The sequence below is a fragment of the Phyllobates terribilis genome, unplaced genomic scaffold, assembly GCF_046119375.1.
Source record: "Phyllobates terribilis strain yellow unplaced genomic scaffold, ASM4611937v1 Scaffold_4__5_contigs__length_816908805, whole genome shotgun sequence".
Lineage (NCBI taxonomy): Eukaryota > Metazoa > Chordata > Amphibia > Anura > Dendrobatidae > Phyllobates > Phyllobates terribilis.
The window spans coordinates 668,271,733-668,343,821 of NW_027362764.1; positions in this window are offsets into that span (position 1 = coordinate 668,271,733).

Genomic DNA, 72,089 nt, shown 5'->3' on the forward strand with positions numbered 1-72,089 from the left:
TTTTCTGCATCTAGCTCTGAAAAAATATTTGGGCTTCTAGCGGTGTGTGGGACTTGGTCTGTTAGTCCATCTATACTGACCTCCATCAGGTTGCAAATTAAAAATAATTTTTTTCTGCATCTAGCTCTGAAAAAATATTTGGGCTTCTAGCGGTGTGTGGGACTTGTTCTATTAGTCCATCTATACTGACCTCCATCAGGTTGCAAATTAAAAATAATTTTTTTCTGCATCTAACCCAGCCAATAGTTTTGGCCTAATACCACAGTTTGGCCACTCAGCTCTGCTCGGTTACCATCCATTGTTTTTTTGTGCAAACAACTCCAGAGTTGTGAATTAGTTAACCACCAAAATGAGTGGAAAAAGGCCTGCTGCTGGTGGAAAGGGGAATAGGCGTGTTGGGAAGGGGAAAAAAGTTTGTGTCCGTGGGGTAGGTGCAGAAGAAAGACCATCTTCCAGCCAAACTAAAATGTCTACTTCTTTTAGCGGACAATGTGATAAGATCCCTTTCTTACGGCCACGCCAATCGCTACAAATTCCAGATGAGGCACAAAAACAGCAGGTGCTTCAACGGATATCAAGTGCTCCTTTAAGTGGGCTCTCCTCCACATCAACTTCAACATCACAAATACTCCAGTCCTCAAAGGTGTCACCCAAATCGCACTTGCTTCCTCACAGCTCCCAAATCTCCAGCTGCCCGTCTGAGTATGAGGTCGAACAGATGGTTGAATCTGCAGAGCTGTTTACTCATACTATAGCCTGGGAATCAGAGGTCGACTCCAGCGCTTCTGTGAATCCAGACGAGGAAATAATCTGCACTGATGCCTAGAATCTTTATGAGTCGGATCCAGGACCAGACGCAGAAGGTTCTGACCATAATGTAGACCCTCATTCCCAAACTGTAACTCCTGTTGGTGGAGAGAATGAGGAAGACGATGATAAGACTCAAATACCTGATTGGAGCGACAACTTTAGTTTTTTGTCAGGGCAGGAACAGGTTGGCTCTGAGGACGACGGGTGTGATAACGCACAGGGTGATGATGATGAGGTCGGAGATCCCACTTACTGTCAACCCACAGTCTGCCAAGAGATGAGGTCAGCAGAGGAGGTGGAGGAAGATGCTAGTGACGACGAGGTCAGGTTGCGCCTTCCTGGACAGAGACGTAGTACTGGAAGCACGTCAACAACTGCATCCTCAAACACAACTCTGCCTCTCACCACAAGTCGTGGTGGCTCTTCAGGTCGCATGGGTGCTAAGCCTTGCATAGCCTGGGCATTTTTTCAGATCGATAAAGATGACCCAACTCGTGTTATCTGTAACATTTGTCAGCAAAAGCTAAGTAGAGGCCAAAAAATACATAGTTTGAGTACTTCATGCATGAACCGGCACATGGACATGAAGCATAAGTTGCAGTGGGAAGCTCAGTGTGCTACAATGCGGTCTAGCCGGCCGGGCCAACCACCGTCTGCCATATCTTGTGCATCCGCGGCCTCTTCATCCTCTGTGACTGGGGGGACAGCAGTCACACCTGTTTTGGGGCGCAGACCTGCCACCTCTTTACCCGCAACAGCCAGCGTGATTGGCAGGTCATCATTTTCTTTGGAGGTGGTAACACCAGCTGGTGTTGAGCGCTGTCCGACATCGATAGCACCACCTTTGGATCAAGGCAACCTAACATGTCCGCCTGCATCTTCCTCACAGACCGGCAGTTTGCCGGGGACACCCTTATCAACCCCGTCTAAGCACAATAGCCAGCCCTCGGTCCCTCAGATGTGGACAAGTTAAAGACCATTTCCTCCTAGCCATGAGAAAGCTAAGAGGTTGAATTTCACCATCTGCAAGCTCTTGGCTACAGAAATGCTGCCTTTCCGCCTGGTGGACACAGAGGATTTTCGAGACCTTATGTCCGTCGCAGTGCCCCAGTACCAGATGCCCAGTCGGCACTACTTCTCAAAGAAAGGTGTGCCTGCGCTCCACCAGCATGTCGCACACAACATCACCGCTTCTTTGAGAAACTCTGTGTGTGACAGGGTGCATTTCACCACAGACACTTGGACGAGTAGGCATGGACAGGGGCGTTACATGTCGCTGACTGGGCACTGGGTAACTATGGTGACAGCAGGACAAGGGGCTGCTGTCCAAGTCTTGCCGTCCCCACGAGTTGTGCGTCAATCCTCTTTATGTCATTTTTCCTCCACTGCTTCTGCCTCCTCAACCTCCTCTCGGTCTTCCACCTGCACCCAAAGCCTGTCTGGTCATGCCACAAGCTTTCTAACTGCGCAGAAGGGATCCTGCACACCTCCTTACTATGCTGGCAGTAGGGCTCAACGTCATCAGGCGGTTTTTACATTGAAATGTCTGGGAAATGTGAGTCACACAGCTGAGGAGTTGTGGTCAGCTCTGGAGAACCAATTTCATGAATGGTTGTCTCCACTGGACCTGAAACCAGGGAAGGCCGTGTGCGACAATGCTGCAAACCTGGGTGCGGCCCTTCGCCGGGGCAATGTCACACACGTGCCTTGTATGGCTCACGTGTTGAACCTGGTTGTCCAGCAATTTTTAGCCCACTATCCCAGACTAGATGGCCTTCTGCAGAGGGCACGGTCGCTGTGTGCTCACTTCCGCCGTTCGCATCCCGCAGCTCAGCGACTTACATCTCTACAGAAGTCGTTGGGCCTGCCACTTCACCGGCTAAAATGCGATGTGCCTACCCGGGGGAATTCACATGTTGCAGCGACTGTGGCAGCACCGACAAGCCCTGGTGCAATACGTTCTGACGTATAGCCTGGGCCAACGAGATTGAGGTGGGGCAAATCACGCTGGAGGAGTGGTCTCAGATCAGGGACCTATGCACCCTTCTGCACAGTTTTGAAATGGCGACGAAGATGTTTAGTGCTGACGATGCCATTATCAGCATGACTATTCCGGTGATTTACATGCTGGAGCACATGTTAAACAGAATTCGGAGTCAGGTGGTGGCACAAGAGGAGGTAGAGGAAGTAGAGGAGGAGGAGTTGTATGCGGAAGGGCTAACATCTGCAAGGTCCAGACGGTCGGCAGCACCAGGGCGGCAGGCATGTGAGGGTGGGGGAGATGATTTTACCAGGGCGCATGGTAGCAGCCAAACTAGTGAGGAAGGTGCAGGAGCCCAGGAAGAAGTGGAGGACGAACTGATGGAAGACTCATCAGATGAGGGAGACCTTGATCACATTTCTGTTGTGCGAGGTTGGGGGGAGAGGACAGAGGAAGGAAGCATGATTGTTACCTCGCCACCAACACAACAGGGACTTGGTGCTCCTGGATGCGCAACACACATGAGTGTCTTCTTGCTGCACTACCTGCAACATGACCCTCGAATTGTGAGAATTAGAAATAATCCTGACTACTGGGTTGCCACACTGTTAGATCCCCGGTACAAAAGTAAATTTGCAGAAATTATTCCTGCCATAGAAAGGGATGCACGCATGCAAGAGTATCAGCAGAGACTGTTGCAGAATCTTACATGTGCTTTTCCACAAAATACCAGTGGTGCACGTAGTGAATCTCACAGTTCCAACTTGCCAACCGTGGGACCGTCAAGTTTTCAGCACTCAAACCGTAACAGAACCACAGTATCTGCTGGTAACATCAATTTTGCGGAATCATTTCACCACTTTTTTAGCCCATCCTTTGCAAGGCCACAGGAGACAAGAAGTCTGACACATAGTCAACGCCTAGAGACGATGGTACAGGAGTATCTCCAAGTAAACATTGAAGCCACGACTGTGTCACTGGACCCTTGCTCTTTTTGGGCTTCCAATCTGGATAAATGGCCGGAGCTAGCCACTTACGCCTTGGAGATCTTGTCATGCCCCGCAGCCAGCGTTCTGTCTGAACGTGTGTTCAGCGCTGCTGGTGGTGTGCTGACAGATAAGCGCACGCGGCTCTCCACTGATAATGTAGACAGACTCACGTTCATAAAGATGAACAAATCATGGATCCGAAACGACTTTTCTACCCCTGTGTCATCCTGGGGAGAGTAAAAGCTTGATGATTGGTTAAAATCACCCTACCAACCGTTTTAAGCTTTCAAATTACTAATCATGTTTATCTGTATCTTGACTGGAAAATAATTTGGGCTTTGTAGCAGTGTGCAGCACTGATCCTATTAGGCCATCTATAATAAGCTTCACCAGATTTAAAATTAAAAATAATTTTTAGCTGCATCTAGCCGGAAAATAATTTTGGGGCTCCGAGATGCGCAAGACACATAAGTGCCTTCTTACTGCACTACCTGCAGCATGACCCTCATATTGTCAGAATTCGAAGTAATCATGACTACTGGGTTGCCACACTCTTAGATCCCCCAAACTTTTCGATCAACCTTTTCATTTTAATAAAGACCAAAAAAATGGTCATTTTTGAAATTATAAGCATTAGCAGGTTGTTAGAAACTGAAATCAAACAGTTTTCAACTCAAAACTTTATTCTAGGTGATGTTACATTTTCACATAGGACCCCTTGTTCGAAAGGAGCTTCTGAACTCTCTCGTCCATTGAATTTGTCAGGTTTTGGATGGTTTCTGCTTCAATTGTTTTGCATGAGGACAGAATACCCTCCCAGAGCTGTTGCTTAGATGTGAACTGCCTCCCGCCATCATAGACACTCCTTTTAATGATGCTCCAAAGGTTCTGAATGGGGTAGAGGTCAGGGGAGCATGGGGGTCACACCATAAGTTTGTCCCCTTTTATGCCCATATCAGCCAGAGATGCAGATGTTTTATGTGCAGCATGAGATGGTGCATTATCATGCAGAAAAATGATCTTGCTGTGAAATACACGGTTCTTCTTCTTGAACCATGGCAGGAAGTGCTGTTTGAGAAAATCCACATACATTATTGAGTTCATCTTTAGCGCCTTCAGGGATCCTAAAGGGGCCGACAATCTCTCTCCCCATGATTCCAGCCCAAAACATTACTCCACCTCCTCCTTGTTGGCGCTGTAGCCGTGTTTGCGTGGGGTGTCCATCAACCAGCCATCCTCCACTCCATTCATCTGGACCATCGAGCGCTGCACGGCACTCATCCGTGAACAAAACAGTTTTGAAATCAGTCTTCATGTAATGTTTGGCCCACTGGAGCCGTTTCTGCTTGTGTGAAGTGGATAGAGGAGGTCGACAGGATGGCGTATGCACAGCTGCAAACCTCTGAAGGACCCTGCATCTTGTTGTTCGGGGGACGTTGGATGCACAAGCAGCTTCAAAAACTTGTCTGCTGCTATGACAAGGCTTTTTTGCCGCTGCTCTTTCAACCTGACGTAATTGCCTGTAGGAAAGAGTCCTCAATTTGCCCTTATCAGCACGCACACGTGTGTACTGTGAATCAGCTACATACTTCTTGATTGCCAAGACACTTCATCCTGATCATCGCACAATGTTGATTGTAGTCATGCCTTGACCTAAACACTCCACAATTTGTTGCTTCTCAGCAGCCGACACATCCTTTTTCTTTCCCATTTTGGCAGAAAATGTAGGCTGCTTAATAATGTGAGAGAGCCTTCTTAAGTAGTCTTGCCTTTCATTGGACACACCTGCCAAACTAATTAGCACAGGTGTCTGCAATTGCTTACAGTGATATAAAGAGCCCTGACACACATCACCATCAATGAGTTTAACTGACAAACAAACAAATTCTTCCCTTATCACTCCTAAACACTTTTTGCATAATAATTTGGAACGCGGTGTACATGTGCTTTTCCACAAAACACCAGTGGTTCACGTAGTGAATCTTACAGTTCTAACTTGCCAACCGTGGTCTGTATGGAATTGTTCAATAAAGGGCCCAAAATTAAGATAACATAGATGGGAGAGGTCTCTATGAATAGGAATTCCTAAGTATTTGATACCCTGTGAGGGCCAGGCAAAGGGAAAGTTGGACTGGATGGAATCCTATATGGATTTAGGGAGGAAGACATCGAGGGCCTCAGACTTCGCTGCATTGATTTTAAAATTTTACCATGTAACAAAGTGATCTATTTCAGCCATAACAGCAGGGATGGATATATGTGATTGAGTGATATATACTAGGACATCATCAGCAAATAGAGAGCACTTGTACTCGGTGCCTCCCACCTCAATCCACCTAATATTGGGGTTATGGCGAATTGATGAGAGCAGGTGCTCCGTCACTAGGATGTATAAGAGAGGGGACAGAGGACATCCCTGCCTTGTCCCATTGGTGATTGTGAAAGGTGATGAAAATGTTCTGACGCACCCCCTGGGCCTTGGGACACCCGGAGCCGGACCCTTTTTGGTGGATGCTGGTGGTTGTAGTCTTCGTGGCGGCGATCCGGTTCCGTGGCTCAGGGCGGTCAAACCAGTGGCGGAACTATTTATGTGGTTTTGATGTTTAAATGTCCGACTACGCCACCCGTGGATTGCGGTCAGAGTGAACCGCCGCTACAGGGCAGACCGCTAAGGCTGGTGTTGTGGGTGCAGCAGAGCGTAGCATAACTCCCCACGGGAGGAGTATAGCCTCAGGGCAGTGTATGCGGAGGATGGGGGTGATGGTGCAGGGCAGCAGCAGTAACGACACGGAGTCAGTGATGCAGTTCAGGGCCTTTACTCACAGTTCTTATTATCCAGACCACGTCTGCAGGTAACGGCTGCCCACGTCGTACTGTGCTCACCAGGTGAGGGGCTCAGACAACTCCCAGATAACTTTGGAGCGCTTCACAGGACCCCCTTTATGTGTCCTTTGTCTGGCCTTTCTTACCAACACTTCTGTCCGGCTGCCTCGGGCCTCCTCTTGGTAAACTTGGCGCCAGTTTCCCTGACCCTATGTGGTGCCTTCCTAGCGGCTGGAGCAAGGGGCTGCGCCACATAAAATGTCAGAGCCTCCGGTTTCTAGCTGAGGGTCGTTTCCTGCCTCCACTAGTTCGGGGACCGGTCTCCCCCTTTGGCCTGACCCCTCCACGCAGGTGGATTCGGGCGTGCGGTGGCGACTCGCCCGTCCGCACCCCTGGGATCCCTTCATTCCTCGTTCCTGGAGCCTTCTCCGCTCCTCTTCCTTCCTTCTCCCTCTTGCAGCCTCTGTTACTAGGCCCGCCTCCGGAGCAGAGCTCATGCAGAGCCCCTGCTCCCTGCCACTTCTGCTCAGACTTCTCTACACTGAACTAAGATGGTGCCCACCTTTTATACTCCCTTCTCAATGCACCCAGGAACTGCTTCCTCCCTGCTCCTGCACTGCAGGGTTCCCCTTCCTCAGTGTTCCCTCCCCCCACTCCAGCCAGGGACAGGGACTGTCGTGCCCATCTCAGGGGCATATTGGTCGCCCTGCCCCACGGCAATGTGGTGTAATGCATGCAGGTGTCGGGTCCTGATCCACACTCCATCCTTATCTGAGAGTGAGATATCACACCTCTGGGTGAGGTGCAATACGTCTGTAGCAACCGAGCCCTCGGTGCTACAGTTCCATTTATCTTCAGCCTAGGTGACGTATTGTGATACAGGGCCGTGATTTTGGCTATAAAAGGGTCCCCTAGACCCCTACCCCAAGCTTTTTAAGAGAATCATATATGGCGTGCCAGGAGACTCTATGGAATGCTTTCTCAGCATCCAACGAGAGTATCTACTTACAAATTTTTAACTGCATCTAGCCCAGGAAATACTTTGTGCCTAGTAGCAGTGTCTGCTAGTCAGTGGATTATCCCGGCTGTTAAGCAAGCTACACCACCTGTAGTTTGGACACTTAATTTTTTCAAAGGAAATGCTTCGGGACCACGGGATACTTAGTGAAGAGCATCAGGAGGCACCCCAAGGCATAGGGGCTGGGACTGGCACTAGGATGCCTTGCGGTGGACAGCCGAGCTCGATCCTTATAAAAGCTTTTTAACTGCAGCAGCTTTAGTGGACGCTACTGGAGCTGGAATTACGCGGCTGCTGGCATGAGACTTGCCCTCCAATAGATCCTTGTAAATGGATTTAAAGTGTATTCATTCAAATTAGAGGGACAATTTAAATTAAAAAGCTTAGAGCTGCCTCCACCACAGGGGGGCTCTCTCGACCCACCAGCGGACAGGCACCAGTATTGGGAGAGGGGGGCTGGCCATCAGGGTTCACCGCGGCTCTGGCACAAACCCGGCGACACGGAGGTGGCACGGGCAGGAGCGGACTGGCCGTCTCGGCTTCTCACTTTTTGGATTTTAGAAGGGCATGACATGCCTATATCTGTGTCTCCCCCTCCTTTTACTCCTCCACCTCTTTTCTTTTCGCATGACTATATGTACTTGTCACTTTTCCATGTGTTAGTTGTGTCTTCTGAGCAGTTTGTCAGCTTTTGGACACCTTTGAAGGTGTTTTCTATGTGTTTCTATGTGTTTTTGTTTGCCTGCCATTGGTTTTAACGGTGTTCGAAGGTGTTCGACGAACAGTTCGACGAACAGTTCGGCGAACACACGGGTGTTCGACGAACCGAACCGAACTCGAACACTACGGGGGTGGCTCATCACTACTCTGGACCTCAGACTTGGCCGAAGGTTGACCTTCCAACAAGACAATGACCCTAAGCACATAGCTAAAATAGCAAAGGAGTGGTTTCAGAACAACTCTGTGACCATTCTTGACTGGCCCAGCCAGAGCCCTGACCTAAACCCAATTGAGCATCTCTGGAGAGATCTTAAAATGGCTGTCCACCAACGTTCACCATCCAACCTGACGGAACTGGAGAGGATCTGCAAGGAAGAATGGCAGAGGATCCCCAAATCCAGGTGTGAAAAACTTGTTGCATCATTCCCAAGAAGATCCATGGCTGTACAAGCTCAAAAGGGTGCTTCTACTCAATACTGTGCAAAGGGTCTGAATACTCATGACAATGTTATATTTTAGTTTTCCTTTTTTAAAAATTTTTTAAAAATTTCTACATTTCTATTTTTTTCAGTCAAGATGGGGTGCAGAGTGTACATTAATGAGAAAAAAAATTAACTTTTTATAATTTACCAAATGGCTGCAATGAAACAAAGAGTGAAAAATTTAAAGGGGTCTGAATACTTTCCGTACCCACTGTATGTATATATATATGTATATATATATTTCATGCAAACAGTACATATAAAGTGAAATAGAGGTACACAAGTAAACAAGGTGAATACCATCGTAAACCTGAAATTATACGGTTGGTGATATGATTCATAGCTTTCGATATGTAAGCTATATCTTATAGGTGCATTTTATAGATGAGTAACTTGGTTGATTCGTTCATAACATAAGTTGCCAAGGTATTCAAAGATAACAATTTATATATTTGGAACTACACAGAAATGTTTCAGGGAAACAAGGGGGAAGGGAAAATCGGATGGTGATATTAAGACCCGATATGCCCGCTATGACTATCCTGTAAGTTAGATACAATTAGATGAATGAGGATGATGAGTCGAGTTAGATTGAGAAGACTAATATAGTCTTAAACAACGCTGAGGTCTCTACGGTGAATGTTTTGGAATAAAAATAGAGTTCCAATCCTCCCATTTTCTGAAGTATTTTTTTAAAAGATTGTTTCTAAGGGCGTATGCATATTCATACGTGTTGTGGCATGCTAAATTTTCTATCGTTTTTTCCACAGTTGGGGGAAGAGGGTTTTTCCAAAGGGCGGCAATATTGCTTTTTGCTGTAAGGAGTATATGAGTGATGATAGGTCTGTATCTGCATGGGAGGGTTTCAAGGCCCAAAAGGAGGAGCACCAGTTCTGGTGAAAGATGTATGTTTAAACTGTGCTGTTGTTAATTAAGGATTCAATTCCAGACCAGTATGATTTGAGAGCTTTACAGCTCCAAAAGATGTGAGTCAGACTTCCAGTAGCATTAGAATTCCTCCAGCAAAGGGGGGAGTTAGTGTTCTGAATTTTATGAAGTTTAAGTGGAGTAAAATACCAGCGTGTGTAGATCTTGTAGTGGGTTTCTACAAGGGATGAGCAGGGAATGTCAGTATAGATAGATTTGAAGACTGTATAATTTCTATACTTAATTCTTTTTTCCATGCTTCCATATTTGTTGTATGTGGAAAGTGAGTGTTTGGTTGAAGTTCTGATATATGTGACCAGTTTTCCAGAAAAGGGGAGTTTGTGGGTATTTGAACATCTGAGCTAGACTTTGAGGGAGAAAAAAGTTTAGGTTGTGAGAGTTGAGGATGTTTTGAATCTTCTTCCATGTCTTTTCTTCTGGAATGTTGAGTTTGAATTTATCTCTAAGAGATTGAAAAGGTATGAGTTGTTTCTTGTCATCCATTACATCTGAGATAAATTTAATGCCTGACTTCTTCCATGAATCTAGTTTGATTCTTGAGGATAATAGTTCAAGAATATCTACAACTATCCAGGTTGGAGAAACCGTGGGGTAGCTTTTGTGAGATAGTTTTAGTAGTAATCTCCAAGAGAGAATTGCATATTTAACTGTGATTTCTTCTGGAAGTCTCTTAGTTTTGTCGCATAAGTAGGAGAGGGTGATTAGGCTAAGTCTGTCACTGGGTTTCAAAGGCTCTTCTAGGGCTATCCAGGTCGGCTTTTCTTTTTCTGCCCACCAATTCTGGCTAAGTTTGACTAAGGTGGCGTGGTAGTAGGCAGTTAAGTTGGGCAAGGCAAGTCCACCTCTTTTTTTGTTCTTTTCTAGGACAGACCTAGCTACCCTAGGTTTCTTTTCAGCCCAGGTAAAGGTGACCAGCTGTGTATGAAATTTTTGTAACCACTTCTTCGGGATTAATAAAGGGATAGATCTAAAGATGTATAGGAGTTTTGGTAAAAGGCTCATTTTGTAGGCATTAATTTTGCCAAGCCAGGAGACTTCTAGTTTAGCTATATGCATAATGTCGATCTGTATGGTTTTGTAAATATTATTTAAATTTGTGTCGCTGATTGATGTTAATGGTTTGGTGAGTTTTATTCCAAGATAGCTGATATTATTATTTTCCCAGGACAGTTCAAACTCCATTTTAAGAGTTTCCAAGATTTGTGGATCAAGGCTTAGGTGGAGGACTTGCGTTTTAGTCAAATTTATTTTGTAATATGAAATTTTGGAGAAGTGTTTAATTGTGTCCAGCAGATTTCAAATTGAGTTAAGTGGTTTTGAAAGAGTTATAAGAATATCATCTGCGAACAATGAAATTTTGTATTGTCTCTGATGTATCTGGATACCACTTATTAGGGGATTTGCTCGAATTTTCTCAGCCAGAGGTTCTATATAGAGATCGAAAAGGGTGGGAGAAAGGGGACAACCTTGCCTCGTGCCATTGGTAAGTGCAATTCCATCTGACAGAACATTGTTGGTCAGAATTTTTGCTGAGTGGCAAGAATAGAGAGATGTGATAGCATTTAAGATGTTTCCCTCAAATCAAAATTTTTTTAGAGTTTGAAAGAGGAAGCCCCAGTGGACTCTGTCAAATGCTTTTTCTGTGTCAACAGCGACCACCAGGGCGGGAGTTTTATTTTTTTCAATATAGGATAGCAGATTAATGGCACGTCTAGTAGCATCAGACGTTCCCCTTCCAGGGATAAATCCCACTTGATCTTTTTGAAGAAGCCTAGGGGAGAATTTTTGAAGTCTTGAGGTAATAGTTTTGGCGATGATTTTTAGTTCTGTATTTAGAAGTGAGATAGGGCGGTAGTTGCTGACATTCTCGGTGTCACCCTTGTTTTTGGATATCACCGTGATTATTGCCTCCTGCATTTCTGCTGGGAAGGCATCTTGGCATGTACTGGAGGAGTTGATAAGTTTAGTAAGGAAGGGAGCAAGAGAGTTTTTAAAGTTTAGGTAATATTCGTTCTGTAGGCCGACTGGCCCATAGATTTGCATTTTGCTAATGAATTGATTGTCGCCAAAATTTCTGTTTCAGTAAAGGGGAATTCAGAAAGTTCAAATCTTCGTTTGAAAGAGAGGGGAGTTGGATAGAGTCTAGGAATTTGTCTATGTCAGACTTTGAGGGAGAGATTTCTGTTAGGTCTTCTTTCAGATTATAGAGCTTTCTATAGAAACTGGCAAAAACATTTGAGATGTCTTTCAGGTTTTTGTGTATTGTGTTTTGCTTATCTTTGATTTTGAGGATTCTAGTTTTGTGTCTATGAATCTTAATTTTGTTGGCAAAGAGTTTATATGGTTTGTCCATGCAGTTGTGGAAATTGCTTTTGATAGTACGGATGTATTTGTCAAATTCAGATGTTAGCAGATTCTTTAGCTGAACTCGCAGTTGAAGGATTTCCTTGTGAGTTTTATCATTAGGGGACATTTCTAGTTGGATCTCTAAGTTTTTGATTTTTTTAATAATGTTTTCAGAATTTTTAATTTTGTCGCATTTTAGTCTAGAGTTGAGTTGAATTAGGTGGCCTCTTATTACCGCTTTGTGAGAGGCCCAGAGGGTTGAAATTGCAATGTTTTCTAAATCGTTCTCCTGAAAATAAAGATTTATAGAATTTTGTATTGCTTCTCTATATTGTGGGTGGTGGAATAGGTAAGAGTTTGCTCACCAGAGCTTTTTTACAGAGTGGGTGGGGCCATGGGTGACTTCGAAAATGATCGGCGAGTGGATCAGACCACAACCTGGAAAGGATATTAACAGATTTAATGTTTTGAAGTGTACGGATATCAGTTAAGAGTAGGTCAATTCAGGCAAACGATTTATGGGTATCAGAGTAGTGGGTGTACTCAATTGAGGAAGAATTAATGCAGCGAATAGCGTCAAAAAGTTCCTCTCTATTTAACCAGGGATCGAGTGAAGTGTTTAAATTCCTAGATTTGTTGTAAGAATCCAAGGAAGGGTTAGGTACTGCATTAAAGTCTCTGAATATGAGTAACTGTCCTTTTTGTGATTCATGTATAATTTTTTAGGAAAGTAATTTGTCCCTTGTTAGGGGCATACACGTTGACTAGGGTGCAGCATGTATCATTTATTTTGCAGATGAGAATTAGAAAGCGGCCATCTTCATTTTTAATTAAGTTGATTTTTTCAAATCTAACAGTGTCTTTGACAATGATAGCTACCCCTGCCCTTTTCTTTTTATTAGAAGATAAAAAAATATTTAGGTAGTTTTTGTTCGTGAATTTAGGTGGATTATCAATTGAAAACTTAGTTTCCTGTATGCCTGCAATGTCAATATTTAGTTTTGTAAGTTCTTTCCATATTAGGAATCGTTTCTGGGGTGAATTTAGACCTTTAACATTGTAGGATAAGAATTTGTTAGCCATAGTCTGAGTCAGGTGCTTGGGTAGCAATGTGGAATTTTTAGATAGTTATTCTGTGACTTCCATTTTCAAGAGGGGTTAACTGTAAATGAACGGTGAATGAACAACCGGGTTTACAGGCACCCGTAAATTTTAAGGGACTCGTAGGTCACTAAAGAGCTGGTAGAGCGGAAGGGTCAAAGCAAATGTAAAACTTCAGAGGAGACTAAAGTTTTAGCCTTTGTGCCTAGGCTGGACCTTAGTTAGAGAGAAATGGGTTAAGTGCTTGGGTGTGATATGAAGCTTAATGTATTGGATATATGGAGATCCTTAAGAGTTTTTAATCTCGCTGCTGTCTCGTCAATTGTAATCATCTTTTATTTAAAGGAGAGGATGTCATTAGTGGTTGGTCGTTCCCATCTGTACAGAATTTTTTTCTCTTGGAGGATATCAGTGATCGGTTTCAGTGCCTTGCGTCTAATCATAGTCTCTTTTGATATGTCTGTGAAGACTTTAATTTTCTTGAATGGAGAGGGCAATGTTTTATTGATCCTTAATAAGTTGGTGATCTGGTCCCTCATCTGATAAAATGAAAATTTTACTATGACATCTTTAGGGATATCATTGGGTAGATGGGATGGCTTGGGTAGTCTATGTGCTCTTTCTAATGAATATTAGATATCCAATAAGGTGGAAATTGTTGTTTTAATCAGGTCTTTCATGAAGGACATGAGTTCGGGGTTTTTGACCTTTTCCGGAATTCCTCTAAATTTGAGGTTGCTGCGGCCGTCTCGATCCTCTCTATCCGCTAGTTTATCTTTCAGAAGCTTTATTTCTTCTCTCATCTGGTCTTGTACTTTTTTGAATTCTTTACTTTCCTTCTTCAGGTCAAGTACTGCTCTCTCATTGTTTTCTGTTCTGGAGACTACTGTCGCTAGTGAGTATCGCATGTCATCAAACTGTTCTGTGAGGTCTTCCTTTAGAGACTGCTTGAAAGCAGAGAAGAGTTTGTGAAAAAAGTCTCTATCCATAGGTTGACCTACGTTGAAGTTCAACTAAACTCTGCGCTGGGACAAGGACATGGACGTGCTTCCTGATGCTGCTACTTGAGAGTGCGCAACGTCAGGTGCAGGGCAGGAGGCATCTTCACATGCACCTTGGACAGGGCATTGGCTTGCATCCACAACAGTGGAAGAAGCAATGGTGCCACCTGCAGACACTGTTCCTGGACCCTGGGGTTCCGCCCACAAAGTCGGGAACTTTGCTGCCATGTGCCTGATCATGCTGATGGTGGTCAGACTGGTCGTTTTGCCACCCCTGCTGATGCTGGCCGGGCAGGTGGTGCAAATGGCCTTTTTGGGGTTATTGGCAGAGTCTTTAAAAAACAAACAGACTCAGGAAGACATAACAGTTGTACTGGCAACTTCCTTCGTATTGGTGTTACGGGAAACGGTTGCCTGCCTTCTGTCTGTAACCACCACACTGCTTCTTTCTGCCTGTTGGGGTGCTCTGCCTCCCTCCCCCTGTGTGCTGCTGTCTTCGCTGTGCATGTACTCCTGCAAGGTTGGATAGTTACTATATCATCCACCACCTCGTCTTCCACTTCAGCACCCTGGTCCTCCTCCAGACTTTCTGGCAATTGGGTCTAATCATCGTCCACCTCTTGTGACACTTTCCCACCATCGCCTTCGTGTGACCGTGGCTGCTAAAATATTTGGGCATCACTACACGCGATTTCCTCCTCCAAGAGAATGCCAAGAGTGTGCAAAGCAGTCATCAAAGCAAAAGGTGGCTACTTTTGAAGAACCTAGAAAATAAGACATATTATCAGTTGTTTCACACTTTTTTGTTAAGTATATAATGCCACATGTGTTAATTCATAGTTTTGATGCCTTCAGTGTGAATGTACAATGTTCAAAGTCATGAAAATACAGAAAAATCTTTAAATGAGGTGTTTCCAAACTTTTGGTCTGTACTGTATATGTGATCCGTGTGACGGAGAAAACAGAGTTTTAAATACCTGGCCTCTAGGTAAGTAGTTTGAACAGCAAACTGCTGTAAATTTGCTCACTGACACACTAAAGGAAATTTTTAATGGACGCCAGAAATGGCAGTATTTTCTTACAATGTATATGTGATCCGTGTGATGGAGAAAACAGAGTTTTAAATACCTGGCCTGTAGGTAAGTAGTTTGAACAGCAAACTGCTGTGAATAGTTTCCCTGACACACTGAAAGAAATTTTTAATGAAGGCCAGAAATGGCAGTATTTTCTGACAATGGATATTTGATCCGTGTGACGGAAAAACCAGAGTTTTAAATACCTGGCCTATAGGTAAGAAGTTTGAACAGCAAACTGGTGTGAATTGCTTCACTGACTCACTAAAGGAAATTCTTAATGGAGGCCAGAAATGGCAGTATTTTTTGACAACGTATATGTGATCTGTGTGATGGAGAAAACATAGTTTTAAGTTCCTGGCCTGTAGGTAAGTAGTTTGAACAGCAAACTGGTGTGAATTGCTTCACTGACACACTGAAAGAAATTTTTAATGGAGGCCAGAAATGGCAGTATTTTCTGACAATGGATATTTGATCCGTGTGACGGAAAAACCAGAGTTTTAAATACCTGGCCTATAGGTAAGAAGTTTGAACAGCAAACTGGTGTGAATTGCTTCACTGACTCACTAAAGGAAATTCTTAATGGAGGCCAGAAATGGCAGTATTTTTTGACAACGTATATGTGATCTGTGTGATGGAGAAAACATAGTTTTAACTTCCTGGCCTGTAGGTAAGTAGTTTGAACAGCAAACTGGTGTGAATTGCTTCACTGACACACTGAAAGAAATTTTTAATGGAGGACAGAAATGGCAGTATTTTCGAACAACGTATATGTGATCCGTGTGACGGAGGAAAAACTGAGTTTTAAATACCTGGCCTGTAAGTAATTTGTTTGAACAGAAAACTGCTGTGAATTTCTTCACTGACACACTAAAGCAATTTTTTAATGAATGCCAGAAATGGTAATATTTTCTGACAATGTATATGTGATCCATGTGACGGAGAAAACAGAGTTTTAAATACCTGTCCTGTAGGTAAGTAGTTTGAACAGCAAACTGATGTGAATTGCTTCACTGACACACTGAAAGAAATTTTTAATGGAGGCCAGAAATGGCAGTATTTTCTGACAACATATATGTGATCCGTGTGAGGGAGAAAACAGAGTTTTAAATACCTGGCCTGTAGGTAAGCAGTTTGAACAGCAACCTGCTGTGAATTGCTTCACTGACACACTGAAAGAAATTTTTAATGGAGGCCAAAAATGGCAGTATTTTCTGACAACGTATATTTGATCGGTGTGACGGAGAAAACAGAGTTTTAAATACCTGGCCTGTAGGTAAGTAGTTTGAACAGCAAACTGCTGTGAATGGCTTCACTGACACACTGTAAGAAATTTTTAATGGAGGCAAGAAATGGCAGTATTTTCTGACAACGTATATGTGATCCGTGTCACGGAGGAAAAGCACAGTTTTAAATACCTGGCCTCTAAGTAATTAGTTTGAACAGCAAAGTGCTGTGAATTGCTTCACTGACACATTAAAGGAAATTTTTAATGGAGGCCAGAAATGGCAATATTTTCTGACAACATATATGTGTTGAAAGTGACAGAGAAAACAGGGTTTTAAATACCTGGCCTGTAGGTAAGTAGTTTGAACAGCAAACTGCTGTGAATTGCTTCACTGACACATTGAAAGAAATTTTTAATGGAGGCCAAAAATGGCAGTATTTTCTGACAACGTATATTTGATAGGTGTGACGGAGAAAACAGAGTTTTAAATACCTGGCCTGTAGGTAAGTAGTTTGAACAGCAAACTGCTGTAAATTGCTTCACTGATACACTGAAAGAAATTTTTAATGGATGCAAGAAATGGCAGTATTTTCTGACAACGTATATGTGATCCGTGTCACGGAGGAAAAGCAGAGTTTTAAATACCTGGCCTCTAAGTAATTAGTTTGAACAGCAAACTGATGTAAATTGCTTCACTGATACACTGAAAGAAATTTTTAATGGAGGCCAGAAATGACAGTATTTTCTGACAACGTATATGTGATCCGTGTGACGGAGAAAACAGAGTTTTAAATACCTGGCCTGTAGGGAAGTAGTTTGAACAGCAAACTGCTGTGAATCGCTTCACTGACACACTGAAAGAAATTTTTAATGAAGGCCAGAAATGGCAGTATTTTCTGACAATGTATATTTGATCCGTGTGACGGAGAAACCAGAGTTTTAAATACCTGACCTGTAGGTACGAAGTTTGAACAGCAAACTGGTGTGAATTGCTTCACTGACACACTAAAGGAAATTCTTAATGGAGGCCAGAACTGGCAGTATTTTTTAACAACGTATATGTGATCTGTGTGATGGAGAAAACAGAGTTTTAAATTCCTGGCCTCTAGGTAAGTAGTTTGAACAGCAAACTGGTGTTAATTGCTTCACTGACACAAAGAAAGAAATTTTGAATGGAGGCCAGAAATGGCAGTATTTTCTTACAACGTATATGTGATCCATGTGAGGGAGGAAAAACAGATTTTTAAATACCTGGTCTGTAAGTAATTAGTTGGAACAGCAAACTGCTGTGAATTTCTTCACTGACACACTAAAGCAATTCTTTAATGAATGCCAGAAATGGCAATATTTTCTGACAATGTATATATGATCCATGTGACGGAGAAAACAGAGTTTTAAATACCTGGCCTGTAGGTAAGTAGTTTGAACAGCAAACTGCTGTGAATTTCTTCACTGACACACTAATGCAATTTTTTAATGAAGGCCAGAAATGGCAATATTTTCTGACAATGTATATGTGATCCGTGTGAAGCAGAAAACAGACTTTTAAATTCCTGGCCTGTAGGTAAGTAGTTTGAGCAGCAAACTGCTGTGAATTGCTTCACTGACACACTAAAGGAAATTTTTAACCACTTCGCACCAGAGCCTGTTTTTGCCTTCGCGACCGTGGCAATTTTTTCAATTCTGACCACTGTTAACTTATGAAGTAATTACTCTGGAACGCTTCAACGTATTCCCCTGATTATGAGAATGTTTTTTCATGACATATTGTACTTCATGATAGTGGTAAAATTTCTTCGATATAACTTGCGTTTATTTGTGAAAAAAACGGAAATTTGGCAAAAATTTTGAAAATTTTGAAAATTTCGAACTTTGAATTTTCATGCCCTTAAATCAGAGAGATATGTCACACAAAATAGTTAATAAATAACATTTCCCACATGTCTACTTTACATAAGCACAATTTTGGAACCAAAATTTTTTTTTATTAGGGAGCTATAAGGGTTAAAAGTTGACCAGCAATTTCTCATTTTTCCAACAAAATTTACAAAAACATTTTTTTTAGGGACCACATCATATTTGAAGTCACTTTAAGGGGTCTTTATGACAGAAAATACCCAAAAGTGACACCATTCTAAAAACTGCACCCCTCAAGGTGCTCAAAACCACATTCAAGAACTTTATTAACCATTCAGGTGCTTCACAGGAATTTTTGGAATGTGGAAGAAAAAAATTAACATTTAACTTTTTTCACAAAAATGTTACTTTAGACCCAATTTTTTTATTTTCACAGGGGTAACAGGAAAAAATGGACCCCAAATTTTTTTGTGCAATTTCTCTTGAGCAAGCTGATACCCCATATGTGAGGGAAAACCACTTTTTGGGCGCACTGCAGGGTTTGGAAGGGAAGGAGCGCCATTAGACTTTTTGAATGTAAAATTTGTCTGAATAATTAGCAGACGCCATGTTGCGTTTGGAGAGCTCCTGATGTGCCTAAACAGTGGAAACCCCCCACAAGTGACACCATTTTGGAATCTAGACCCCTCAGGGAACTTATCTAGATGTGTGGTGAGCACCTTGAACCCCAAGGTGCTTCATAGAAGTTTATAATATTGAGCTGTAAAAATAAAATGTTCACATTTTTCCCACAAAAACGTTTTTCATCCCTTAATTTTGCATTATCATAAGGGTAATAGGATAAATTGCACCATGAAGTTTGTTGTGCAATTTCTCCTGAACACGCCGATACCCTATATGTGGAGGCAAATTACTGTTTGGGCACATGGCAGGGTTTGAAAGGGAAGGAGCGCCATTTGACTTTTTGAATGTAAAATTTGTTTGAATAATTAGCAGACGCCTTGTCGCATTTGGGGAGCCCCTAATGTGCCTAAACAGTGGAAACCCCCCACAAGTGGCACCATTTTGGAAACTAGACCCCTTAGGGAACTTATCTAGATGTGTGGTGAGCACTTTGCACCCCCAGCTGCTTCACAGAAGTTTATAATATTGAGCCATAAAAATAAAATTTTCACATTTTTCACACAAAAAATGTTTTTCATTCCCTAATTTTGTTTTATCATAAGGGTAACAGGATAAATTGCACCATGAAATTTGTTGTACAATTTCTCCTGAGTACGCCGATACCCCATATGTGGGGGAAAACCACTGCTTTGGTGTACGGCAGGGTTCGGAACAGAAAGGAGCGCTATGTTGGCTGGGATAGGCAGCAGACACCATGTCACATTTGAAGAGTCGCTGACATGCCAAAATAGCAGAAACCCCCACAAGTGACCCCATTTTGTAAACTACACCTCTCAAGGAATTCATCTAGGGAAGTAGTGAGTATTTTTTAATTTTTAAATTTATACCATTGGGCAGTGAAAAAAGCATAATTTTATTTTTACCACAAAAAAATGTTTTACCCTCAGATTTTACATTTTCACACAGGGCAATGGGTAAAAATGGTGCCGAATTGTGTCACACAATTTCTTATAAAAGTGGCAATGCCTCATATGTGGCTGTACCGTGCCGCTTAGCCATACGGCGAGATCTGGTAGGGACGGAGCGCTATTTGACAACTGGAGAACAAATTATTGTAGAATAAGCATTTGGATTTGGGAGCACAAAATTTTCAAAATTTCTTTTGGGGGGCAAGGGCCATTTCGCTTTTCCAGAGCCTTTCTGCTACCAGTAACTTGGAAGTCCCTTATATTTTTAACAGATGACGGACCTGAGTGGGGACTAGCTTTTTTTGAGGACTGAGTTGAAGCTTTTATTGGGATCATTTTACGTAACATTTATCCGGCTCTCTAGGCTGAGCACTTACATCGGGGTTTCCATCTAAATTTCCAAGTGATGTAATTCAGATGAAACCCCTGCGGGTTCCATTCACTATAATGAGGCAGCAGAGTTACTCTGGACTCCGTCTGGCCTCTGTTTAGCGGTGTCCTTTTTTTCAGAAGTGCACAAAACTGTGGCCAACCGCACTTCTATGCACGCCTAAAACAAATGACACTGTGGGATCACAGGCCAGACGGCATCCACAGTGGCCTATATCTGCCTCATTACAGGGAATCTTCCGTCATGGGTTCCGGCTGAATCACATATTTCAGAGATTTACACGGAAACTCTGGTGTAAGCGCTTAGCGCAGAGCGCAGGATAAATGTGAGCAGAGCCTTACTGCGATCTTTGGGAGACATAATAAATAAATCAGTGAAGAATTGGTTTTATTTATTTTTTACGCCATTCCTAGTGTGATATAGCTGATTAGATTACTTTATTCTTCGGGTCGGTGCGATTACAGAGATACCAGATTTATATTGGGTTTTTATGACTGACAGCTGTCACACACTAAAAGACGCTTTTTTTGCAAAATCTAGTTTTTGCATCACCATATTTTGAGAGCTATAATTTTTGCATATTTCAGACGACAGAGTCATTTGACAGCTTGTTTTTTGCGGGACGAGTTGACATTTTTATTGGTACCATTTTTGGGTACGTGACATTTTTTGATCGCTTTCTATTCTGTTTTTTGGGAGGTAAAATTAACAAAAACAAACAATTCAGGAATTGTTTTTTGAGGTTTTTTTTATGCCGTTCTGCGTGTGGTAAAAGTGATCAGGCAGCGTTATTCTTTGGGTCAGTACGTTTACAGCGATACTACACTTACTGTATTTTTTTTATGTTTTGGTGCTTTTACACAATAAAACTATTTTATAGAAAAAAATATTTTTTTTTTGCATTGCTTTATTCTGAGCGCTATAACTTTTTTATTTTTCGGCTGATGGAGCTATGTGGCGGCTTTTTTTTGCGGAACAAGATGACGTTTTCAGCGGTACCATTTTTATTTCTATTTTGTTTTTTGATCGCATTTTTTTCCACTTTTTGTTTGGCGATATGATGAAAAAGCATATTTTTTTGCTCCGTTTTATATTTATTTTTATTACGTTGTGCACAGAAGGAGTTAATTAGTGTAACAGTTTTATAGCTCGGGTTGTTTCAGATGCGGCGATACCAAATATGTGTACTTTTTTGGGTTTTGTAAAAATATACGGATTTATTGGTTTAATATTTTATTTATTTATTTTTATTTATTTTGTGATTTTTTTTTTTAACAGTTTAAAAACTTTTTTTTAACTTTTTTTTACATTTTTACTTAGTCCCTGTATGGGACATTAATTTTTATTTTTCTGATCACTGATCTCATGTAATGTAATAGACATGTATTACATTACATGAGATCTTCGCTGACTGTTTCACAGTCAGTCTCCTGCCTGGCTTCAGCTGCAGGCTGAGCCAGGCAGGACACCATATATGGCAGATCTGGAGGCGGTCATGTGACCTCCAGCTGCCATAGCAACCCCATTTCCTGGAAGCTATCAGGGGTCGTCGGAGAGGTAAGTAAGACGACCACCTCTCCTCCTTCTATCTTCTATATGCCCCAATCACTATAGATTGCGGCATATAGAACATAGCAAATGGTTAACATCACTGGGACCTGATCCAATCAGGTCCCGATGATGTCCCCTGTCAGAGCTAACGCTCTGCACCGGAATCGCAGTGCTTGCAGGACCCTGGGGGTCCTGAGCGCTGCGAGACCACACACCGTTTTTAAATGTCGGCGCTGCACAGAGCCCAGCAAGCGCCGACGTTTATCTACAGTGGGCGGTCGGGAACCGGTTAATGGAGGCCAGAAATGGCAATATTTTCTGACAACGTATATGTGTTGCATGTGACAGAGAAAACAGAGTTTTAAATACCTGGCCTGTAGGTACGTAGTTTGAACAGCAAACTGCTGGGAATTGCTTCACTGACACACTGAAAGAAATTTTAATGGAGGCCAAAAATGGCAGTATTTTTTCAAAACGTATATGTGGTCCGTGTGACGGAGAAAATAGACTTTTAAATACCTGGCCTGTAGGTAAGTAGTTTGAACAGCAAACTGGTGTGAATTGCTTCACTGACACAATGAAAGAAATTTTTAATGGAGGCCAGAAATGGCAGTATTTTCTGACAACATATATGTGATCCGTGTGACGGAGGAAAAACAGAGTTTTAAATCCCTGGCCTGTAAGTAATTAGTTTGAACAGCAAACTGCTGTGAATTGCTTCACTGACACACTAAAGCAATATTTTAAAGAAGGCCAGAAATGGCAATATTTTCTGACAATGTATATGTGATCCGTGTGATGGAGAAAACAGAGTTTTGAATTCCTGGCCTGTAGGTAAGTAGTTTGAACAGCAAACTGGTGTGAATTTCTACACTGGCACACTAAAGGAAATTTTTAATGGAGGCCATAAATTGCAGTATTTTCTGACAACGAATATGTGATCTGTGTGACGGAGAAAACAGGGTTTTAAATACCTAGCCTGTCGGTAAGTAGTTTGAACAGCTAGTTTGAACACCATACTGCTGTGAATTGCTTCAATGACACAATGAAAATTTTTTTTAATGGAGGCCAGAAATGGCAGTATTATCTGACAACGTATATGTGATTCGTGTGACAGAGAAAACAGAGTTTTAAATACCTGGCCTGCAGGTAAGTAGTTTGAATAGCAAACTGCTGTGAATTGCTTCACTGACACAATGAAAACATTTTTTAATGGATGCCAGAAATGGCAGTATTATCTGACAACGTATATGTGATCCGGGTGACGGAGAAAACAGGGTTTTAAATAACTGGCCTGCAGGTAAGTAGTTTGAACAGCAAACTGATGTGAATTGCTTCACTGACACACTGAAAGAAATTTTTAATGGAGGCCAGAAATGGCAGTATTTTCTTACAACGTATATGTGATCCGTGTAATGGAGGAAAAGCAGAGTTTTAAATACCTGGTCTGTAAGCAATTAGTTGGAACAGCAAACTGCTGTGAATTGCTTTACTGACACACTGAAGGAAATTTTTAATGGAGGCCCGAAATGGAAGTATTTTCTTAGAACGTATATGTGTTGCATGTGACAGAGAAAAAAGAGTTTTAAATTCCTGTCCTGTAGGTAAGTAGTTTGAACAGCAAACTGCTGTGAACTGCTTCAATAACACAATGAAAGAAATTTTTAATGGAGGCCAGAAATGGCAGTATTTTATGACAACGTATATGTGATCCTTGTGATGGAAAAAACAGAAATTTAAATACCTGGCCTCTAGGTAAGTAGTTTGTACAGCAAACTGCTGTGAATTTCTTCACTGACACACTAATTCAATTTTTTAATAAAGGCCAGAAATGGCAATATTTTCTGACAATGTATATGCGATCCGTGTGACGGAGAAAACAGGGTTTTAAGTTCCTGGCCTGTAGGTAAGTAGTTTGAACAGCAAACTCCGGTGAATTGCTTCACTGACACACTAAAGGAAATTTTTAATGGAGGCCAGAAATGGCAGTATTTTCTGACAACGTGTATGTGATCCATGTGACAGAGAAAACAGAGTTTTAAATACCTGACCTGCAGGTAAGTAGTTTGTACAGCAAACTGCTGTGAATTGCTTCACTGACACACTGAAAGAAATTTTTAATGGAGGCCAAAATGGGCAGCATTTTCTGACAACATATATGTGATCCGTGTGATAGAGGAAAAACAGAGTTTTAAATACCTGGCCTGTAATTAATTAGTTTGAACAGCAAACTGCTGTGAATTGCTTCACTGACACACTAAAGCAATTTTTTAATGAGGGCCAGAAATGGCAATATTTTCTGACAATGTATATGTGATCCGTGTGACGGAGAAAACAGAGTTTTAAATTCCTGGCCTGCAGGTAAGTAGTTTGAACAGCAAACTGGTGTGAATTTCTTCACTGGCACACTAAAGGAAATTTTTAATGGAGGCCATAAATGGCAGTATTTTCTGACAACGTATATGTGATCTGTGTGACGGAGAAAACAGGGTTTTAAATACCTGGACTGTAGGTAAGTAGTTTGAACAGCTAGTTTGATCAGCAAACTGCTGTGAATAGCTTCACTGACACAATGAAAAAATTTTTTAATGGAGGCCAGAAATGGCAGTATTTTCTTACAACGTATATGTGATCCGTGTGACGGAGGAAAAACAGAGTTTTAAATACCTGGTCTGTAAGTAATTAGTTGGAACAGCAAACTGCTGTGTATTGCTTTACGGACACACTAAAGGAAATTTTTAATGAAGGCCAGAAATGGCAGTATTTTCTTACAACGTATATGTGTTGCATGTGACAGAGAAAAAAGAGTTTTCAATTCCTGTCCTGTAGGTAAGTAGTTTGATCAGCAAACTGCTGTGAATTGCTTCACTGACACAATGAAAGAAATTTTTAATGGAGGCCAGAAATGGCAGTATTTTCTGAAAACGTATATGTGATCCTTATGACGGAGAAAACAGAAATTTAAATACCTGGCCTGTAGGTAAGTACTTTGAACAGCAAACTGCTGTGAATTTCTTCACTGACACACTGAAGGAAATTTTTAATGGAGGCCAGGAATGGCAGTATTTTCTGACAACATATATGTGATCCGTGTGACTGAGAAAACAGAATTTTAAATGCCTGGCCTGTAGGTAAGTAGTTTGAATAGAAAACTGGTGTGAATTGCTTCACTGACACACTAAAGGAATTTTTTAATGGAGGACAGAAATGGCAGTATTTTCTGACAACGTATATGTGTTGCATGTGACAGAGAAAACTGGGTTTAAATACTTTGACTGTAGGTAAGTAGTTTGAACAGCAAACTGCTGTGAATTTCTTCACTGACACACTAATGCAATTTTTTAATGAAGGCCAGAAATGGCAATATTTTCTGACAATGTATTTGTGATCCGTGTGACGGAAAAAACAGAGTTTTAAATACATGGCCTGTAGGTAAGTAGTTTGAACAGCAAACTGCTGGGAATTGCTTCACTGACACATTGAAAGAAATTTTTAATGGAAACCAAAAATGGCAGGATTTTTTCAAAACGTATATCTGATCCGTGTGACGGAGTAAACAGAGTTTTAAATACCTGGCCTGTAGGTAAGTAGTTTGAACAGCAAACTGTTGTGAATTGCTTGACTGACACACTAAAGGAAATTTTTAATGGAGGCCAGAAATGGCAGTATTTTCTGACAACGTATATGTGATACATGTGACGCAGAAAACAGAGTTTTAAATACCTGGCCTGTATGTAAGTAGTTTGAACAGCAAACTGCTGTGAATTGCTTCACTGACAGAATGAAAGAAATTTTTAATGGAGGCCAGAAATGGCAGTATTTTCTAACAATGTATATGTGATCCGTATGACGGAGAAACCAGAGTTTTAAATACCTGGCCTGTAGGTAAGTAGTGTTAACAGCAAACTGGTGTGAATTGCTTCACTGACACGCTAAATGAAATTTTTAATGGAGGCCAGAAATGGCAGTATTTTCTGACAACGTATATGTGACCCATGTGACGGAGAAAACAGAGTTTTAAATTCCTGGCCTGTATGTAAGTAGATTGAAAAGCAAACTGCTGTGAATTGCTGCACTGACACACTGAAAGAAATTTTTAATGGAGGCCAAAAATGGCAGTATTTTTTCAAAACGTATATGAGATCCGTGTGACGGAGAAAACAGAGTTTTAAATACCTGGCCTGTATGTAAGTAGTTTGAGCAGCAAACTGCTGTGAATTGCTTCACTGACACACTGAAAGAAATTTTTAATGGCGGCCAAAATTGGCAGTATTTTCTGACAACGTATATGTGATCTGTGTGATGGAGAAAACAGAGTTTTAAATACCTGGCCTGTATGTAAGTAGTTTGAAATGCAAACTGCTGTGAACTGCTACACTGACACAATGAAAGAAATTTTTAATGGAGGCCAGAAATGTCATTATTTTCTGACAACATATATGTGATCCGTGTGACGGAGGAAAAACAGAGTTTTAAATACCTGGCCTGTAAGTAATTAGTTTGAACAGCAAACTGTTGTGAATTGACTCACTGACACACTAAAGCTATTTTTTTATGAAGGCCAGAAAAGGCAATATTTTCTGACAATGTATATGTGATCCGTGTGACGGAGAAAACAGAGTTTAAATTCCTGGCCTGTAGGTAAGTAGTTTGAACAGCAAACTGTTGTGAATTTCTTTAATGGCACACTAAAGGAAATTTTTAATGGAGGCCATAAATGGCAGTATTTTCTGACAACGTATATGTGATCTGTGTGACGGAGAAAACAGGGTTTTGAATACCTGGCCTGTAGGTAAGTAGTTTGAACAGCAAACTGCTGTGAAGTGATTCACTGACACAATGAAAAATTTTTTTAATGGAGGCCAAAAATGGCAGTATTATCTCACAACGTATATGTGATCCGTGTGACGGAGAAAACAGAGTTTTAAATTCCTGGGCTGTAGGTAAATAGTTTGAACAGCAAACTGCTGTGAATTGCTTCACTGACACACTAAAGGAAATTTTTAATGGAGGCCAAAAATGGCAGTATTTTTTCAAAACGTATATGAGATCCGTGTGACAGACAAAACAGAGTTTCAAATACCTGGCCTGCAGGTAAGTAGTTTGAGTAGCAAACTGCTGTGAATTGCTTCACTGACACACTGAAAGAAATTTTTAAAAGAGGACAGAAATGGCAGTATTTTCTGACAACGTATATGTGATCTGTGTGATGGAGAAAACAGGGTTTTAAATTCCTGGCCTGCAGGTAAGTAGTTTGATCAGCAAACTCATGTGAATTGCTACACTGACACACTGAAAGAAATTTTTAATGGAGGCCAGAAATGGCAGTATTTTCTTACAACGTATATGTGTTGCATGTGACAGAGATAAAAGAATTTTCAATTCCTGTCCTGTAGGTAAGTAGTTTGAACAGCAAACTGCTGTGAATTGCTTCACTGACACAATGAAAGAAATTTTTAATGGAGGCCAGAAATGGCAGTATTTTCTGACAAGGTATATGTGATCCTTGTGACAGAGAAAACAGAAATTTAAATACCTGGCCTGTAGTTAAGCAGTTTGAACAGCAAACTGCTGTGAATTTCTTCACTGACACACTAAAGGAAATTTTTAATGGAGGCCAGAAATGGCAGTATTTTCTGACAAGGTATATGTGATCCTTGTGACGGAGAAAACGGAAAATTAAATACCTGGCCTGTAGTTAAATAGTTTGAACAGCAAACTGCTGTGAATTTCTTCACTGACACACTAAAGGAAATTTTTAATGGAGGCCAGAAATGGCAGTATTTTCTGACAACGTATATGTGTTGCATGTGACAGAGAAAACAGTGTTTTAAATACTTTGCCTGTAGGTAAGTAGTTTGAACAGCAAACTGCTGTGAATTTCTTCACTGACACACTAATGCAATTTTTTAATGAAGGCCAGAAATTGCAATATTTTCTGACAATGTATATGTGATCCGTGTGACGGAGAAAACAGAGTTTTAAATACCTGGCCTGTATGTAAGTAGTTTGAACAGCACAATGCTGTGAATTGCTTCACTGACACACTGAAAGAAATTTTTAATGGCTGCCAAAATTGGCAGTATTTTCTGACAACGTATATGTGATCTGTGTGATGGAGAAAACAGTGTTTTAAATACCTGGCCTGTATGTAAGTAGTTGGAAATGCAAACTGCTGTGAACTGCTACACTGACCCACTGAAAGAAATTTTTAATGGAGGCCAGAAATGGCAGTATTTTCTGACAACATATATGTGATCCGTGTGACGGAGGAAAAACCGAGTATTAAATACCTGGCCTGTAAGTGATTAGTTTGAACAGCAAACTGTTGTGAATTGATTCACTGACACACTAAGCAATTTTTTTATGAGGGCCAGAAAAGGCAAAATTTTCTGACAATGTAAATGTGATCTGTGTGACGGAGAAAACAGAGTTTTAAATTCCTGGCCTGTAGGTAAGTAGTTTGAACAGCAAACTGGTGTGAATTTCTTTAATGGCACACTAAAGGAAATTTTTAATGTAGACCATAAATGGCAGTATTTTCTGACAACGTACATGTGATCTGTGTGACGGAGAAAGAAGGGTTTTGAATACCTGGCCTGTAGGTAAGTAGTTTGAACAGCAAACTGCTGTGAAGTGCTTCACTGACACAATGAAAAATTTTTTTAATGGAGGCCAAAAATGGCATTATTATCTCACAACGTATATGTGATCCGTGTGACAGAGAAAACAGAGTTTTAAATACCTGGCCTGCAGGTAAGTAATTTGAGCAGCAAACTGCTGTGAATTGCTTCACTGACACACTGAAAGAAATTTTTAATGGAGGCCAGAAATGGCAGTATTTTCTGACAACGTATATGTGATCTGTGTGACGGAATAAACAGAGTTCTAAATAACTGGCCTGTAGGTAAGTAGTTTGAATAGCAAACTGCTGTGAATTGCTTCACTGTCACAATGAAAACATTTTTTAATGGAGGCCAGAAATGGCAGTATTACATGACAACGTATATATGTGATCCGTGTGACGGAGAAAACAGGGTTTTAAATACCTGGCCTGCAGGTAAGTAGTTTGATCAGCAAACTGATGTGAATTGCTTCACTGAAACACTGAAAGAAATTTTTAATGGAGGCCAGAAATGGCAGTATTTTCTTACAACGTATATGTTTTGCATGTGATAGAGAAAAAAGAGTTTTAAATTCCTGTTCTGTAGGTAAGTAGTTTGAACAGCAAACTGCTGTGAATTGCTTCACTGACACAATGAAAGAAATTTTTAATGGAGGCGAGAAATGACAGTATTTTCTGACAAGGTATATCTGATACTTGTGACGGAGAAAACAGAAATTTAAATACCTGGCCTCTAGGTAAGTAGTTTGAACAGCAAACTGCTGTGAATTTCTTCACTCACACTCTAAAGGAAATTTTTAATGGAGGCCAGAAATGGCAGTATTTTCTGACAACGTATATGTGTTCCATGTGACAGAGAAAACAGAGTTTTAAATACTTTGCCTGTAGGTAAGTAGTTTGAAAAGCAAACTGTTGTGAATTTCTTCACTGACACACTAATGCAATTTTTTAATGAAGGCCTGAAATTGCAATATTTTATGACAATGTATATGTGATCCGTGTGACGGAGAAAACAGAGTTTTAAGTTCTTGGCCTGTGGGTAAGTAGTTTGAACAGCAAACTGCTGTAAATTGCTTCACTGACACACTAAAGGAAATTTTTAATGGAGGCCAGAAATGGCAATATTTTCTGATAACGTATATGTGTTGCATGTGACAGAGAAAACAGAGTTTTAAATACCTGGCCTGTAGGTACGTAGTTTGAACAGCAAATTGCTGGGAAATGCTTTACTGACACACTGAAAGAAATTTTTAATGGTGGCCAAAAATGGCTGTATTATTTCAAAACGTATATGTGATCCGTGTGATGGAGAAAACAGAGTTTTAAATACCTGGCCTGTAGGTAAGTAGTTTGAACAGCAAACTGGTGTGAATTGCTTCACTGACGCAATGAAAGAAATTTTTAATGGAGGCCAGAAATGGCAGTATTTTCGGACAATGTATATGTGATCCGTATGATGGAGAAACCAGAGTTTTAAATACCTGGCCTGTAGCTAAGTAGTTTGAACAGCAAACTGCTGTGAATTACTTCATTGACACACTAAAGCAATTTTGCAATGAAGGCCCGAAATGGCAATATTTTCTGACAATGTATATGTGATCTGTGTGACGGAAAAAACAGAGTTTTAAATTCCTGGCCTGTAGGTAAGTAGTTTGAACAGCAAACTGGTGTGAATTTCTTCACTGGCACACTAAAGGAAATTTTTAATGGAGGCCATAAATGGCAGTATTTTCTGACAACCTATATGTGATCTGTGTGATGGAGAAAACAGGGTTTTAAATAACTGGCCTGCTGGTAAGTAGTTTGAACAGCAAACTGCTGTGAATTGCTTCACTGACACACTGAAAGAAATTTTTAATGGATGCCAAAATGGCAGTATTATCTGACAACGTATATGTAATCCGTGAGACGGAGAAAACAGAGTTTTAAATACCTGGCCTGTAGCTAAGTAGTTTGAACAGCAAACTGCTGTGAATTGCTTCACTGACACACTGAATGAAATTTTTAATTGAGGCCAGAAATGGCAGTATTTTCTGACAACATATATGTGATCCGTGTGACGGAGGAAAAACAGAGTTTTAAATACCTGGCCTGTAAGTAATTAGTTTGAACAGCAAACTGCTATGAATTGCTTCACTGACACACTAAAGCAATTTTGTAATGCAGGCCAGAAATGGCAATATTTTCTGACAATGTATATGTGATCCGTGTGACGGAGAAAACAGAGTTTTACATTTTTGGCCAGTAGGTAAGTAGTTTGAACAGCAAATTTCTGTGAATTGCTTCACTGACACACTGAAAGAAATTTTTAATGGAGGCCATAAATGGCAGTATTTTCTGACAACGTATATGTGATCTGTGTGACGGAGAAAACAGGGTTTTAAATACCTGGCCTGTAGGTAAGTAGTTTGAACAGCAAACTGCTGTGAATTGCTTCACTGACACAATGAAAATTTTTTTAATGGAGGCCAGAAATGGCAGTATTATCTGACAACGTATATGTGATCCGTGTGACGGAGAAAACAGAGTGTTAAATACCTGGCCTGCAGGTATGTAGTTTGAACAGCAAACTGCTGTGAATTGCTTCACTGACACACTGATAAAATTTTTAATGGAGGCCAGAAATGGCAGTATTTTCTGACAACGTATATGTGATCTGTGTGACAGAATAAACAGAGTTCTAAATACCTGGCCTGTAGGTAAGTAGTTTGAATAGCAAACTGCTGTGAATTGCTTCACTGACACAATGAAAACATTTTTTAATGGAGGCCAGAAATGGCAGTATTATCTGACAACGTATATATATGATCCGTGTGAGGGAGAAAAGAGGGTTTTAAATACCTGGCCTGCAGGTATATAGTTTGAACAGCAAACTGATGTGAATTGCTTCACTGACACACTGAAAGAAATTTTTAATGGAGGCCATAAATGGCAGTAATATCTGACAACGTATATGTGATCCGTGTGACGGAGAAAGCAGAGTTTTAAATACCTGGCCTGCAGGTACGTAGTTTGAACAGCAAACTGCTGTGAATTGCTTCACTGACACACTGAAAGAAATTTTTAATGGAGGCCAGAAATGGCAGTATTTTCTGACAACGTATATGTGATCTGTGTGACGGAATAAACAGAGTTCTAAATACATGGCCTGTAGATAAGTAGTTTGAATAGCAAACTGCTACGAATTGATTCACTGACACAATGAAAGAAATTTTTAATGGAGGCCAGAAATGGCAGTATTTTCTGACAAGGTATATGTGATCCTTGTGAGAGAGAAAACAGAAATTTAAATACCTGGCCTGTAGTTAAGCAGTTTGAACAGCAAACTGCTGTGAATTTCTTCACTGACACACTAAAGGAAATTTTTAATGGAGGCCAGAAATGGCAGTATTTTCTGACAAGTTATATCTGATCCTTGTGACAGAGAAAACAGAAATTTAAATACCTGGCCTGTAGTTAAGTAGTTTGAACAGCAAACTGCTGTGAATTTCTTCACTGACACACTAAAGGAAATTTTTAATGGAGGCCAGAAATGGCAGTATTTTCTGACAACGTATATGTGTTGCATGTGACAGAGAAAACAGTGTTTTAAATACTTTGCCTGTAGGTAAGTAGTTTGAAGAGCAAACTGCTGTGAATTTCTTCACTGACACACTAATGCAATTTTTTAATGAAGGCCTGAAATTGCAATATTTTATGACAATGTATATGTGATCCGTGTGACGGAGAAAACAGAGTTTTAAGTTCTTGGCCTGTGGGTAAGTAGTTTGAACAGCAAACTGCTGTGAATTGCTTCACTGACACACTAAAGGAAATTTTTAATGGAGGCCAGAAATGGCAATATTTTCTGATAACGTATATGTGTTGCATGTGACAGAGAAAACAGAGTTTTAAATACCTGGCCTGTAGGTACGTAGTTTGAACAGCAAATTGCTGGGAAATGCTTTACTGACACACTGAAAGAAATTTTTAATGGTGGCCAAAAATGGCAGTATTTTTTCAAAACGTATATATGATCCGTGTGATGGAAAAAACAGAGTTTTAAATACTTGGCCTGTAGGTAAGTAGTTTGAACAGCAAACTGGTGTGAATTGCTTCACTGACGCAATGAAAGAAATTTTTAATGGAGGCCAGAAATGGCAGTATTTTCGGACAATGTATATGTGATCCGTATGATGGAGAAACCAGAGTTTTAAATACCTGGCCTGTAGCTAAGTAGTTTGAACAGCAAACTGCTGTGAATTACTTCATTGACACACTAAAGCAATTTTGTAATGAAGGCCCGAAATGGCAATATTTTCTGACAATGTATATGTGATCCGTGTGACGGAAAAAACAGAGTTTTAAATTCCTGGCCTGTAGGTAAGTAGTTTGAACAGCAAACTGGTGTGAATTTCTTCACTGGCACACTAAAGGAAATTTTTAATGGAGGCCATAAATAGCAGTATTTTCTGACAACCTATATGTGATCTGTGTGACTGAGAAAACAGGGTTTTAAATAACTGGCCTGCTGGTAAGTAGTTTGAACAGCAAACTGCTGTGAATTGCTTCACTGACACACTGAAAGAAATTTTTAATGGATGCCAAAATGGCATTATTATCTGACAACGTATATGTAATCCGTGAGACGGAGAAAACAGAGTTTTAAATACCTGGCCTGTAGCTAAGTAGTTTGAACAGCAAACTGCTGTGAATTGCTTCACTGACACACTGAATGAAATTTTTAATTGAGGCCAGAAATGGCAGTATTTTCTGTCAACATATATGTGATCCGTGTGACGGAGGAAAAACAGAGTTTTAAATACCTGGCCTGTAAGTAATTAGTTTGAAAAGCAAACTGCTATGAATTGCTTCACTGACACACTAAAGCAATTTTGTAATGCAGGCCAGAAATGGCAATATTTTCTGACAATGTATATGTGATCCGTGTGACGGAGAAAACAGAGTTTTAAATTTTTGGCCAGTAGGTAAGTAGTTTGAACAGCAAACTTCTGTGAATTGCTTCACTGACACACTGAAAGAAATTTTTAATGGAGGCCATAAATGGCAGTATTTTCTGACAACGTATATGTGATCTGTGTGACGGAGAAAACAGGGTTTTAAATACCTGGCCTGTAGGTAAGTAGTTTGAACAGCAAACTGCTGTGAATTGCTTCACTGACACAATGAAAATTTTTTTAATGGAGGCCAGAAATGGCAGTATTATCTGACAACGTATATGTGATCCGTGTGACGGAGAAAACAGAGTGTTAAATACCTGGCCTGCAGGTATGTAGTTTGAACAGCAAACTGCTGTGAATTGCTTCACTGACACACTGATAAAATTTTAATGGAGGCCAGAAATGGCAGTATTTTCTGACAACGTATATGTGATCTGTGTGACAGAATAAACAGAGTTCTAAATACCTGGCCTGTAGGTAAGTAGTTTGAATAGCAAACTGCTGTGAATTGCTTCACTGACACAATGAAAACATTTTTTAATGGAGGCCAGAAATGGCAGTATTATCTGACAACGTATATATATGATCCGTGTGAGGGAGAAAAGAGGGTTTTAAATACCTGGCCTGCAGGTAAATAGTTTGAACAGCAAACTGATGTGAATTGCTTCATTGACACAATGCAAGAAATTTTTAATGGAGGCCATAAATGGCAGTATTATCTGACAACGTATATGTGATCCGTGTGACGGAGAAAGCAGAGTTTTAAATACCTGGCCTGCAGGTACGTAGTTTGAACAGCAAACTGCTGTGAATTGCTTCACTGACACACTGAAAGAAATTTTTAATGGAGGCCAGAAATGGCAGTATTTTCTGACAACGTATATGTGATCTGTGTGACGGAATAAACAGAGTTCTAAATACATGGCCTGTAGATAAGTAGTTTGAATAGCAAACTGCTACGAATTGATTCACTGACACAATGAAAGAAATTTTTAATGGAGGCCAGAAATGGCAGTATTTTCTGACAAGGTATATGTGATCCTTGTGACAGAGAAAACAGAAATTTAAATACCTGGCCTGTAGTTAAGCAGTTTGAACAGCAAACTGCTGTGAATTTCTTCACTGACACACTAAAGGAAATTTTTAATGGAGGCCAGAAATGGCAGTATTTTCTGACAAGTTATATGTGATCCTTGTGACAGAGAAAACAGAAATTTAAATACCTGGCCTGTAGTTAAGTAGTTTGAACAGCAAACTGCTGTGAATTTCTTCACTGACACACTAAAGGAAATTTTTAAAGGAGGCCAGAAATGGCAGTATTTTCTGACAACGTATATGTGTTGCATGTGACAGAGAAAACAGTGTTTTAAATACTTTGCCTGTAGGTAAGTAGTTTGAACAGCAAACTGCTGTGAATTTCTTCACTGACACACTAATGCAATTTTTTAATGAAGGCCAGAAATTGCAATATTTTCTGACAATGTATATGTGATCCGTGTGACGGAGAAAGCAGAGTTTTAAATACCTGGCCTGTATGTAAGTAGTTTGAACAGCAAACTGCTGTGAATTGCTTCACTGACACACTGAAAGAAATTTTTAATGGCGGCCAAAATTGGCAGTATTTTCTGACAACGTATATGTGATCTGTGTGATGGAGAAAACAGTGTTTTAAATACCTGGCCTGTATGTAAGTAATTGGAAATGCAAACAGCTGTGAACTGCTACACTGACACACTGAAAGAAATTTTTAATGGAGGCCAGAAATGGCAGTATTTTCTGACAACATATATGTGATCCGTGTGACGGAGGAAAAACCGAGTATTAAATACCTGGCCTGTAAGTAATTAGTTTGAACAGCAAACTGTTGTGAATTGATTCACTGACACACTAAAGCAATTTTTTTATGAGGGCCAGAAAAGGCAATATTTTCTGACAATGTAAATGTGATCTGTGTGACGGAGAAAACAGAGTTTTAAATTCCTGGCCTGTAGGTAAGTAGTTTGAACAGCAAACTGGTGTGAATTTCTTTAATGGCACACTAAGGGAAATTTTTAATGTAGACCATAAATGGCAGTATTTTCTGACAACGTACATGTGATCTGTGTGACGGAGAAAGAAGGGTTTTGAATACCTGGCCTGTAGGTAAGTAGTTTGAACAGCAAACTTCGGTGAAGTGCTTCACTGACACAATGAAACATTTTTTTAATGGAGGCCAAAAATGGCAGTATTATCTCACAATATATATGTGATCCGTGTGACGGAGAAAACAGAGTTTTAAGTTCTTGGCCTGCAGGTAAGTAGTTTGAACAGCAAACTGCTGTGAATTGCTTCACTGACACACTAAAGGAAATTTTTAATGGAGGCCAGAAATGGCAATATTTTCTGATAACGTATATGTGTTGCATGTGACAGAGAAAACAGAGTTTTAAATACCTGGCCTGTAGGTACGTAGTTTGAACAGCAAATTGCTGGGAAATGCTTCACTGACACACTGAAAGAAATTTTTAATGGTGGCCAAAAATGGCAGTATTTTTTCAAAACGTATATGTGATCCGTGTGATGGAGAAAACAGAGTTTTAAATACCTGGCCTGTAGGTAAGTAGTTTGAACAGCAAACTGCTGTGAATTGCTTCACTGACACAATGAAAGAAATTTTTAATGGAGGCCAGAAATGGCAGTATTTTCTGAAAACGTATATGTGATCCTTATGACGGAGAAAACAGAAATTTAAATACCTGGCCTGTAGGTAAGTACTTTGAACAGCAAACTGCTGTGAATTTCTTCACTGACACACTGAAGGAAATTTTTAATGGAGGCCAGGAATGGCAGTATTTTCTGACAACATATATGTGATCCGTGTGACTGAGAAAACAGAATTTTAAATGCCTGGCCTGTAGGTAAGTAGTTTGAATAGAAAACTGGTGTGAATTGCTTCACTGACACACTAAAGGAATTTTTTAATGGAGGCCAGAAATGGCAGTATTTTCTGACAACGTATATGTGTTGCATGTGACAGAGAAAATTGGGTTTTAAATACTTTGACTGTAGGTAAGTAGTTTGAACAGCAAACTGCTGTGAATTTCTTCACTGACACACTAATGCAATTTTTTAATGAAGGCCAGAAATGGCAATATTTTCTGACAATGTATTTGTGATCCGTGTGACGGAAAAAACAGAGTTTTAAATACATGGCCTGTAGGTAAGTAGTTTGAACAGCAAACTGCTGGGAATTGCTTCACTGACACATTGAAAGAAATTTTTAATGGAAGCCAAAAATGGCAGTATTTTTTCGAAACGTATATCTGATCCGTGTGACGGAGTAAACAGAGTTTTAAATACCTGGCCTGTAGGTAAGTAGTTTGAACAGCAAACTGTTGTGAATTGCTTGACTGACACACTAAAGGAAATTTTTAATGGAGGCCAGAAATGGCAGTATTTTCTGACAACGTATATGTGATACATGTGACGCAGAAAACAGAGTTTTAAATACCTGGCCTGTATGTAAGTAGTTTGAGCAGCAAACTGCTGTGAATTGCTTCACTGACACACTGAAAGAAATTTTTAATGGCGGCCAAAATTGGCAGTATTTTCTGACAACGTATATGTGATCTGTGTGATGGAGAAAACAGAGTTTTAAATACCTGGCCTGTATGTAAGTAGTTTGAAATGCAAACTGCTGTGAACTGCTACACTGACACAATGAAAGAAATTTTTAATGGAGGCCAGAAATGTCATTATTTTCTGACAACATATATGTGATCCGTGTGACGGAGGAAAAACAGAGTTTTAAATACCTGGCCTGTAAGTAATTAGTTTGAACAGCAAACTGTTGTGAATTGATTCACTGACACACTAAAGCTATTTTTTTATGAAGGCCAGAAAAGGCAATATTTTCTGACAATGTATATGTGATCCGTGTGACGGAGAAAACAGAGTTTAAATTCCTGGCCTGTAGGTAAGTAGTTTGAACAGCAAACTGTTGTGAATTTCTTTAATGGCACACTAAAGGAAATTTTTAATGGAGGCCATAAATGGCAGTATTTTCTGACAACGTATATGTGATCTGTGTGACGGAGAAAACAGGGTTTTGAATACCTGGCCTGTAGGTAAGTAGTTTGAACAGCAAACTGCTGTGAAGTGATTCACTGACACAATGAAAAATTTTTTTAATGGAGGCCAAAAATGGCAGTATTATCTCACAACGTATATGTGATCCGTGTGACGGAGAAAACAGAGTTTTAAATTCCTGGGCTGTAGGTAAATAGTTTGAACAGCAAACTGCTGTGAATTGCTTCACTGACACACTAAAGGAAATTTTTAATGCAGGCCAGAAATGGAAATATTTTCTGATAACATATATGTGTTGCATGTGACAGAGAAAACAGAGTTTTAAATATCTGGCCTGTAGGTACGTAGTTTGAACATCAAATTGATGGGAATTTCTTCACTGACACACTGAAAGAAATTTTTAATGGAGGCCAAAAATGGCAGTATTTTTTCAAAACGTATATGAGATCCGTGTGACAGACAAAACAGAGTTTCAAATACCTGGCCTGCAGGTAAGTAGTTTGAGTAGCAAACTGCTGTGAATTGCTTCACTGACACACTGAAAGAAATTTTTAAAAGAGGACAGAAATGGCAGTATTTTCTGACAACGTATATGTGATCTGTGTGACGGAATAAACAGAGTTCTAAATACCTGGCCTGTAGGTAAGTAGTTTGAATAGCAAACTGCTGTGAATTGCTTCACTGACACAGTGAAAACATTTTTTAATGGAGGCCAGAAATGGCAGTATTATATGACAACGTATATATGTGATCTGTGTGATGGAGAAAACAGTGTTTTAAATTCCTGGCCTGCAGGTAAGTAGTTTGATCAGCAAACTCATGTGAATTGCTACACTGACACACTGAAAGAAATTTTTAATGGAGGCCAGAAATGGCAGTATTTTCTTACAACGTATATGTGTTGCATGTGACAGAGATAAAAGAGTTTTCAATTCCTGTCCTGTAGGTAAATAGTTTGAACAGCAAACTGCTGTGAATTGATTCACTGACACAATGAAAGAAATTTTTAATGGAGGCCAGAAATGGCAGTATTTTCTGACAAGGTATATGTGATCCTTGTGACGGAGAAAACGGAAATTTAAATACCTGGCCTGTAGTTAAGTAGTTTGAACAGCAAACTGCTGTGAATTTCTTCACTGACACACTAAAGGAAATTTTTAATGTAGGCCAGAAATGGCAGTATTTTCTGACAACGTATATGTGTTGCATGTGACAGAAAAAACAGTGTTTCAAATACTTTGCCTGTAGGTAAGTAGTTTGAACAGCAAACTGCTGGGAATATCTTCACTGACACACTAATGCAATTTTTTAATGAAGGCCAGAAATTGCAATATTTTCTGGCAATGTATATGTGATCCGTGTGACGGAGAAAACAGAGTTTTAAATACCTGGCCTGTATGTAAGTAGTTTGAACAGCACACTGCTGTGAATTGCTTCACTGACACACTGAAAGAAATTTTTAATGGCGGCCAAAATTGGCAGTATTTTCTGACAACGTATATGTGATCTGTGTGATGGAGAAAACAGTGTTTTAAATACCTGGCCTGTATGTAAGTAGTTGGAAATGCAAACTGCTGTGAACTGCTACACTGACCCACTGAAAGAAATTTTTAATGGAGGCCAGAAATGGCAGTATTTTCTGACAACTTATATGTGATCCGTGTGACGGAGGAAAAACCGCGTATTAAATACCTGGCCTGTAAGTAATTAGTTTGAACAGCAAACTGTTGTGAATTGATTCACTGACACACTAAAGCAATTTTTTTATGAGGGCCAGAAAAGGCAATATTTTCTGACAATGTAAATGTGATCTGTGTGACGGAGAAAACAGAGTTTTAAATTCCTGGCCTGTAGGTAAGTAGTTTGAACAGCAAACTGGTGTGAATTTCTTTAATGGCACACTAAAGGAAATTTTTAATGTAGACCATAAATGGCAGTATTTTCTGACAAAGTACATGTGATCTGTGACGGAGAAAGAAGGGTTTTGAATACCTGGCCTGTAGGCAAGTAGTTTGAACAGCAAACTGCTGTGAAGTGCTTCACTGACACAATGAAAATTTTTTTTAATGGTGGCCAGAAATGGCAGTATTATCTCACAACGTATATGTGATCCGTGTGACAGACAAAATAGAGTTTCAAATACCTGGCCTGCAGGTAAGTAGTTTGAGCAGCAAACTGCTGTGAATTGCTTCACTGACACACTGAAAGAAATTTTTAATAGAGGACAGAAATGGCAGTATTTTCTGACAACGTATATGTGATCTGTGTGACGGAATAAACAGCGTTCTAAATACCTGGCCTGCAGGTAGGTAGTTTGAATAGCAAACTGCTGTGAATTGCTTCGCTGACACAATGAAAACATTTTTTAACGGAGGCCAGAAATGGCAGTATTATATGACAACGTATATGTGTGATCCGTGTGACGGAGAAAACAGGGTTTTAAATACCTGGCCTGCAGGTAAGTAGTTTGATCAGCAAACTGATGTGAATTGCTTCACTGACACACTGAAAGAAATTTTTAATGGAGGCCAGAAATCGCAGTATTTTCTGACAAGGTATATGTGATCCTTGTGACAGAGAAAACAGAAATTTAAATACCTGGCCTGTAGTTAAGTAGTTTGAATAGCAAACTGCTGTGAATTTCTTCACTGACACACTAAAGGAAATTTTTAATGGAGGCCCGAAATGGCAGTATTTTCTGACAAGGTATATGTGATCCTTGTGACAGAGAAAACAGATATTTAAATACCTGGCCTGTAGTTAAGTAGTTTGAACAGCAAACTGCTGTGAATTTCTTCACTGACACAATAAAGGAAATTTTTAATGGAAGCCAGAAATGAAAGTAATTTCTGACAAGGTATAGGTGTTGCATGTGACAGAGAAAACAGTGTTTTAAATACTTTGCCTGTAGGTAAGTAGTTTGAACAGCAAACTGCTGTGAATTTCTTCACTGACACACTAATGCAATTTTTTAATGAAGGCCAGAAATTGCAATATTTTTTGACAATGTATATGTGATCCGTGTGACGGAGAAAACAGAGTTTTAAATTCCTGGCCTGTAGGTAAGTAGTTTGAGCAGCAAACTGCTGTGAATTTATTCACTGACACACTAAAGGAAATTTTTAATGGAGGCCAGAAATGGCAGTATTTTCTGACAACGTTTATGTGTTGCATGTGACAGAGAAAACAGTGTTTTAAATACTTTGCCTGTAGGTAAGTAGTTTGAACAGCAAACTGCTGTGAATTTCTTCACTGACACACTAATGCAATTTTTTAATGAAGGCCAGAAATTGCAATATTTTCTGACAATGTATATGTGATCCGTGTGACGGAGAGAACAGAGTTTTAAATTCCTGGGCTGTAGGTAAGTAGTTTGAACAGCAAACTGCTGTGAATTGCTTCATTGACACACTAAAGGAAATTTTTAATGGAGGCCAGAAATGGCAATATTTTCTGATAACATATATGTGTTGCATGTGACAGAGAAAACAGAGTTTTAAATACCTGGCCTGTAGGTACGTAGTTTGAACAGCAAATTGCTGGGAATTGCTTCACTGACACACTGAAAGAAATTTTTAATGGAGGCCAAAAATGGCAGTATTTTTTCAAAACGTATATGAGATCCGTGTGACGGAGAAAACAGAGTTTTAAATACCTGGCCTGTATGCAAGTAGTTTGAACAGCAAACTGCTGTGAATTGCTTCACTGACACACTGAAAGAAATTTTTAATGGAGGCCAAAATTGGCAGTATTTTCTGACAACGTATATGTGATCTGTGTGATGGAGAAAACAGAGTTTTAAATACCTGGCCTGTATGTAAGTAGTTTGAACAGCAAACTGCTGTGAACTGCTACATTGACACAATGAAAGAAATTTTTAATGGAGGCCAGAAATGGCAGTATTTTCTGACAACGTTTATGTGTTGCATGTGACAGAGAAAACAGTGTTTTAAATACTTTGCCTGTAGGTAAGTAGTTTGAACAGCAAACTGCTGTGAATTTCTTCACTGACACACTAATGCAATTTTTTAATGAAGGCCAGAAATTGCAATATTTTCTGACAATGTATATGTGATCCGTGTGACGGAGAAAACAGAGTTTTAAATACCTGGCCTGTATGTAAGTAGTTTGAACAGCACACTGCTGTGAATTGCTTCACTGACACACTGAAAGAAATTTTTAATGGCTGCCAAAATTGGCAGTATTTTCTGACAACGTATATGTGATCTGTGTGATGGAGAAAACAGTGTTTTAAATACTTGGCCTGTATGTAAGTAGTTGGAAATGCAAACTGCTGTGAACTGCTACACTGACCCACTGAAAGAAATTTTTAATGGAGGCCAGAAATGGCAGTATTTTCTGACAACATATATGTGATCCGTGTGACGGAGGAAAAACCGTGTATTAAATACCTGGCCTGTAAGTGATTAGTTTGAACAGCAAACTGTTGTGAATTGATTCACTGACACACTAAGCAATTTTTTTATGAGGGCCAGAAAAGGCAATATTTTCTGACAATGTAAATGTGATCTGTGTGACGGAGAAAACAGAGTTTTAAATTCCTGGCCTGTAGGTAAGTAGTTTGAACAGCAAACTGGTGTGAATTTCTTTAATGGCACACTAAAGGAAATTTTTAATGTAGACCATAAATGGCAGTATTTTCTGACAACGTACATGTGATCTGTGTGACGGAGAAAGAAGGGTTTTGAATACCTGGCCTGTAGGTAAGTAGTTTGAACAGCAAACTGCTGTGAAGTGCTTCACTGACACAATGAAAAATTTTTTTAATGGAGGCCAAAAATGGCATTATTATCTCACAACGTATATGTGATCCGTGTGACAGAGAAAACAGAGTTTTAAATACCTGGCCTGCAGGTAAGTAATTTGAGCAGCAAACTGCTGTGAATTGCTTCACTGACACACTGAAAGAAATTTTTAATGGAGGCCAGAAATGGCAGTATTTTCTGACAACGTATATGTGATCTGTGTGACGGAATAAACAGAGTTCTAAATAACTGGCCTGTAGGTAAGTAGTTTGAATAGCAAACTGCTGTGAATTGCTTCACTGTCACAATGAAAACATTTTTTAATGGAGGCCAGAAATGGCAGTATTACATGACAACGTATATATGTGATCCGTGTGACGGAGAAAACAGGGTTTTAAATACCTGGCCTGCAGGTAAGTAGTTTGATCAGCAAACTGATGTGAATTGCTTCACTGAAACACTGAAAGAAATTTTTAATGGAGGCCAGAAATGGCAGTATTTTCTTACAACGTATATGTTTTGCATGTGATAGAGAAAAAAGAGTTTTAAATTCCTGTTCTGTAGGTAAGTAGTTTGAACAGCAAACTGCTGTGAATTGCTTCACTGACACAATGAAAGAAATTTTTAATGGAGGCGAGAAATGGCAGTATTTTCTGACAAGGTATATCTGATACTTGTGACGGAGAAAACAGAAATTTAAATACCTGGCCTCTAGGTAAGTAGTTTGAACAGCAAACTGCTGTGAATTTCTTCACTCACACTCTAAAGGAAATTTTTAATGGAGGCCAGAAATGGCAGTATTTTCTGACAACGTATATGTGTTGCATGTGACAGAGAAAACAGAGTTTTAAATACTTTGCCTGTAGGTAAGTAGTTTGAAAAGCAAACTGTTGTGAATTTCTTCACTGACACACTAATGCAATTTTTTAATGAAGGCCTGATATTGCAATATTTTATGACAATGTATTTGTGATCCGTGTGACGGAGAAAACAGAGTTTTAAGTTCTTGGCCTGTGGGTAAGTAGTTTGAACAGCAAACTGCTGTGAATTGCTTCACTGACACACTAAAGGAAATTTTTAATGGAGGCCAGAAATGGCAATATTTTCTGATAACGTATATGTGTTGCATGTGACAGAGAAAACAGAGTTTTAAATACCTGGCCTGTAGGTACGTAGTTTGAACAGCAAATTGCTGGGAAATGCTTTACTGACACACTGAAAGAAATTTTTAATGGTAGCCAAAAATGGCAGTGTTTTTTCAAAACGTATATGTGATCCGTGTGATGGAGAAAACAGAGTTTTAAATACCTGGCCTGTAGGTAAGTAGTTTGAACAGCAAACTGGTGTGAATTGCTTCACTGACGCAATGAAAGAAATTTTTAATGGAGGCCAGAAATGGCAGTATTTTCGGACAATGTATATGTGATCCGTATGATGGAGAAACCAGAGTTTTAAATACCTGGCCTGTAGCTAAGTAGTTTGAACAGCAAACTGCTGTGAATTACTTCATTGACACACTAAAGCAATTTTGCAATGAAGGCCCGAAATGGCAATATTTTCTGACAATGTATATGTGATCTGTGTGACGGAAAAAACAGAGTTTTAAATTCCTGGCCTGTAGGTAAGTAGTTTGAACAGCAAACTGGTGTGAATTTCTTCACTGGCACACTAAAGGAAATTTTTAATGGAGGCCATAAATGGCAGTATTTTCTGACAACCTATATGTGATCTGTGTGACGGAGAAAACAGGGTTTTAAATAACTGGCCTGCTGGTAAGTAGTTTGAACAGCAAACTGCTGTGAATTGCTTCACTGACACACTGAAAGAAATTTTTAATGGATGCCAAAATGGCAGTATTATCTGACAACGTATATGTAATCCGTGAGACGGAGAAAACAGAGTTTTAAATACCTGGCCTGTAGCTAAGTAGTTTGAACAGCAAACTGCTGTGAATTGCTTCACTGACACACTGAATGAAATTTTTAATTGAGGCCAGAAATGGCAGTATTTTCTGACAACATATATGTGATCCGTGTGACGGAGGAAAAACAGAGTTTTAAATACCTGGCCTGTAAGTAATTAGTTTGAACAGCAAACTGCTATGAATTGCTTCACTGACACACTAAAGCAATTTTGTAATGCAGGCCAGAAATGGCAATATTTTCTGACAATGTATATGTGATCCGTGTGACGGAGAAAACAGAGTTTTAAATTTTTGGCCAGTAGGTAAGTAGTTTGAACAGCAAACTTCTGTGAATTTCTTCACTGACACAATGAAAGAAATTTTTAATGGAGGCCATAAATGGCAGTATTTTCTGACAACGTATATGTGATCTGTGTGACGGAGAAAACAGGGTTTTAAATACCTGGCCTGTAGGTAAGTAGTTTGAACAGCAAACTGCTGTGAATTGCTTCACTGACACAATGAAAATTTTTTTAATGGAGGCCAGAAATGGCAGTATTATCTGACAACGTATATGTGATCCGTGTGACGGAGAAAACAGAGTGTTAAATACCTGGCCTGCAGGTATGTAGTTTGAACAGCAAACTGCTGTGAATTGCTTCACTGACACACTGATAAAATTTTTAATGGAGGCCAGAAATGGCAGTATTTTCTGACAACGTATATGTGATCTGTGTGACAGAATAAACAGAGTTCTAAATACCTGCCCTGTAGGTAAGTAGTTTGAATAGCAAACTGCTGTGAATTGCTTCACTGACACAATGAAAACATTTTTTAATGGAGGCCAGAAATGGCAGTATTATCTGACAACGTATATATATGATCCGTGTGAGGGAGAAAAGAGGGTTTTAAATACCTGGCCTGCAGGTAAATAGTTTGAACAGCAAACTGATGTGAATTGCTTCACTGACACACTGAAAGAAATTTTTAATGGAGGCCATAAATGGCAGTAATATCTGACAACGTATATGTGATCCGTGTTACGGAGAAAGCAGAGTTTTAAATACCTGGCCTGCAGGTACGTAGTTTGAACAGCAAACTGCTGTGAATTGCTTCACTGACACACTGAAAGAAATTTTTAATGGAGGCCAGAAATGGCAGTATTTTCTGACAACGTATATGTGATCTGTGTGACGGAATAAACAGAGTTCTAAATACATGGCCTGTAGATAAGTAGTTTGAATAGCAAACTGCTACGAATTGATTCACTGACACAATGAAAGAAATTTTTAATGGAGGCCAGAAATGGCAGTATTTTCTGACAAGGTATATGTGATCCTTGTGACAGAGAAAACAGAAATTTAAATACCTGGCCTGTAGTTAAGCAGTTTGAACAGCAAACTGCTGTGAATTTCTTCACTGACACACTAAAGGAAATTTTTAATGGAGGCCAGAAATGGCAGTATTTTCTGACAAGTTATATCTGATCCTTGTGACAGAGAAAACAGAAATTTAAATACCTGGCCTGTAGTTAAGTAGTTTGAACAGCAAACTGCTGTGAATTTCTTCACTGACACACTAAAGGAAATTTTTAATGGAGGCCAGAAATGGCAGTATTTTCTGACAACGTATATGTGTTGCATGTGACAGAGAAAACAGTGTTTTAAATACTTTGCCTGTAGGTAAGTAGTTTGAAGAGCAAACTGCTGTGAATTTCTTCACTGACACACTAATGCAATTTTTTAATGAAGGCCTGAAATTGCAATATTTTATGACAATGTATATGTGATCCGTGTGACGGAGAAAACAGAGTTTTAAGTTCTTGGCCTGTGGGTAAGTAGTTTGAACAGCAAACTGCTGTGAATTGCTTCACTGACACACTAAAGGAAATTTTTAATGGAGGCCAGAAATGGCAATATTTTCTGATAACGTATATGTGTTGCATGTGACAGAGAAAACAGAGTTTTAAATACCTGGCCTGTAGGTACGTAGTTTGAACAGCAAATTGCTGGGAAATGCTTTACTGACACACTGAAAGAAATTTTTAATGGTGGCCAAAAATGGCAGTATTTTTTCAAAACGTATATATGATCCGTGTGATGGAAAAAACAGAGTTTTAAATACCTGGCCTGTAGGTAAGTAGTTTGAACAGCAAACTGGTGTGAATTGCTTCACTGACGCAATGAAAGAAATTTTTAATGGAGGCCAGAAATGGCAGTATTTTCGGACAATGTATATGTGATCCGTATGATGGAGAAACCAGAGTTTTAAATACCTGGCCTGTAGCTAAGTAGTTTGAACAGCAAACTGCTGTGAATTACTTCACTGACACACTAAAGCAATTTTGTAATGAAGGCCCGAAATGGCAATATTTTCTGACAATGTATATGTGATCCGTGTGACGGAGAAAACAGAGTTTTAAATTTTTGGCCAGTAGGTAAGTAGTTTGAACAGCAAACTGCTGTGAATTGCTTCACTGACACAATGAAAATTTTTTTAATGGAGGCCAGAAATGGCAGTATTATCTGACAACGTATATGTGATCCGTGTGACGGAGAAAACAGAGTGTTAAATACCTGGCCTGCAGGTATGTAGTTTGAACAGCAAACTGCTGTGAATTGCTTCACTGACACACTGATAAAATTTTTAATGGAGGCCAGAAATGGCAGTATTTTCTGACAACGTATATGTGATCTGTGTGACAGAATAAACAGAGTTCTAAATACCTGGCCTGTAGGTAAGTAGTTTGAACAGCAAACTGCTGTGAATTGCTTCACTGACACAATGAAAACATTTTTTAATGGAGGCCAGAAATGGCAGTATTATCTGACAACGTATATATATGATCCGTGTGAGGGAGAAAAGAGGGTTTTAAATACCTGGCCTGCAGGTAAATAGTTTGAACAGCAAACTGATGTGAATTGCTTCATTGACACACTGAAAGAAATTTTTAATGGAGGCCATAAATGGCAGTATTATCTGACAACGTATATGTGATCCGTGTGACGGAGAAAGCAGAGTTTTAAATACCTGGCCTGCAGGTACGTAGTTTGAACAGCAAACTGCTGTGAATTGCTTCACTGACACACTGAAAGAAATTTTTAATGGATGCCAAAATGGCAGTATTATCTGACAACGTATATGTAATCCATGAGACGGAGAAAACAGAGTTTTAAATACCTGGCCTGTAGCTAAGTAGTTTGAACAGCAAACTGCTGTGAATTGCTTCACTGACACACTGAATGAAATTTTTAATTGAGGCCAGAAATGGCAGTATTTTCTGACAACATATATGTGATCCGTGTGACGGAGGAAAAACAGAGTTTTAAATACCTGGCCTGTAAGTAATTAGTTTGAACAGCAAACTGCTATGAATTGCTTCACTGACACACTAAAGCAATTTTGTAATGCAGGCCAGAAATGGCAATATTTTCTGACAATGTATATGTGATCCGTGTGACGGAGAAAACAGAGTTTTAAATTTTTGGCCAGTAGGTAAGTAGTTTGAACAGCAAACTTCTGTGAATTTCTTCACTAACACACTGAAAGAAATTTTTAATGGAGGCCATAAATGGCAGTATTTTCTGACAACGTATATGTGATCTGTGTGACGGAGAAAACAGGGTTTTAAATACCTGGCCTGTAGGTAAGTAGTTTGAACAGCAAACTGCTGTGAATTGCTTCACTGACACAATGAAAATTTTTTTAATGGAGGCCAGAAATGGCAGTATTATCTGACAACGTATATGTGATCCGTGTGACGGAGAAAACAGAGTGTTAAATACCTGGCCTGCAGGTATGTAGTTTGAACAGCAAACTGCTGTGAATTGCTTCACTGACACACTGATAAAATTTTTAATGGAGGCCAGAAATGGCAGTATTTTCTGACAACGTATATGTGATCTGTGTGACAGAATAAACAGAGTTCTAAATACCTGCCCTGTAGGTAAGTAGTTTGAATAGCAAACTGCTGTGAATTGCTTCACTGACACAATGAAAACATTTTTTAATGGAGGCCAGAAATGGCAGTATTATCTGACAACGTATATATATGATCCGTGTGAGGGAGAAAAGAGGGTTTTAAATACCTGGCCTGCAGGTAAATAGTTTGAACAGCAAACTGATGTGAATTGCTTCACTGACACACTGAAAGAAATTTTTAATGGAGGCCATAAATGGCAGTAATATCTGACAACGTATATGTGATCCGTGTTACGGAGAAAGCAGAGTTTTAAATACCTGGCCTGCAGGTACGTAGTTTGAACAGCAAACTGCTGTGAATTGCTTCACTGACACACTGAAAGAAATTTTTAATGGAGGCCAGAAATGGCAGTATTTTCTGACAACGTATATGTGATCTGTGTGACGGAATAAACAGAGTTCTAAATACATGGCCTGTAGATAAGTAGTTTGAATAGCAAACTGCTACGAATTGATTCACTGACACAATGAAAGAAATTTTTAATGGAGGCCAGAAATGGCAGTATTTTCTGACAAGGTATATGTGATCCTTGTGACAGAGAAAACAGAAATTTAAATACCTGGCCTGTAGTTAAGCAGTTTGAACAGCAAACTGCTGTGAATTTCTTCACTGACACACTAAAGGAAATTTTTAATGGAGGCCAGAAATGGCAGTATTTTCTGACAAGTTATATCTGATCCTTGTGACAGAGAAAACAGAAATTTAAATACCTGGCCTGTAGTTAAGTAGTTTGAACAGCAAACTGCTGTGAATTTCTTCACTGACACACTAAAGGAAATTTTTAATGGAGGCCAGAAATGGCAGTATTTTCTGACAACGTATATGTGTTGCATGTAACAGAGAAAACAGTGTTTTAAATACTTTGCCTGTAGGTAAGTAGTTTGAAGAGCAAACTGCTGTGAATTTCTTCACTGACACACTAATGCAATTTTTTAATGAAGGCCTGAAATTGCAATATTTTATGACAATGTATATGTGATCCGTGTGACGGAGAAAACAGAGTTTTAAGTTCTTGGCCTGTGGGTAAGTAGTTTGAACAGCAAACTGCTGTGAATTGCTTCACTGACACACTAAAGGAAATTTTTAATGGAGGCCAGAAATGGCAATATTTTCTGATAACGTATATGTGTTGCATGTGACAGAGAAAACAGAGTTTTAAATACCTGGCCTGTAGGTACGTAATTTGAACAGCAAATTGCTGGGAAATGCTTTACTGACACACTGAAAGAAATTTTTAATGGTGGCCAAAAATGGCAGTATTTTTTCAAAACGTATATATGATCCGTGTGATGGAAAAAACAGAGTTTTAAATACCTGGCCTGTAGGTAAGTAGTTTGAACAGCAAACTGGTGTGAATTGCTTCACTGACGCAATGAAAGAAATTTTTAATGGAGGTCAGAAATGGCAGTATTTTCGGACAATGTATATGTGATCCGTATGATGGAGAAACCAGAGTTTTAAATACCTGGCCTGTAGCTAAGTAGTTTGAACAGCAAACTGCTGTGAATTACTTCATTGACACACTAAAGCAATTTTGTAATGAAGGCCCGAAATGGCAATATTTTCTGACAATGTATATGTGATCCGTGTGACAGAGAAAACAGAGTTTTAAATTTTTGGCCAGTAGGTAAGTAGTTTGAACAGCAAACTTCTGTGAATTGCTTCACTGACACACTGAAAGAAATTTTTAATGGAGGCCATAAATGGCAGTATTTTCTGACAACGTATATGTGATCTGTGTGACGGAGAAAACAGGGTTTTAAATACCTGGCCTGTAGGTAAGTAGTTTGAACAGCAAACTGCTGTGAATTGCTTCACTGACACAATGAAAATTTTTTTAATGGAGGCCAGAAATGGCAGTATTATCTGACAACGTATATGTGATCCGTGTGACGGAGAAAACAGAGTGTTAAATACCTGGCCTGCAGGTATGTAGTTTGAACAGCAAACTGCTGTGAATTGCTTCACTGACACACTGATAAAATTTTTAATGGAGGCCAGAAATGGCAGTATTTTCTGACAACGTATATGTGATCTGTGTGACAGAATAAACAGAGTTCTAAATACCTGGCCTGTAGGTAAGTAGTTTGAACAGCAAACTGCTGTGAATTGCTTCACTGACACAATGAAAACATTTTTTAATGGAGGCCAGAAATGGCAGTATTATCTGACAACGTATATATATGATCCGTGTGAGGGAGAAAAGAGGGTTTTAAATACCTGGCCTGCAGGTAAATAGTTTGAACAGCAAACTGATGTGAATTGCTTCATTGACACACTGAAAGAAATTTTTAATGGAGGCCATAAATGGCAGTATTATCTGACAACGTATATGTGATCCGTGTGACGGAGAAAGCAGAGTTTTAAATACCTGGCCTGCAGGTACGTAGTTTGAACAGCAAACTGCTGTGAATTGCTTCACTGACACACTGAAAGAAATTTTTAATGGAGGCCAGAAATGGCAGTATTTTCTGACAACGTATATGTGATCTGTGTGACGGAATAAACAGAGTTCTAAATACATGGCCTGTAGATAAGTAGTTTGAATAGCAAACTGCTACGAATTGATTCACTGACACAATGAAAGAAATTTTTAATGGAGGCCAGAAATGGCAGTATTTTCTGACAAGGTATATGTGATCCTTGTGACAGAGAAAACAGAAATTTAAATACCTGGCCTGTAGTTAAGCAGTTTGAACAGCAAACTGCTGTGAATTTCTTCACTGACACACTAAAGGAAATTTTTAATGGAGGCCAGAAATGGCAGTATTTTCTGACAAGTTATATGTGATCCTTGTGACAGAGAAAACAGAAATTTAAATACCTGGCCTGTAGTTAAGTAATTTGAACAGCAAACTGCTGTGAATTTCTTCACTGACACACTAAAGGAAATTTTTAATGGAGGCCAGAAATGGCAGTATTTTCTGACAACGTATATGTGTTGCATGTGACAGAGAAAACAGTGTTTTAAATACTTTGCCTGTAGGTAAGTAGTTTGAACAGCAAACTGCTGTGAATTTCTTCACTGACACACTAATGCAATTTTTTAATGAAGGCCAGAAATTGCAATATTTTCTGACAATGTATATGTGATCCGTGTGACGGAGAAACAGGAGTTTTAAATACCTGGCCAGTAGGTAAGTAGTTTGAACAGCAAACTGCTGTGAATTGCTTCACTGACACAATGAAAATTTTTTTAATGGAGGCCAGAAATGGCAGTATTATCTGACAACGTATATGTGATCCGTGTGACGGAGAAAACAGAGTGTTAAATACCTGGCCTGCAGGTATGTAGTTTGAACAGCAAACTGCTGTGAATTGCTTCACTGACACACTGATAAAATTTTTAATGGAGGCCAGAAATGGCAGTATTTTCTGACAACGTATATGTGATCTGTGTGACAGAATAAACAGAGTTCTAAATACCTGGCCTGTAGGTAAGTAGTTTGAACAGCAAACTGCTGTGAATTGCTTCACTGACACAATGAAAACATTTTTTAATGGAGGCCAGAAATGGCAGTATTATCTGACAACGTATATATATGATCCGTGTGAGGGAGAAAAGAGGGTTTTAAATACCTGGCCTGCAGGTAAATAGTTTGAACAGCAAACTGATGTGAATTGCTTCATTGACACACTGAAAGAAATTTTTAATGGAGGCCATAAATGGCAGTATTATCTGACAACGTATATGTGATCCGTGTGACGGAGAAAGCAGAGTTTTAAATACCTGGCCTGCAGGTACGTAGTTTGAACAGCAAACTGCTGTGAATTGCTTCACTGACACACTGAAAGAAATTTTTAATGGATGCCAAAATGGCAGTATTATCTGACAACGTATATGTAATCCATGAGACGGAGAAAACAGAGTTTTAAATACCTGGCCTGTAGCTAAGTAGTTTGAACAGCAAACTGCTGTGAATTGCTTCACTGACACACTGAATGAAATTTTTAATTGAGGCCAGAAATGGCAGTATTTTCTGACAACATATATGTGATCCGTGTGACGGAGGAAAAACAGAGTTTTAAATACCTGGCCTGTAAGTAATTAGTTTGAACAGCAAACTGCTATGAATTGCTTCACTGACACACTAAAGCAATTTTGTAATGCAGGCCAGAAATGGCAATATTTTCTGACAATGTATATGTGATCCGTGTGACGGAGAAAACAGAGTTTTAAATTTTTGGCCAGTAGGTAAGTAGTTTGAACAGCAAACTTCTGTGAATTTCTTCACTAACACACTGAAAGAAATTTTTAATGGAGGCCATAAATGGCAGTATTTTCTGACAACGTATATGTGATCTGTGTGACGGAGAAAACAGGGTTTTAAATACCTGGCCTGTAGGTAAGTAGTTTGAACAGCAAACTGCTGTGAATTGCTTCACTGACACAATGAAAATTTTTTTAATGGAGGCCAGAAATGGCAGTATTATCTGACAACGTATATGTGATCCGTGTGACGGAGAAAACAGAGTGTTAAATACCTGGCCTGCAGGTATGTAGTTTGAACAGCAAACTGCTGTGAATTGCTTCACTGACACACTGATAAAATTTTTAATGGAGGCCAGAAATGGCAGTATTTTCTGACAACGTATATGTGATCTGTGTGACAGAATAAACAGAGTTCTAAATACCTGCCCTGTAGGTAAGTAGTTTGAATAGCAAACTGCTGTGAATTGCTTCACTGACACAATGAAAACATTTTTTAATGGAGGCCAGAAATGGCAGTATTATCTGACAACGTATATATATGATCCGTGTGAGGGAGAAAAGAGGGTTTTAAATACCTGGCCTGCAGGTAAATAGTTTGAACAGCAAACTGATGTGAATTGCTTCACTGACACACTGAAAGAAATTTTTAATGGAGGCCATAAATGGCAGTAATATCTGACAACGTATATGTGATCCGTGTTACGGAGAAAGCAGAGTTTTAAATACCTGGCCTGCAGGTACGTAGTTTGAACAGCAAACTGCTGTGAATTGCTTCACTGACACACTGAAAGAAATTTTTAATGGAGGCCAGAAATGGCAGTATTTTCTGACAACGTATATGTGATCTGTGTGACGGAATAAACAGAGTTCTAAATACATGGCCTGTAGATAAGTAGTTTGAATAGCAAACTGCTACGAATTGATTCACTGACACAATGAAAGAAATTTTTAATGGAGGCCAGAAATGGCAGTATTTTCTGACAAGGTATATGTGATCCTTGTGACAGAGAAAACAGAAATTTAAATACCTGGCCTGTAGTTAAGCAGTTTGAACAGCAAACTGCTGTGAATTTCTTCACTGACACACTAAAGGAAATTTTTAATGGAGGCCAGAAATGGCAGTATTTTCTGACAAGTTATATCTGATCCTTGTGACAGAGAAAACAGAAATTTAAATACCTGGCCTGTAGTTAAGTAGTTTGAACAGCAAACTGCTGTGAATTTCTTCACTGACACACTAAAGGAAATTTTTAATGGAGGCCAGAAATGGCAGTATTTTCTGACAACGTATATGTGTTGCATGTAACAGAGAAAACAGTGTTTTAAATACTTTGCCTGTAGGTAAGTAGTTTGAAGAGCAAACTGCTGTGAATTTCTTCACTGACACACTAATGCAATTTTTTAATGAAGGCCTGAAATTGCAATATTTTATGACAATGTATATGTGATCCGTGTGACGGAGAAAACAGAGTTTTAAGTTCTTGGCCTGTGGGTAAGTAGTTTGAACAGCAAACTGCTGTGAATTGCTTCACTGACACACTAAAGGAAATTTTTAATGGAGGCCAGAAATGGCAATATTTTCTGATAACGTATATGTGTTGCATGTGACAGAGAAAACAGAGTTTTAAATACCTGGCCTGTAGGTACGTAATTTGAACAGCAAATTGCTGGGAAATGCTTTACTGACACACTGAAAGAAATTTTTAATGGTGGCCAAAAATGGCAGTATTTTTTCAAAACGTATATATGATCCGTGTGATGGAAAAAACAGAGTTTTAAATACCTGGCCTGTAGGTAAGTAGTTTGAACAGCAAACTGGTGTGAATTGCTTCACTGACGCAATGAAAGAAATTTTTAATGGAGGTCAGAAATGGCAGTATTTTCAGACAATGTATATGTGATCCGTATGATGGAGAAACCAGAGTTTTAAATACCTGGCCTGTAGCTAAGTAGTTTGAACAGCAAACTGCTGTGAATTACTTCATTGACACACTAAAGCAATTTTGTAATGAAGGCCCGAAATGGCAATATTTTCTGACAATGTATATGTGATCCGTGTGACAGAGAAAACAGAGTTTTAAATTTTTGGCCAGTAGGTAAGTAGTTTGAACAGCAAACTTCTGTGAATTGCTTCACTGACACACTGAAAGAAATTTTTAATGGAGGCCATAAATGGCAGTATTTTCTGACAACGTATATGTGATCTGTGTGACGGAGAAAACAGGGTTTTAAATACCTGGCCTGTAGGTAAGTAGTTTGAACAGCAAACTGCTGTGAATTGCTTCACTGACACAATGAAAATTTTTTTAATGGAGGCCAGAAATGGCAGTATTATCTGACAACGTATATGTGATCCGTGTGACGGAGAAAACAGAGTGTTAAATACCTGGCCTGCAGGTATGTAGTTTGAACAGCAAACTGCTGTGAATTGCTTCACTGACACACTGATAAAATTTTTAATGGAGGCCAGAAATGGCAGTATTTTCTGACAACGTATATGTGATCTGTGTGACAGAATAAACAGAGTTCTAAATACCTGGCCTGTAGGTAAGTAGTTTGAACAGCAAACTGCTGTGAATTGCTTCACTGACACAATGAAAACATTTTTTAATGGAGGCCAGAAATGGCAGTATTATCTGACAACGTATATATATGATCCGTGTGAGGGAGAAAAGAGGGTTTTAAATACCTGGCCTGCAGGTAAATAGTTTGAACAGCAAACTGATGTGAATTGCTTCATTGACACACTGAAAGAAATTTTTAATGGAGGCCATAAATGGCAGTATTATCTGACAACGTATATGTGATCCGTGTGACGGAGAAAGCAGAGTTTTAAATACCTGGCCTGCAGGTACGTAGTTTGAACAGCAAACTGCTGTGAATTGCTTCACTGACACACTGAAAGAAATTTTTAATGGAGGCCAGAAATGGCAGTATTTTCTGACAACGTATATGTGATCTGTGTGACGGAATAAACAGAGTTCTAAATACATGGCCTGTAGATAAGTAGTTTGAATAGCAAACTGCTACGAATTGATTCACTGACACAATGAAAGAAATTTTTAATGGAGGCCAGAAATGGCAGTATTTTCTGACAAGGTATATGTGATCCTTGTGACAGAGAAAACAGAAATTTAAATACCTGGCCTGTAGTTAAGCAGTTTGAACAGCAAACTGCTGTGAATTTCTTCACTGACACACTAAAGGAAATTTTTAATGGAGGCCAGAAATGGCAGTATTTTCTGACAAGTTATATGTGATCCTTGTGACAGAGAAAACAGAAATTTAAATACCTGGCCTGTAGTTAAGTAATTTGAACAGCAAACTGCTGTGAATTTCTTCACTGACACACTAAAGGAAATTTTTAATGGAGGCCAGAAATGGCAGTATTTTCTGACAACGTATATGTGTTGCATGTGACAGAGAAAACAGTGTTTTAAATACTTTGCCTGTAGGTAAGTAGTTTGAACAGCAAACTGCTGTGAATTTCTTCACTGACACACTAATGCAATTTTTTAATGAAGGCCAGAAATTGCAATATTTTCTGACAATGTATATGTGATCCGTGTGACGGAGAAACAGGAGTTTTAAATACCTGGCCTGTATGTAAGTAGTTTGAACAGCAAACTGCTGTGAATTACTTCACTGACACATTGAAAGAAATTTTTAATGGCGGCCAAAATTGGCAGTATTTTCTGACAACGTATATGTGATCTGTGTGATGGAGAAAACAGTGTTTTAAATACCTGGCCTGTATGTAAGTAGTTGGAAATGCAAACAGCTGTGAACTGCTACACTGACACACTGAAAGAAATTTTTAATGGAGGCCAGAAATGGCAGTATTTTCTGACAACATATATGTGATCCGTGTGACGGAGGAAAAACCGAGTATTAAATACCTGGCCTGTAAGTAATTAGTTTGAACAGCAAACTGTTGTGAATTGATTCACTGACACACTAAAGCAATTTTTTTATGAGGGCCAGAAAAGGCAATATTTTCTGACAATGTAAATGTGATCTGTGTGACGGAGAAAACAGAGTTTTAAATTCCTGGCCTGTAGGTAAGTAGTTTGAACAGCAAACTGGTGTGAATTTCTTTAATGGCACACTAAGGGAAATTTTTAATGTAGACCATAAATGGCAGGATTTTCTGACAACGTACATGTGATCTGTGTGACGGAGAAAGAAGGGTTTTGAATACCTGGCCTGTAGGTAAGTAGTTTGAACAGCAAACTGCTGTGAAGTGCTTCACTGACACAATGAAACATTTTTTTAATGGAGGCCAAAAATGGCAGTATTATCTCACAATATATATGTGATCCGTGTGACGGTGAAAACAGAGTTTTAAGTTCTTGGCCTGCAGGTAAGTAGTTTGAACAGCAAACTGCTGTGAATTGCTTCACTGACACACTAAAGGAAATTTTTAATGGAGGCCAGAAATGGCAATATTTTCTGATAACGTATATGTGTTGCATGTGACAGAGAAAACAGAGTTTTAAATACCTGGCCTGTAGGTACGTAGTTTGAACAGCAAATTGCTGGGAAATGCTTCACTGACACACTGAAAGAAATTTTTAATGGTGGCCAAAAATGGCAGTATTTTTTCAAAACGTATATGTGATCCGTGTGATGGAGAAAACAGAGTTTTAAATACCTGGCCTGTAGGTAAGTAGTTTGAACAGCAAACTGGTGTGAATTGCTTCACTGACGCAATGAAAGAAATTTTTAATGGAGGCCAGAAATGGTAGTATTATCTGACAACGTATATGTGATCCGTGTGACGGAGAAAACAGAGTGTTAAATACCTGGCCTGCAGGTATGTAGTTTGAACAGCAAACTGCTGTGAATTGCTTCACTGACACACTGATAAAATTTTTAATGGAGGCCAGAAATGGCAGTATTTTCTGACAACGTATATGTGATCTGTGTGACAGAATAAACAGAGTTCTAAATACCTGCCCTGTAGGTAAGTAGTTTGAATAGCAAACTGCTGTGAATTGCTTCACTGACACAATGAAAACATTTTTTAATGGAGGCCAGAAATGGCAGTATTATCTGACAACGTATATATATGATCCGTGTGAGGGAGAAAAGAGGGTTTTAAATACCTGGCCTGCAGGTAAATAGTTTGAACAGCAAACTGATGTGAATTGCTTCACTGACACACTGAAAGAAATTTTTAATGGAGGCCATAAATGGCAGTAATATCTGACAACGTATATGTGATCCGTGTTACGGAGAAAGCAGAGTTTTAAATACCTGGCCTGCAGGTACGTAGTTTGAACAGCAAACTGCTGTGAATTGCTTCACTGACACACTGAAAGAAATTTTTAATGGAGGCCAGAAATGGCAGTATTTTCTGACAACGTATATGTGATCTGTGTGACGGAATAAACAGAGTTCTAAATACATGGCCTGTAGATAAGTAGTTTGAATAGCAAACTGCTACGAATTGATTCACTGACACAATGAAAGAAATTTTTAATGGAGGCCAGAAATGGCAGTATTTTCTGACAAGGTATATGTGATCCTTGTGACAGAGAAAACAGAAATTTAAATACCTGGCCTGTAGTTAAGCAGTTTGAACAGCAAACTGCTGTGAATTTCTTCACTGACACACTAAAGGAAATTTTTAATGGAGGCCAGAAATGGCAGTATTTTCTGACAAGTTATATCTGATCCTTGTGACAGAGAAAACAGAAATTTAAATACCTGGCCTGTAGTTAAGTAGTTTGAACAGCAAACTGCTGTGAATTTCTTCACTGACACACTAAAGGAAATTTTTAATGGAGGCCAGAAATGGCAGTATTTTCTGACAACGTATATGTGTTGCATGTAACAGAGAAAACAGTGTTTTAAATACTTTGCCTGTAGGTAAGTAGTTTGAAGAGCAAACTGCTGTGAATTTCTTCACTGACACACTAATGCAATTTTTTAATGAAGGCCTGAAATTGCAATATTTTATGACAATGTATATGTGATCCGTGTGACGGAGAAAACAGAGTTTTAAGTTCTTGGCCTGTGGGTAAGTAGTTTGAACAGCAAACTGCTGTGAATTGCTTCACTGACACACTAAAGGAAATTTTTAATGGAGGCCAGAAATGGCAATATTTTCTGATAACGTATATGTGTTGCATGTGACAGAGAAAACAGAGTTTTAAATACCTGGCCTGTAGGTACGTAATTTGAACAGCAAATTGCTGGGAAATGCTTTACTGACACACTGAAAGAAATTTTTAATGGTGGCCAAAAATGGCAGTATTTTTTCAAAACGTATATATGATCCGTGTGATGGAAAAAACAGAGTTTTAAATACCTGGCCTGTAGGTAAGTAGTTTGAACAGCAAACTGGTGTGAATTGCTTCACTGACGCAATGAAAGAAATTTTTAATGGAGGTCAGAAATGGCAGTATTTTCGGACAATGTATATGTGATCCGTATGATGGAGAAACCAGAGTTTTAAATACCTGGCCTGTAGCTAAGTAGTTTGAACAGCAAACTGCTGTGAATTACTTCATTGACACACTAAAGCAATTTTGTAATGAAGGCCCGAAATGGCAATATTTTCTGACAATGTATATGTGATCCGTGTGACAGAGAAAACAGAGTTTTAAATTTTTGGCCAGTAGGTAAGTAGTTTGAACAGCAAACTTCTGTGAATTGCTTCACTGACACACTGAAAGAAATTTTTAATGGAGGCCATAAATGGCAGTATTTTCTGACAACGTATATGTGATCTGTGTGACGGAGAAAACAGGGTTTTAAATACCTGGCCTGTAGGTAAGTAGTTTGAACAGCAAACTGCTGTGAATTGCTTCACTGACACAATGAAAATTTTTTTAATGGAGGCCAGAAATGGCAGTATTATCTGACAACGTATATGTGATCCGTGTGACGGAGAAAACAGAGTGTTAAATACCTGGCCTGCAGGTATGTAGTTTGAACAGCAAACTGCTGTGAATTGCTTCACTGACACACTGATAAAATTTTTAATGGAGGCCAGAAATGGCAGTATTTTCTGACAACGTATATGTGATCTGTGTGACAGAATAAACAGAGTTCTAAATACCTGGCCTGTAGGTAAGTAGTTTGAACAGCAAACTGCTGTGAATTTCTTCACTGACACAATGAAAACATTTTTTAATGGAGGCCAGAAATGGCAGTATTATCTGACAACGTATATATATGATCCGTGTGAGGGAGAAAAGAGGGTTTTAAATACCTGGCCTGCAGGTAAATAGTTTGAACAGCAAACTGATGTGAATTGCTTCATTGACACACTGAAAGAAATTTTTAATGGAGGCCATAAATGGCAGTATTATCTGACAACGTATATGTGATCCGTGTGACGGAGAAAGCAGAGTTTTAAATACCTGGCCTGCAGGTACGTAGTTTGAACAGCAAACTGCTGTGAATTGCTTCACTGACACACTGAAAGAAATTTTTAATGGAGGCCAGAAATGGCAGTATTTTCTGACAACGTATATGTGATCTGTGTGACGGAATAAACAGAGTTCTAAATACATGGCCTGTAGATAAGTAGTTTGAATAGCAAACTGCTACGAATTGATTCACTGACACAATGAAAGAAATTTTTAATGGAGGCCAGAAATGGCAGTATTTTCTGACAAGGTATATGTGATCCTTGTGACAGAGAAAACAGAAATTTAAATACCTGGCCTGTAGTTAAGCAGTTTGAACAGCAAACTGCTGTGAATTTCTTCACTGACACACTAAAGGAAATTTTTAATGGAGGCCAGAAATGGCAGTATTTTCTGACAAGTTATATGTGATCCTTGTGACAGAGAAAACAGAAATTTAAATACCTGGCCTGTAGTTAAGTAATTTGAACAGCAAACTGCTGTGAATTTCTTCACTGACACACTAAAGGAAATTTTTAATGGAGGCCAGAAATGGCAGTATTTTCTGACAACGTATATGTGTTGCATGTGACAGAGAAAACAGTGTTTTAAATACTTTGCCTGTAGGTAAGTAGTTTGAACAGCAAACTGCTGTGAATTTCTTCACTGACACACTAATGCAATTTTTTAATGAAGGCCAGAAATTGCAATATTTTCTGACAATGTATATGTGATCCGTGTGACGGAGAAAGCAGAGTTTTAAATACCTGGCCTGTAGTTAAGTAGTTTGAACAGCAAACTGCTGTGAATTACTTCACTGACACATTGAAAGAAATTTTTAATGGCGGCCAAAATTGGCAGTATTTTCTGACAACGTATATGTGATCTGTGTGATGGAGAAAACAGTGTTTTAAATACCTGGCCTGTATGTAAGTAGTTGGAAATGCAAACAGCTGTGAACTGCTACACTGACACACTGAAAGAAATTTTTAATGGAGGCCAGAAATGGCAGTATTTTCTGACAACATATATGTGATCCGTGTGACGGAGGAAAAACCGAGTATTAAATACCTGGCCTGTAAGTAATTAGTTTGAACAGCAAACTGTTGTGAATTGATTCACTGACACACTAAAGCAATTTTTTTATGAGGGCCAGAAAAGGCAATATTTTCTGACAATGTAAATGTGATCTGTGTGACGGAGAAAACAGAGTTTTAAATTCCTGGCCTGTAGGTAAGTAGTTTGAACAGCAAACTGGTGTGAATTTCTTTAATGGCACACTAAGGGAAATTTTTAATGTAGACCATAAATGGCAGGATTTTCTGACAACGTACATGTGATCTGTGTGACGGAGAAAGAAGGGTTTTGAATACCTGGCCTGTAGGTAAGTAGTTTGAACAGCAAACTGCTGTGAAGTGCTTCACTGACACAATGAAACATTTTTTTAATGGAGGCCAAAAATGGCAGTATTATCTCACAATATATATGTGATCCGTGTGACGGTGAAAACAGAGTTTTAAGTTCTTGGCCTGCAGGTAAGTAGTTTGAAAAGCAAACTGCTGTGAATTGCTTCACTGACACACTAAAGGAAATTTTTAATGGAGGCCAGAAATGGCAATATTTTCTGATAACGTATATGTGTTGCATGTGACAGAGAAAACAGAGTTTTAAATACCTGGCCTGTAGGTACGTAGTTTGAACAGCAAATTGCTGGGAAATGCTTCACTGACACACTGAAAGAAATTTTTAATGGTGGCCAAAAATGGCAGTATTTTTTCAAAACGTATATGTGATCCGTGTGATGGAGAAAACAGAGTTTTAAATACCTGGCCTGTAGGTAAGTAGTTTGAACAGCAAACTGGTGTGAATTGCTTCACTGACGCAATGAAAGAAATTTTTAATGGAGGCCAGAAATGGTAGTATTTTCGGACAATGTATATGTGATCCGTATGACGGAGAAACCAGAGTTTTAAATACCTGGCCTGTAGGTAAGTAGTTTGAACAGCAAACTGCTGAGAATTGCTTCACTGACACACCAAAGCAATTTTGTAATGAATTCTCGAAATGGCAATATTTTCTGACAATGTATATGTGATCCGTGTGACGGAAAAAACAGAGTTTTAAATTCCTGGCCTGTAGGTAAGTAGTTTGAACAGCAAACTGGTGTGAATTTCTTCACTGGCACACTAAAGGAAATTTTTAATGGAGGCCATAAATGGCAGTATTTTCTGACAACCTATATGTGATCTGTGTGACGGAGAAAACAGGGTTTTAAATACCTGGCCTGCTGGTAAGTAGTTTGAACAGCAAACTGCTGTGAATTGCTTCACTGACACACTGAAAGAAATTTTTAATGGATGCCAAAATGGCAGTATTATCTGACAACGTATATGTAATCCTTGAGACGGAGGAAACAGAGTTTTAAATACCTGGCCTGTAGATAAGTAGTTTGAACAGCAAACTGCTGTGAATTGCTTCACTGACACACTGAATGAAATTTTTAATTGAGGCCAGAAATGGAAGTATTTTGTGACAACATATATGTGATCCGTGTGATGGAGGAAAAACAGAGTTTTAAATACCTGGCCTGCAGGTACGTAGTTTGAACAGCAGACTGCTGTGAATTGCTTCACTGACACACTGAAAGAAATTTTTAATGGAGGCCAGAAATGGCAGTATTTTCTGACAACATATATGTGATCTGTGTGACGGAATAAACAGATTTCTAAATACATGGCCTGTAGATAAGTAGTTTGAATAGCAAACTGCTGCGAATTGCTTCACTGACACAATGAAAACATTTTTTAAAGGAGGCCAGAAATGGCAGAATTATCTGACAACGTATATATGTGATCCGTGTGATGGAGAAAACAGGGTTTTAAATACCTGGCCTGCAGGTAAGTAGTTTGAACAGCAAACTGATGTGAATTGCTTCACTGACACACTGAATGAAATTTTTAATGGAGGCCAGAAATGGCAGTATTTTCTTACAACGTATATGTGTTGCATGTGACAGAGAAAAAAGAGTTTTTAATTCCTGTCCTGTAGGTAAGTAGTTTGAACAGCAAACTGCTGTGAATTGCTTCACTGACACAATGAAAGAAATTTTTAATGGAGGCCAGAAATGGCAGTATTTTCTGACAAGGTATATGTGATCCTTGTGATGGAGAAAAGAGAAATTTATATACCTGGCCTGTAGTTAAGTAGTTTGAACAGCAAACTGCTGTGAATTTCTTCAATGACACACTAAAGAAATTTTTAATTGAGGCAAGAAATGGCAGTATTTTCTGACAATGTATATGTGATCTGTGTGACGGAGAAAACAGGGTTTTAAATACCTGGCCTGTAGGTAAGTAGCTTGAACAGCAAACTGCTGTGAATTGCTTCACTGACACACTGAAAGAAATTTTTAATGGAGGCCAGAAATGGCAGTATTTTCTGACAACGTATATGTGATATGTGTGACAGAATAAACAGAGTTCTAAAAACCTGGCCTGTAGGTAAGTAGTTTGAATAGCAAACTGCTGTGAATTGCTTCACTGACACAATGAAAGATATTTTTAATGGATGCCAGAAATGGAAGTAGTTTCTTACAACGTATATGTGTTGCATGTGACAGAGAAAAAAGAGTTTTAAATTCCTGTCCTGTAGGTAAGTAGTTTGAACAGCAAACTGCTGTGAATTGCTTCACAGGCACAATGAAAGAAATTTTTAATGGAGGCCAGAAATGGCAGTATTTTCTGACAACGAATATGTGTTGCATGTGACAGACAAAACTGAGTTTTAAATACTTTGCCTGTAGGTAAGTAGTTTGAACAGCAAACTGCTGTGAATTTCTTCACTGACACACTAATGCAATTTTTTAATGAAGGCCAGAAATTGCAATATTTTCTGACAATGTATATGTGATCCGTGTGACGGAGAAAACAGAGTTTTAAATTCCTGGCCTGTAGGTAAGTAGATTGAACAGCAAACTGCTGTGAATTGCTTCACTGACACACTAAAGGAAATTTTTAATGGAGGCCAGAAATGGCAATATTTTCTGACAACGTATATGTGTTGCATGTGACAGAGAAAAGAGAGTTTTAAATACCTGGCCTGTAAGTACGTAGTTTGAACAGCAAACTGCTGGGAATTGCTTCACTGACACACTGAAAGAAATTTTTATTGGAGGCCAGAAATGGCAGTATTTTCTGACAATGTATATGTGATCCGTATGACGGGGAAGCCAGAGTTTTAAATAGCTGGCCTGTAGGTAAGTAGTTTGAACAGCAAACTGATGTGAATTTCTTCACTGGCACACTAAAGGAAATTTTTAATGGAGGCCATAAATGGCAGTATTTTCTGACAACGTATATGTGATCTGTGTGACGGAGAAAACAGGCTTTTAAATGCCTGGCCTGAAGGTAAGTAGTTTGAACAGCAAAGTGCTGTGAATTGCTTCACTGACACACTGAAAGAAATTTTTAATGGAGGCCAAAAATGGCAGTATTTTCTGACAATGTTTATGTGATCCGTAAGACGGAGAAAACAGAGTTTTAAATACCTGGCCTGTAGGTAATTAGTTTGAACAGCAAACTGCTGAGAATTGATTCACTGACACAATGAAAATTTTTTTTAATGGAGGCCAAAAATGGCAATGTTATCTCACAACGTATATGTGATCCGTGTGACGGAGAAAACAGAGTTTTAAATTCCTGGCTTGTAGGTAAGTAGATTGAAAAGCAAACTGCTGTGAATTGCTTCACTGACACACTAAAGGAAATTTTTAATGGAGGCCAGAAATGGCAATATTTTCTGACAACGTATATGTGTTGCATGTGACAGAGAAAACAAAGTTTTAAATACCTGGCCTGTAAGTACGTAGTTTGAACAGCAAACTGCTGGGAATTGCTTCACTGACACACTGAAAGAAATTTTTAATGGAGGCCAAAAATGGCAGTATTTTTTCAAAACTTATATGTGATCCGTGTGATGGAGAAAACAGAGTTTTAAATACCTGGCCTGTAGGTAAGTAGTTTGAACAGCAAACTGGTGTGAATTGCTTCACTGACACAATGAAAGAAATTTTTAATGGAGGCCAGAAATGGCAGTATTTTCTGACAATGTATATGTGATCCGTATGACGGGGAAGCCAGAGTTTTAAATAGCTGGCCTGTAGGTAAGTAGTTTGAACAGCAAACTGATGTGAATTTCTTCACTGGCACACTAAAGGAAATTTTTAATGGAGGCCATAAATGGCAGTATTTTCTGACAACGTATATGTGATCTGTGTGACGGAGAAAACAGGCTTTTAAATGCCTGGCCTGAAGGTAAGTAGTTTGAACAGCAAAGTGCTGTGAATTGCTTTACTGACACACTGAAAGAAATTTTTAATGGAGGCCAAAAATGGCAGTATTTTCTGACAATGTTTATGTGATCCGTGAGACGGAGAAAACAGAGTTTTAAATACCTGGCCTGTAGGTAATTAGTTTGAACAGCAAACTGCTGTGAATTGATTCACTGACACACTAAAGCAATTTTGTAATGAAGACCAGAAATGGCAATATTTTCTGACAATGTATATGTGATCCGTGTGATGGAGAAAACAGAGTTTTATTTCCTGGCCTGCAGGTGAGTAGTTTGAACAGCAAACTGGTGTGAATTTCTTCACTGGCACACTAAAGTAAATTTTTAATGGAGGCCATAAATGGCAGTATTTTCTGACAACGTATATGTGATCTGTGTGACGGAAAAAACAGGGTTTTAAATACCTGGCCTGTAGGTAAGTAGTTTGAACAGCAAACTGATGTGAATTGCTTCACTGACACACTGAAAGAAATTTTTAATGGAGGCCAGAAATGGCAGTATTTTCTGACAACATATATATGATCCGTGTGACGGAGGATAAACAGAGTTTTAAATACCTGGCCTGTAAGTAATTAGTTTGAACAGCAAACTGCTGTGAATTGCTTCACTGACACACTAAAGCAGTTTTGTTATGAAGGCCAGAAATGGCAATATTTTCTGACAATGTATATGTGATCCGTGTGACGGAGAGAACAGAGTTTTAAATTCTGGCCTGTAGGTAAGTAGTTTGAACAGCAAACTGGTGTGAATTTCTTCACTGGCACACTAAAGGAAATTTTTAATGGAGGCCATAAATGGCAGTATTTTCTGACAACGTATATGTGATCTGTGTGATGGAGAAAACAGGATTTTAAATACCTGGCCTGTAGGAAAGTAGTTTGAACAGCAAACTGCTGTGAATTGCTTCACTGACACAATGAAAAATTTTTTTAATGGAGGCCAGAAATGGCAGTATTATCTGACAAAGTATTAGAGATGAGCGTTGTTCGACTCGAACTGTTCGCCAATCTCAAATTCGACCTGTTTTGGGCGGTGTTCGAGCCGTTCGGCGAACACGAACGATTTGAGAAAAATTCGGCTGTTCGAGGTTATGTTCGATAACTGTTCGTGCACCAAAATCATAACTGGATTTTTTTTCTCAGTAATGATGAAAATTAATGTTAATACGCAGTTTGAGCGTACAGCGGGGCGGGGGGAGGGGCAGGGGATGGTCTCTGCAGGAATAATGAAGATCTCCATTTTTTTTTCTCTTTCCCGCATTTACAGTGGGGAGGTGCAATCTGTCAGCCTATCAGCAGCGCACACACGGAGCGAAGTGCTTTTTTTCACACAAGCAAGGGCATGTGTCATTGGCAGTGTATGTCACATGTCCTTGCCCTATAAGACCAAGCCATTTTCCCCGTCGCCACCATTTTCTCACTGCTGCAGCTGCGTGTTAGACGGCACCGCTGTTGCTGTGTGCGCTATACCTTGTTAATTTCAAGCCAATTTTCGCACAAATCTACAGATTGCTTGGGAGTAGGGAATAGTTGTGATTGCAGTCCTTTTAAGGACTAGGTTACAGCATTTCCAACGACTTTTATCAGGCAGGTCTGTGCTCTTAAATAGATAGGTTGTGGGAGTAAAGACTAATTGTAATTGCAGTCCTTTTCAGGACTAGGTTACATCAGTTCCTAACAGTTTTTGCCAGGCAGGTCTGTGCCAGTGCTGTGCAAGTTTTTTTCTCAGTATTTGGCTGAATCTAGCAAAGCTAATCCTTTTTGGCCTATTGCAGTGTGTGTTAGTCAGTGGAGTAGCCTATCTGTGTTGCAAGATATACCACCTGTGTATAGAATACCAATTTTTTTACTGCACCTAGTGAAGTAAAATCTTTTGGGCATAGCATCATTCTATTAGTCCATCTATACTGAGCTCCATCAGGTTGCAAATTAAAAATAATTTTTATCTGCATCTAGCTCTGAAAAAATATTTGGCCTTCTAGCAATGTGTGGGACTTTCTCTATTAGTCCATCTATACTGGCCTCCATCAGGTTGCAAACTGAATATATTTTTTTTCTGCATCTAGCTCTGAAAAAATATTTGGGCTTCTAGCAGTGTGTGGGACTTTCTCTATTAGTCCATCTATACTGACCTCCATCAGGTTGCAAACTGAATATATTTTTTTTCTACATCTAGCTCTGAAAAAATATTTGGGCTTCTAGCAGTGTGTGGGACTTGTTCTATTTGCACATCTCCTCAGAGTGTGTGCAAATGAGTTGTGTACTGTCTTCCAGCATCTCTTTAACCAGAGCTTACAATCAAAGAGAGTACCAGTGCTATGGAAGACTTCCTGCCTGGTGCCGGTTCCCAAGACTACCTTCCCGGCTTCCCCGGGGGACTATAGACCGGTGGCCTTAACATCGCATGCGATGAAGTCCTTGGAGAGAATAGTACTTGCTCACTTGTGTCCGAGGGTGATGGTGCATACTGATGCTCTTCAGTTTGCGTACCGGCAGGGACTGGGGGTGGACGATGCTGTAGCGTCTCTGCTACAAACAGTACATTCCTTTTTGGACAATGATGGAACCACAGTGCGTGCTTTGTTCTTTGATTTCTCTAGTGCGTTCAACACATTACAGCCACTCTTACTGCGTGGAAAGTTGATTAAAATGGCGGTGGATGAGGGACTTGTGAATTGGATAATTGACTACCTGTCGGATAGGCCACAGTTTGTTAGGTGGGGGACGGCTACATCAGATAGTGTACTGAGCAGTGTCGGAGCCGCGCAGGGAACAGTGCTGTCGCCATTCCTCTTTACATTGTACACAGCTGACTTTCAGTATAAATCAGACCGTTGTCACCTCCAGAAGTACTCGGATGACTCTGTGATAGTTGGCGGTATTGGGAAGGACCAGGATGAAGAGGAATATAGAACGGTGGTTGCGGACTTTGTAGTATGGTGCCAGGCTAACCATCTAGAACTAAATGTTAAGAAAACCAGGGAGTTGGTGATGAGCTATGGAAGGTGCAAGAAGGTATGCCTACCTGTTACCATTGACGGTCAGGATGTGGAGATGGTGGACAGTTTCAAATATTTGGGGGTTTACCTGGATAGCAAGCTAGACTGGAAGTGCCACATGGAGAAGGTCTACAAGAAGGGGATGAGTAGATTGTACTTCCTAAGGAAGTTAAGGTCTTTTAATGTGTGTGGCAAAATGCTTGAGGTGTTCTACCAATCCATTGTGGCTAGTGCCACCTTTGCGGCAATAATTTGCTGGGGTAACAGTGTGCGTGTTGCTGACGCCAACAAGCTCAACAAACTTATAAAGAAGGCTAGCGCGACGGTGGGCCTACAGCTTGGGACTTTTGAAGAGGTGGTAGAGGATAGGATTAAGAAGAAGTGCAGAGCTATAATGGGCAACAACACACACCCGCTTTATGAAACAGAAAGCGAAACAGAAGAGCACATTCAGCAATCGCCTAATACAACTAAGGTGTAAAAAGGAAAAATACAGGAGATCGTTTGTTCCAACAGCTATGGGGGTGTTTAACAAATGTCTGAAAAGCAATGTCTAAAGCATTCCAAATGTTATGTTATCATATGTGTCATGTTCGAGATCTGTGTTCTGCTGCTGTGATACCGCAATTTCCTCCGGGATAAATAAAGTATATCTTATCTTATCTTATCTTATCTTATCTTATTAGTCCATCTATACTGACCTCCATCAGGTTGCAAACTGAATATAATTTTTTTCTGCATCTAGCTCTGAAAAAATATTTGGCCTTCTAGCAGTGTGTGGGACTTGTTCTATTAGTCCATCTATACTGACCTCCATCACGTTGCAAATTCAAAATAATTTTTTGTCTGCATCTAGCTCTGAAAAAATATTTGGCCTTCTAGCATTGTGTGGAACTTTCTCTATTAGTCCATCTATACTGACCTCCATCAGGTTGCAAACTGAATATATTTTTTTTCTGCATCTAGCTCTGAAAAAATATTTGGGCTTCTAGCAGTGTGTGGGACTTTCTCTATTAGTCCATCTATACTGACGTCCATCAGGTTGCAAACTGAATATATTTTTTTCTGCATCTAGCTCTGAAAAAATATTTCTGATTCTAGCAGTGTGTGGGACTTGTTCTATTAGTCCATCTATACTGACCTCCATCAGGTTGCAAACTGAATATAATTTTTTTCTGCATCTAGCTCTGAAAAAATATTTGGCCTTCTAGCAGTGTGTGGGACTTGTTCTATTAGTCCATCTATACTGACCTCCATCACGTTGCAAATTCAAAATATTTTTTTGTCTGCATCTAGCTCTGAAAAAATATTTGGCCTTCTAGCAGTGTGTGGGACTTTCTCTATTAGTCCATCTATACTGACCTCCATCAGGTTGCAAATTAAAAATAATTTTTTGTCTGCATCTAGCTCTGAAAAAATATTTGGCCTTCTAGCAGTGTGTGGGACTTTCTCTATTAGTCCATCTATACTGACCTCCATCAGGTTGCAAACTGAATATATTTTTTTTCTGCATCTACCTCTGAAAAAATATTTGGACTTCTAGCTGTGTGTGGGACTTGTTCTATTAGTCCATCTATACTGACCTCCATCAGGTTGCAAACTGAATATAATTTTTTTCTGCATCTAGCTCTGAAAAAATATTTGGCCTTCTAGCAGTGTGTGGGACTTGTTCTATTAGTCCATCTATACTGACCTCCATCAGTAGGCAAACTGAATACAATTTTTTTCTACATCTACGTCTAAAAAAATATTTGGGCTTCTAGCTGTGTGTGGGACTTGTTCTATTAGTCCATCTATACTGACCTCCATCAGGTTGCAAATTGAATATAATTTTTTTCTACATCTAACCCAGCCAATAGTTTTGGCCTAATACCACAGTTTGGCCACTCAGCTCTGCTCGTTTCCCATCCATTGTATTTTTGTGCAAATAACTCCAGAGTTGTGAATTAGTTAACCACCAAAATGAGTGGAAAAAGGCCTGCTGCTGGTGGAAAGGGGAATAGGCGTGTTGGGAAGGGGAAAAAAGGTTGTGTCCGTGGGGTAGGTGTTAAAGCAACAGTAACATCTGCAGAAGAAAGACCATCTTCCAGCCAAACTAAAATGTCTACTTCTTTTAGCGGACAATGTGATCAGATCCCTTTCTTACGGCCACGCCAATTGCTACAAATTCCAGATGAGGCACAAAAACAGCAGTTGCTTCAACGGATATCAAGTGTTCCTTTAAGTGGGCTCTCCTCCACATCAACTTCAACATCACAAATACTCCAGTCCTCAAAGGTGTCACCCCAATCGCACTTGCTTCCTCACAGCTCCCAAATCTCCAGCTGCCCATCTGAGTATGAGGTAGAACAGATGGTTGAGTCTGCAGAGCTGTTTACTCATACTATAGCCTGGGAATCAGAGGTCGACTCCAGCGCTTCTGTGAATCCAGACGAGGAAATGATCTGCACTGATGCCCAGAATCTTTATGAGTCGGATCCAGGACAAGACGCAGAAGGTTCTGACCATAATGTAGACCCTCATTCCCAAACTGTAACTCCTGTTGGTGGAGACAATGAGGAAGACGATGATGAGACTCAAATACCTGATTGGAGCGACAACTTTAGTTTTTTGTCAGGGCAGGAACAGGTTGGCTCTGAGGACAACGGATGTGATAACGCACAGTGTGATGATGATGAGGTTGGAGATCCCACTTACTGTCAACCCACAGTCAGCCAAGAGATGAGGTCAGCAGAGGAGGTGGAGGAGGATGCTAGTGACGACTAGTGTTGAGCCACCCCCGTAGTGTTCGAGTTCGGCTCGGTTCGTCGAACACCCGTGTGTTCGCCGAACTGTTCGTCGAACTGTTCGTCGAACACCTTCGAACACCGTTAAAACCAATGGCAGGCAAACAAAAACACATAGAAACACATAGAAAACACCTTCAAAGGTGTCCAAAAGCTGACAAACTGCTCAGAAGACACAACTAACACATGGAAAAGTGACAAGTACATATAGTCATGCGAAAAGAAAAGAGGTGGAGGAGTAAAAGGAGGGGGAGACACAGATATAGGCATGTCATGCCCTTCTAAAATCCAAAAAGTGAGAAGCCGACACGTTCAGTCCGCTCCTGCCCGTGCCACCTCCGTGTCGCCGCGGTGAACCCTGACGGCCAGCCCCCCTCTCCCAATACTGGTGCCTTTCCGCTGGTGGGTCGAGCGAGCCCCCCTGTGGTGGAGGCAGCTCTAAGCTTTTTAATTTAAATTGTCTCTCTAATTTGAATGAATACACTTTAAATCCATTTACAAGGATCTATTGGAGGGCAAGTCTCATGCCAGCAGCCGCGTAATTCCAGCTCCAGTAGCGTCCACTAAAGCTGCTGCAGTTAAAAAGCTTTTATAAGGATAGAGCTCGGCTGTCCACCGCAAGGCATCCTACTGCCAGTCCCAGCCCCTATGCCTTGGGGTGCCTCTGATGCTCTTCACTAAGTATCCCGTGGTCCCGAAGCATTTCCTTTGAAAAAATTAAGTGTCCAAACTACAATTGGTGTAGCTTGCTTAACAGCCGGGATAATCCACTGACTAGCAGACACTGCTACTAGGCACAAAGTATTTCCTGGGCTAGATGCAGTTAAAAATTTGTAATTAGATACTCTCGTTGGATGCTGAGAAAGCATTCCATAGAGTCTCCTGGCACGCCATATATGATTCTCTTAAAAAAGCTTGGGGTAAGGGTCTAGGGGACCCTTTTATAGCCAAAATCACGGCCCTGTATCACAATACGTCACCTAGGCTGAAGATAAATGGAACTGTAGCACCCTGAGGGCTCGGTTGCTACAGAGGTATTGCACCTCACCCAGAGGTGTGATATCTCACTCTCAGGTAAGGATGGAGTGTGGATCAGGACCCGACACCTGCATGCATTACACCACATTGCCGTGGGGCAGGGCGACCAATATGCCTCTGAGATGGGCACGACAGTCCCTGTCCCTGGC